At 40.4% G+C, this 71,740-nt stretch overlaps 2 protein-coding genes and 2 long non-coding RNA genes across 13 annotated transcripts; 2 read left to right on the top strand and 2 right to left on the bottom strand.

The window, feature by feature from the left end:
- Positions 1 to 6,518: 6,518 nt before the first annotated feature.
- On the bottom strand, positions 6,519 to 12,862 carry LOC119853894. 2 transcript variants are annotated; one of them, XR_005292262.2, is made up of 3 exons: positions 12,802 to 12,862; positions 10,657 to 10,815; positions 6,519 to 9,967 (listed from the first exon to the last, which is right to left on the bottom strand). It is a non-coding gene; the product is annotated as an uncharacterized LOC119853894 (long non-coding RNA). The 2 variants fall into 2 exon arrangements; XR_005292261.2 differs by having other exon boundaries at positions 11,144 to 12,811.
- Positions 12,863 to 21,846: 8,984 nt separating this feature from the next.
- Positions 21,847 to 30,716, bottom strand: TMEM18 (transmembrane protein 18). Of its 7 annotated transcripts, none has more exons than XM_043510322.1 (6): positions 30,558 to 30,716; positions 29,657 to 29,777; positions 28,811 to 28,865; positions 27,050 to 27,143; positions 26,874 to 26,959; positions 21,847 to 26,279 (listed from the first exon to the last, which is right to left on the bottom strand). In XM_043510322.1, the coding sequence occupies exons 1-6, from the start codon at positions 30,603 to 30,605 to the stop codon at positions 26,276 to 26,278; spliced, it is 408 nt and encodes a 135-aa protein (XP_043366257.1). In that variant the 5' UTR covers positions 30,606 to 30,716; the 3' UTR covers positions 21,847 to 26,275. The 7 variants fall into 7 exon arrangements, with proteins under 7 accessions (XP_043366257.1, XP_038252376.1, XP_043366255.1 ...); XM_038396448.2 differs by having other exon boundaries at positions 21,847 to 24,491; XM_043510320.1 differs by having other exon boundaries at positions 21,847 to 22,932.
- Positions 30,717 to 31,078: 362 nt separating this feature from the next.
- Positions 31,079 to 36,753, top strand: LOC122459237. The gene is made up of 3 exons (XR_006279776.1): positions 31,079 to 31,814; positions 34,662 to 34,841; positions 35,388 to 36,753. It is a non-coding gene; the product is annotated as an uncharacterized LOC122459237 (long non-coding RNA).
- Positions 36,754 to 39,809: 3,056 nt separating this feature from the next.
- On the top strand, positions 39,810 to 44,226 carry LOC119854079. 3 transcript variants are annotated; one of them, XM_043510319.1, is made up of 5 exons: positions 39,810 to 42,767; positions 42,851 to 42,997; positions 43,089 to 43,202; positions 43,298 to 43,358; positions 43,454 to 44,225. In XM_043510319.1, exons 2-5 carry the CDS (start codon positions 42,884 to 42,886, stop codon positions 43,468 to 43,470), a joined length of 306 nt encoding a protein of 101 aa, XP_043366254.1. In that variant the 5' UTR covers positions 39,810 to 42,767; positions 42,851 to 42,883; the 3' UTR covers positions 43,471 to 44,225. The 3 variants fall into 3 exon arrangements, with proteins under 3 accessions (XP_043366254.1, XP_038253916.1, XP_043366252.1); XM_038397988.2 differs by having other exon boundaries at positions 43,298 to 43,369; positions 43,454 to 44,223; XM_043510317.1 differs by lacking the exon at positions 43,089 to 43,202 and having other exon boundaries at positions 43,298 to 43,369; positions 43,454 to 44,226.
- The last annotated feature ends 27,514 nt before the right edge of the window (positions 44,227 to 71,740 follow it).

Here is a 71,740-nt window from a genome sequence, read left to right as displayed (position 1 = left end):
CTTATTGGTGGATTTGCTCACCTTGGAGCTTCACGGCAGCCCTCAGCTTGGCCATTTTTCTGAATTCACAGACTAGGTTGACCCCTCCTGTGTCTGACCAGGAGTTGGGAGGATTTGGGGGGGGGAACTTGGGCCTGCCCTTTACTCCGGGTTCCAGCCCTGGGCCCTGTGGAATGCAGCTGTCTACAGTGCCTCCTGGAACAGCTGTGCGACAGCTACAACTCCCTGGGCTACTTCCCCATGGCCTCCTCCCAACACCTTCTTTATCCTCACCATCTTCCTCCTAGTGTCTGATAATGCTTGTACACCTCAATCCTCCAACAGTCCACATTCTCACTCTCAGCTCCTAAGGTGTTCTAATCAGCCTATCTTAGTTGTCTCCAAAAGGTTCCTGATTGTTCTGGAACCGTCCCTGTTACCTTACCCAGGGAAAAGGGACCTACTTAGCCTGGGGCTAATATATCTGCCTTCTATTACTCTCCTATAGCCATCTGGCCCGACCCTGTTACAATAGGTAAAGTCTAGTTTTGGTTTTACAACATTTATCTTCTAAACGTTTACTCTATTTCTCATCCATATTGGCTGTAGCACGGCTGCTGTCCAATTTACACCTTTGCATGATTCTGTGGAGCTATTCAGCACAGATCAGTGACTAAGTGCAGGAAGAAAAGGAGGCGTATCGACCCCATAAGCTATGAGATGTGTGCTTAGTGGGAGAAGGATCTGCCCACTGCAACTGTTCTTGTTCTAGAAAGGAAATATTAGATTATTTGTTAGTAGGGATACTTATTTTCTCTTCCCTTTGTGACTAGTTTATGCTTTTTGATTCAACTCTTTATTTGAAGGAGTAATTATGGTTAAGGATATGATTTTGTCAACGATATTTTTAGTAAAAGTCACGGACAGGTCACGGGCAATAAATAAAAATTAATGGAAGCCATGACCTGTCCTTGACTTTTACAAAAAACGTCCCTGACAAAATGGGGAGGAAGGAAGGTCCAACACCCTGCCCCGACTGCAGCAGCTGGGCTCTGCAAGGACCCCGTTGCCCAGTGTCTGGGAGCGCAGGCTGGACGGGGGGTGGGGGGAGAGAAGGGTGCTACCTTGTGGGGCTGGGAGGGGGCCCTGCCAGCATCGGCAGCTGGGCAGCTCTTGAGTCCCTCCTCTGGCCTCCAGGAGCTGCGGGGTGAGCGTCAGCTGTTCACTTTGGCTGAGCAGCTGTGGAGGGCAGGGGCATAGCCTGCCAGCGGCATTGGCTGGGCAGCTCAGGGGTTCCTGCTGGTAGTGGGGGCTGGTCAGTTGCAGGGGGTCCCCCACCACCCATGGAGGCTGGGTAGCTGCAGGAGAGACCCCTGCTGCTGACAGCAGCTGGTCAGCTGCGGGGGCCACCAAGGTCACAGAGGTCTCTGGAAGTCACAATTCCATGACTTCCGTGATCTGTGACATAATGGTAGCCTTAATCTCTCCTACACTTTTATTAAGGATCATAGATTTAAATATTACTCTTACTACTAATGCAGAGTTTGCTTTAGAATTCTAAGAGTCAAAATATTCAAAGTTAAGGCTGCAAAATCTCTATCAAATGGATACACATTTGATGCTGAATATGTTTTTAGCTAAATAATCCGAACAGCCTCAAAACTTGCGTGCATTTAACAATACTAATAGGCTCTACTATGGTCATACCAATTTGAAACTTTTGTATTTATTAATTGTTCACAAACATGTAATTTTGTTATTTGACCAGCTCTATTTTTCAATCAGTCTTTCTTACTATTTTTATTTACTCAACTTTTCATTTCCCATTAATTGTATGCCCCACAGGTGTATGCAATTCCAAGTTCCAGAAACCTAGAACATCTCATGTGCCAGAACTTTATCTCCTAGCTACATAAACACAATGAAGTCAAAAATAATTTCCATCACTAAAAGAAACAAAACCATATATTGGTATATTGGTAGAATTATAAGAAGGATCTGATACATTGTAATCAAAACAAAACATTTAAAAAAAATCAAATGATTCCTAAATCTGGTACAGAGTAGTCTGAATAATCTCCAGTAATAAAAAGGTTAAGCATACGGCAATTATAATGTAATTAATGCCATATGACACTTGTTAAGGTTCCTTCCCCACTGTGAACTCCAGGGTACAGATGTGAGGACCTGCACGAAAGATCCTCTAAGCTTATTCTTACCAGCTTAGGTTAAAAACTTCCCCAAGGTACAAACTTTGCCTTGTCCTTGAACCCTATACTGCCACCACCAAGCGTGTTAAACAAAGAACAGGGAAAGAGCCCACTTGGAGACGTCTTCCCCCCAAAAATCCCCCCCAAGCCCTACATCCCCTTTCCTGGGGAAGGCTTGGTAAAAATCCTCACCAATTTGCATAGGTGAACACAGACCCAAACCCTTGGATCTTAAGAACAATGAAAAAGTAATCAGGATCTTAAAAGAAGAATTTTAATTAAAGAAAAAGTAAAAGAATCACCTCTGTAAAATCAGGATGATAAATACCTTACAGGGTAATCAGATTCAAAACATAGAGAATCCCTCTAGGCAAAACCTTAAGTTACAAAAAGGACACAAAAACAGGAATATACATTCCATTTAGCACAACCTATTTTACTAGCAATTTAACACATTTCTAGGAAATTAACACATTTCTAGCTAGATCACTTACTAATTTAACAGAAGTTAAGAAGAGCATTCCTGACCTGGTCCCGGCAAAAACATCACACAGACAGACAGACCCTTTGTTTCCCCCTGCCCCGCCTCCCCCGCAGCTTTAAAAGTAACTTGTCTTATCATTGGTCATTTTGGTCAGGTGCCAGTGAGGTTCTCTTAACTTCTTAACCCTTTACAGGTGAAAGGGTTTTTTTGCCTCTGCCCAGGAGGGATTTTATAGTTCTGTATACAGAAAGGTGGTTACCCTTCCCTTTATATTTATGGCAACACTAATCTCTTGCTACTTTACCTAGATCTGTTTTTAAAAAGGATTGGACATAGTTATCAAGACTGACATGTTTTTCAAAGTTTAACAGTGGTATGAAGCATGGATGACAGCTTTTTAAAGAACACAACAATGGAACAAGACAATACATTTTATGGTGGCTAATAAAGAACTTAGAAAGATGGAGTGCGCTCATAACCTTTATATTCTTAACTATTAGCTGGTTGTTAATTTTTCAGCATACCTAGAAAACCCAGGGACCCTATGTCTAAAAACTTGCATAAAATGGAAACAGTAAGCTGGAAATTATTTAAAGGTGTTAGCTGGGACAACAGAATTTACACTACAAACCACTGTAGTAATTTGTAGTGTTACCCAGTGTAAAGGTTACATGCAGGGAGTCTCCTTCTTTTACAATTAAGGTTGATTTTGGCAGAAAAATGATACTGGAAATTTTGAAGATAAGATTTCTCACAGCATTGTAATCAGGGTGTCTCTATGCAATGAAAATAAGTATGTTAAAGTCATTCTTTAATAATTGCATGAATGAAATTAAATCAAATGAAAAACTGTTACATTATAATGCTAATCAATTTTTACAGAATAAGTAGCTGGAAATTCTAGACTAAACTGCATCTTTTAATTGCTTTGTATTGTTTTATATTCAAAATTATAAATTAAATAAGAAAGTAAGGAATGTGATACGTATTTTAAACATGCACATTTATGGAGAAAATGGCTAAGGAGGAAAAAAAAATATATGGCTAAGGAAAAAAAAAATCCAGAAAAGTTTTTCCTGCAGCCATGGTTGAAATCTTCATACCAATCTGTGTAATGAACTACATTTTGAGTCCTCTTTTGCTCCAAGAAAGGTTAATGCCAGCTAATGCTCTCATTCAGGGCTAACTGCCTCTTTTCTCCCTGACATTGATTAGGCGCAACATAGATAGCAAAATGGGGATGGGAAGCAGCCTCTGTAGAACCACTCCTCCTCCTCTAGTATGGATAGATGGCAAGTGGGGAGGCAGGAAGTGGGCAGAGAATTGGCTCTATCCCAACAACATGGAGGGGCTAGGCATAGTTGCATCAGCATGCCAAAGGAAATAATTTAAGTCAGTTATCCCAGGGAGGGAACTGGGAAGCAGATAGGGACTCTTTGGACAGTGTGAAAATGAGGTTCTGTTTTGACTCTGCCAATGAGTTTCTGTGAAACTGCGCATGTCACTTAAACTCTTTGTACTTCAATCTCCCTGTCTGTAAAATGGGGCTAATGCTTACCCATCTTTGTAAAGCATTTTAAGATCTCTGGATGAAAAGTAGCATATAAAAATGTATTATTACAGGTTAATAACATCAAGAAAGTTGATTGATCTAGCTATATTCTCCATGCAATCCTCTCTGAAGCATTATCAGTTGACTATGTTTGGCAGCCCGTTTTTCTGATCCTTTCTTTATCATCCTCCAAAAGGCAAGAATTATATTAGGAGTCCTTTTAGATGCAGAAGAGAAATTAGAGTTACGGTTGCTAGAATTGATTCTGGAGAAGAAATCAAATACTACTTGGATTTTATTTGTAATGTTTGTAAGAGGAAAAAAAAGTTAACTAATTATTTTTTTCCTATTACAGTACCGTAAGTGAACAGACTAGGGAAGTATTATGCTCCCCTGACATTAAGGCAGACTTCAATACCTAAGGAATGTTCCTTGTGAGAATCAGACCTAAAAGCTATGCCAGAATTTACCTTCATACTGGGAAAGTGGATATGAAAGTTATGAGGTAAAAATGCTGTGTTATTGTGCAGTTAATGGAAATGAGAACTTTTAAAGTGATTCAAGTAAAGATTTTCATGTTCGTTCTGTAAATAAAACAAAATTCCTGTTTCTACCACTGGTGATTTTATATGTCAATAGCTATATGGAAAAAAACAAGGTTTGGAAATGCAGAAAAATCATACAATTAGAAATTAGGGTGGTCAATTAATCGCAGTTAACACACGCAATTAATTAAAAAAATTAATTGTGATTAATCACAGTTTTAGTTGCACTGTTAAATAGAATACTAATTGAAATGTATTAAATATTTTGGATGTTTTTCTACATTTTCAAATATATTGATTTCAATTCCAATACAGAATACAAAATGTACAGTGCTTACTTTATACTATTTTTATTACAAATATTTGCACTGTGAAAATAACAAAAGAATCAGTATTTTTCAATTCACCTCATACATGTCTTTATTGTGAAAATGAAACTTACAAATGCAGATTTTTTTTGTTATATAACTGCACTCAAAAACATGTAAAACTTTAGCACCTACAAGGCCTCTCAGTCCTACTTCTTATTCAGCCAATCATTAAGACAAACAAGTTTGTTTACATTTGTAGAAGATAATGCTGCCTGCTTATTTACAATGTCAACTGAAAATGAGACCAGGTATTTGCACGGCACTTTTGTAGCTGGCATTGCAAGGTATTTATGTCCGACATATGCTAAACTTTCATATACCCCTTCACGCTTTGGCCACCATTCCACAGGACATGCTTCCATGCTGATGATAATTGTTAAAAATAAATAAATATGTTAATTAAATTTATGACTCAACTCCTTGGGGAGAATTCTATGTCTCCGGCTCTGTTTCACCAGCATTCTGCCATATATTTCATGTTACAGCAGTCTTGATGATAACCGAGCATGTTCATTTTAAGAACACTTTCACTGCATATTTGTCAAAACACAAAGACGGTATCAATCTGAGATTTCTAAGGATAGATATAGCACTCGACCCAAGGATTAAGAAGTGCTGAAGTGGATCTGAAGTGCCATCCAAAATCTGAGAGGGACGAGATGTGGAACATGCTTTCAGAAGTCTTAAAAGAGCAACATTCTGATGTGTTTCAGAGTAGCAGCCGTGTTAGTCTGTATTCGCAAAAAGAAAAGGAGTACTTTTGGCACCTTAGAGACTAACAAATTTATTAGAGCATAAGCTTTTGTGAGCTACAGCTCACTTCACTTCACTCTGATGTGGAAACTTCAGAACCCAAACCACCAAAAAAGAAAATCAACCTTCTGTTGGTGGCATCTGACTCAGATAATGAAAAGGAACATCTGTCGGTCCACACTGCTTTGGATCGTTATCGAGCAGAACCTGTCATTAGCATGGACGTGTCCTCTGTAATGGTGATTAAAGCATGAAGGGACATCTGAATCTTTAGTACATCTGGCATGTAAGTATCTTGCGATGTTGGCTACAACAGTGCCATGCGAACATCTGTTTTCACTTTCAGGTGATGTAAACAACAAACAAGCAGCATTATCTACTGCAAATGTAAACAGACTTGTTTGTCTGAGCAATTGGCTGAACAAGAAGTAGGACTGAATTGACTTGTAGGCTCTAAAGTTTTACATTGTTTTGTTTTTAAATTCAGGGGTTTTTGTATATAATTCTACATTTGTAAGTTCAACTTTCATGATAAAGAGATTGCACTACAGTTCTTGTATGAGGTCAATTGAAAATACTATTTCTTTTGTTTTTCAGTGTAAATATAAAGTGAGCACTGTACACTTTATATTCTGTTGTAATTAAAAATCAATATATTTGAAAGTGTAGAAAACCTCCAAAAATATTTAAATAAATGGTATTTTATTAATGTTTAACAGCGCAATTAATAACATGATTAATTATGATTCATTATTTAATTGAGCAATTAATCACGATTAATTTTTTTAATCGCTGGACAACCCTATTAAAAATAAATATATCTATATCTACATATCATAATGTTGCTTTTTTGTGCCTTTGGCAACTAAACCAGTGTATTTTGTTTGAGGAAATATTCTTCTTTCCAGAGAAATAATCCAGCCAGCTTCAGAACATGTGATGAAATATTTTGCCATAGAAAACAGTTCAGAAGGTTAGGACTCAAACTGTTAGGTGCTTATCCAAACCAAACTTCAAAAACTTTTCAAGTTCACCCATTTTTTAACCCAGTAATGTTATAATAATCATTAGAGATTATTAGCAGTTTGTTAAAGTCTAAATAATGGAACAGACATTGAGATGGAAAGAGAGAAAGAATTACCTGTAAACATAAAACACAAAATCTTCATACAACATTGCTGGACATAAATAATAGCTTATCATTTCAGTCATATTCTGTTTTCATAATACAGGTTTGATATATCCAGAATTTCAAAATTTTCCAGCAATTAAACATGTTTTAACAAGCAAAGTAAAGAATGCTGTATATTTTCTGTATATTTCAAGCAGGTCATTTCCCTGGTGTGTGAAACTAATCAATCCCAATTGCAATATAAATGTCAAAAATCATACATGAAGGTGATTGTTTTCCTTATTACAAGTGGAGGACAATTTGTGGGGGAGAGGCTGCAGAAAAGCCATTATATAGCACTGAAATAGTTTCTGTGGTTAAACAGGAAAAAGCTGTCAACAACAGTAAGACTAATAGTCATTTAAACTGTAAGAAACTGATTAGCAACGGCACAGCTGTGACATGTGTATGTGATTAAAAGTTAATGTCATTCTACATGATCCTCCACACACTTATGCATAAGGAACTTTATGTATGGGAATTGCAAAATTACTCAGATACATAAGTGTTTGCATCATTGGGGACCTATTTACTAAGATTTTTTAATCAATCTAATAACATTCTTTACTATGTTCATAAAGTTCTGGAATGCCACCAGTCACTTTATAGTTAATGCGGCTTTAACAATAATTAGTTAGCAGAGATGGCATATTGAATAAACTGAAATTACTACCACTGTGCCTCTTTATTTAATTTTAAAAAGATTTGTTATTAGCCCACCTGTTCTGAATATTTGCAATATTTCCATTTACTTTTTTAAATTTTGTAATATGATTTTTTAGATATTAGAGAACACAGTTTACTGCATTTTCTGGTATAAAGGCAGAAATTTAAGTTAAATTTAAGTTATGATCTATTTACAAGTGCCAAAAAATTCCAAAATATGCTTATTTCTTTTTATTTTTAAACGCATCATAAATATCAGTTAAGCAAACTATTTCAAACCACATCCTCTCTCTTAACTCTTTTCTTTCCTCTTCTTTTATATTTTCATTTTTAATATCTTATTTTAGTTTCCAAAGAAGTTTCAAATTCCAGTATTTTTGCAAAATTTGCATTAAGCAACTATGAAAAGACATAGGTGTGATGGAATTCTCCACAGTGCAGTAGGAAACAGAGCTACTCCTGATGGCTGTCATCAGCTGCCAGGGTTCTGGAGTAGAGATATAACCCCATGTCAACAGTTTTCAAGCAATTACTAAGGAAGCTGCAAGGCTCAGGACTGTGAAAGCAGATATGCTATTTTTTTTCTGATTGACTTATTTTCTTATTGTATACTTTCACGAATCCAGAGTGGCCTCTGCTGACCCTTCTGAACACGTGGGTAGGGTCACCCAATCTAGTTACCAGAATACCATATTAGATACCATTGTGATGAGTATCTGTCATTTGGCCGCCACCATGTGACTAAACACAATTTAAAAACATCTGAAATGTACTGCAAAAAGCTGCTTTAGAATCAGTGCCCCAACTTTGACTACATTTTTGCGGACAAATTTTTACACTAAATTCTTTATTTTCATGGAACCTTCACAAACTTGGAAATAGTCAAATTTTGAGTGTGTAATCTTTTGCACAGTTCTAGGTATGACAGATTCACTGATGTAACACTGTATAATATATTTGATAAGACATTCATTATTCTTATGTCAAATTTTAAAAAAAAGATAGGAAATGTAATTCACATGTTATAAAGGAATTTCAGTAAAACCAGTGGTGTTCTAATACAGTTATATTATCTGCGTCTCATAGGGACTACACACATTGATGTAAATCTCAAAAGGCACACACTATACTGTGCATTACAGCTTTGGAACCAAGTTGTACGGGGTGGGGGGAGATAGTCATAAAGCTGTGACAATAGGAAAGGTAATTTTCCTTAAAGATTCACAGGGGCAGGGCCCAAGATATTAGAGCTGATCCTAAGAGGTGCTGAGCATTGATTACAATAGTGACTTGGTAAATTGGCACAGAGCCACGGATGTAAATGCTGCTATAGACCTGCTCAGAATCTGGCTGTAGGAGCTGCAGGTGTTCAGCATGTAGTTTACAGGAACTGATCACCACCCTTTTGGATAACTTGTGAGTTAGCCTTACCTGGGTGGTGGCATTGGAGCTCAGTGCAAAGGACTTGCATCCCTTATTAGGAAGCCAACAGCTCTTCCTTTTGACTGGAGTAAGTCCCTAGTGGCCACAAGCACTGGTTCTCCTCTGGCCTCCTGGTGCAGGGGAAGCCTACCTGGCTCTGTGGACAGTCAGACATCTCTGATCAAGAGAATCAATAGGGAAAGTGTATCCATGACTACCTGAAAATTTCTGTTCTTTGGCTAATAAGGTCCACAGATCTATTACGACGAGTATTTTGGCCTGCTTGCGTAACCCACACACTTCCTGGGTGAGGTATTCTGTCCCATCTAGTGGCACCAAGGCCACTTTGAGAGAGAGAGAGAGAGAGAGAGAGAGAGAGAGAATGAGTCTGCTCTACAGCCTTAGCCAACAGTCAGTTGTCTTTTAGCTCATGTGGTAGAAGCTCATGCACTAAACTCCAGTTCAATCCTGCCATCCAGCTACTGGGGTCTATCAGCATTACACTTGCAGCTTGTGGGGAGAACCAGACCTGTCACTCACTGGAAGCAAGGAAATGCCTCACCTCCTGAATTTCCCTCCAGTTGAGATAACTTTCATATCCAGGATAATTCAAATCTATTTTCTTAAATTACAGACCTGTATATCAATTTCCATCTCCATTCTGTATTATTTGCTTCTCTCCAGGGTGGGCAGCATCTGTGGAACTTATTACTTGAAGAAGGAAAATGTTCAGGTAAGCACAGTTAAATTTTCCTATTCTTCTTCATGCTAAGATCCGCAGACTTGTTACAATGGGATTTCCATAGCAGAGTGCCTGCAGGGTGGAAAGCAGAATCATCCTTAAAAGGAGACATCCTAAATAAAGTAGATTATATATAAATATCGCCTCCATCTCCCTCTGGACACTAACAGATACAAAACTTCCACTCTCTCTGGAGCTCTTCTTCAGCCAGTTTCTTACCTGGTTATTCAGGGTCTCTCCCAGGTCTCCCCTCCCAGAGTGCTTTCCTGCCTGATCACTCAGGGCCTGGCACAAGACTTCTTGCTCCCTGCAGTCTTCTCCCTCCAACCTTTTTCCAAGTTAGCCCCCTTAGCACTTAACACTGGCTCCTCTTGTATAGGAATCAGGTGATTCCTGTTTCAGGTGGGGTCCATTCTGTAATCAGGGTTGATTTAGTCCCAGGCTCTCGAGCCCCTGGGGCAAGCCTGTTACAATCCTCCTCCCTAGGATTCCTATTTATATCCCAGGCTGAAATCTATCTGGCCCATGTGGATTCTATACAACAGAAAGGGATGGAGCATCTTGAGAATCCATCCTATTCCCCCCGCTCGTACTTTTCTTAAAAGAATGAGACGGAAGAAGGGAGATCATAGTCCACTTGAAATATCTGAAGAGTAATCTCTGAGGTCAATTTTGTTCCTTCCTCTGAAGCAGGAATATAGAGACAAACTTCCAAAGGGGAATAAATGAATAATAAATCAGAGTGGGTTTCCCCTGTTCACCTTCACAAAATGCAGCAGGGCAGATAATCCTAACAGGTTCTCTTGCTCACGTTCACAGAGTCCTGCAGGGCAGATCAGTGCCAAAAAGCTCAGGCCATAGACATGGGATGATTCCTGTACGTCTGCATACACATACCCATACAAAGGGAATTCTTCCTCCTTAGGGTGGAAGGCCAACATTGCAAATCAGAGTTACAGAATCAAATAGTAAAACATATTACAAACCCAACAGAGAATACTCTTTCAGGCAAGAGTGTGCTGAGTATTATGAAACTACACTTAGGCAGTCTACAGTTGCCCTAGGCAGCCTATACCTATATATCCTCCTCATACACCCTGGGAAGGTGCACGAGAGGGATAGGGTTTTCCTACCAGATCTAAAAATTTGGGAAAGTATCAGACTGTCATCCCCAACTGCCACTGGAGGCTACCATTATGACAGTCCTTAGGAGTGCCCACTGTTGTGAGGCATCTCTCCACTACCTACCCTTCCTGTGAAGTCGAGTCTGTGCCTGTTGTGGAGCAGCTCCCTGGACCACCAGTTTCTGACAGCACAAGCACCATCTTCCAGGCCCCCACAGGCCTCATTCTCTCAGTGCAGTAGCGATCGGCAAACCCACCCTGCAAGTCTTCGGAGCATGCCCCGCAGTGTCCAGTCTCTTCTCTACTGAGCACTCACAGAATTATCATACCTTCTGTTCCCAAAGGAACAGTATGCATCAGCTTCCAAGATTCAATTCAGGACCATCACTTTGCTTAACATTGCAACACTTACATTGATTTATAGTGAAAACAAAACTAAGTTTATTATCAAAAGAGCAGAGATTCAGGTAATAGTAGTAAAAATATTGGAAACAAATGGCTGCAGATAAAACGAAAGCATAACACACTTTCTGGAGACCAAACTTTAACAAACAAACTTTATCTTATTTGTTTATCTTGTTTGTCAGTTATCATATTGTAGAACAGTGGTCCTTAACGTTTCTGAGTAATTTACCAATCAGAATAAAACCTTAGCTGTACCAGCCTCCAACTTAGTTGGCTAAAAGGGATCATCCCAGAGAATAGCCATGCAGCGGGCTTGGTTGAAAACGCTGGAGAAAACTTTGAGTGGTGTAGTATTGCCAACAGAATGCAGGTAGCAATGTCTGTTAAAGTATAGGTGTCTTGGCATTTAGCCATCAATGCCATGTGGTGGTGTGCCTCAGTTTCCCCTTCCACACAGCAGTGTAGGCCTGTTATGCTTTTGCAGTTGTGCCAAGCTTCCAACCTGTTTACAGGTATAAGCTGAAAAGCAACATGCTTGTGGGACTGTCTTGTCACCATCCCTAGCATGTACAAAAGTTTTTTCCACAAATCAGATATGTCACACATCTTTAAAGAATTTACCATTAGTATTAACTCCTTTGTCTTGACCCCTAGATGAAGTAGCAAAAGACATAAGATTAACTGCAAATCTATGGTGGACAGGCTCTGCTCACACAATTTAGCTTGTTTAGTGTCTATTGCATTTCCCAATTCCTTTGTGCACCATGGTAGGTGCTATGATACAGATTCTTCTGCCTCTTTGGAGAAGGGTCTCAATTCAGGCATGTGTTTGAGGCTTTGGCAAGGAAAGGGTGCACTGTAACCATGCTTGCCCTCGGCCCCTCCCTCTGGAGTTTCTTTGGGTTGGACCCCACCCCCTTGTGAAGCTTCCCAAATACAAAGTGTTTCCTCCCCTAGCCTTGAAGAGACCATGTTATCTCTCACAAGGATAGCAGGAACCACATTCTTCAATGGAGTGCTTTGGATTGGTATGATCCCCTCAGTCACCCAACTCTTTGTTCTCCACAGGTGAACTGGGTGGAGTCTCCCCTCCAGGAGATCCGGCCCCTGTCTTCTCTCAAAACCTGATTCATGGGTGAGGGGTCTGGCATTTTAGATGCAGATTCTTCATCCTCCTCCTGGGGAAAAGCCTCCCTACAAAAGGTGGGCAGATCCTCCTGTCCCCCCTCACCTTCCGTCTGGACTTCCCTCTCTGGGCTCTTAGTTCCTTCCCCACTCTGAATTCTAGGGTAGAGATGTGGGGACCTGCATGAAAATCCCAAAAGCTTATTTTTACCAGCTTAGGTTAAAACTTCCCCAAGGTACAAACTATTTTACCTTTTGCCCTTGGACTTTATTGCTTTATTTAACATGTCATCGCGAGTATGCTTTTTTCGCCTTCTAATCTGCGATAATCTCAGGGATGGAGATGGTAGGGGGAGCGTAGAAACATTTGCACCTGAGGAGAGATAAAAAGGGAGAGTAAAATTGGGTTGGCTTCTTATGCCTTCATAACATGTGGAAATGTTTTCAAACTGCAGCACCCCCCTTTCCCAGAGCAAGCAATCGGTCGGATTTCACATTTAAAAGGAGGGGCTGCAGTATTCGGGTAGATGTGCAGCACACACCTACCTCCACCCCACCGCGTGGCTATTCTCCAAGATGATCCCTTCACCCCTCCTCCCCTGCTGCGTGGCTATTCTCTGGGATGATCCCTTTTAGCCAAATGCAGACAGCCCACCATGAATGGGGTCCTTTTACTGTTCCCTTACAAAAATTCCCCTATTTCAACTAGGTGACCATGAACACTATTGCTTTTAAACCCTGTACTGTAGTTACAAATGTGCACTCACCAGAGACGCCTTCTCCGGCTTCAGGGTCGGGGATCCCGCCTTGGGAGGGTATTGGCTCCAAGGTGATGAAAAGGTCCAGGCTGCCCGGGAGAACGGATTCACCGCTTGCCTGCTGTGCTTTCTTCTCCTCTTCATCGTCTTCCTCTTCCTCATCCACAAAATCCTCCTCCATGCGACGTGAGACTCCCCCCTTGCAGGTGTCCATAGACAGTGGTGGGATAGTGGTAGGGTCCCCCCCAGAATGGCATGCAGCTGTTCATAGAAGCGGCATGTATGGGGATTTGACCCAGAGAGACCGTTTGCCTCCTTTGTCTTTTGTTAGGCTTGCCCGAGCTCCTTAACTTTCACACGGCATTGCTGTGTGTGTGTCCCTGGTGTAGCCTCTGTCCAACATGCCTTGTGAGATTTTGGCAAATATATTTGTATTTCTTCTTTTGGATTGGAGTTCAGCCTGCACAGATGCTTCTCCCCATACAGCAATCAGATCCAGTGTCTCCCTTTCGGTCCATGCTTGAGCTCATTTGCGATTCTGGGACTGCATGGTCACCTGTGCTGCTGAGCTCACCATGCTGACCAAACAGGAAATCAGTTAGAGCATAAGCTTTCGTGAGCCTAATCACATCAGCCACACTATCAGAGGCTCGTTCACCTGCGCATCTACCAATGTGATATATGCCATCATGTGCCAGCAATGCCCCTCTGCCATGTACATTGGCCAAACTGGACAGTCTCTACGTAAAAGAATGAATGGACACAAATCAGACGTCAAGAATTATAACATTCAAAAACCAGTTGGAGAACACTTCAATCTCTCTGGTCACTCGATCACAGACCTAAGAGTGGCTATACTTCAACAAAAAAGCTTCAAAAACAGACTCCAACGAGAGACTGCTGAATTGGAATTAATTTGCAAACTGGATACAATTAACTTAGGCTTGAATAGAGACTGGGAATGGATGAGTCATTACACAAAGTAAAACTATTCCCCATGGTATTTCTCCCTCCCACCCCACCCCCCCACTGTTCCTCTGATATTCTTGTTAACTGCTGGAATTAGCCTACCTGCTTGTCACCATGGAAGGTTTTCCTCCTTTCCCCCCCCTGCTGCTGGTGATGGCTTATCTTAAGTGATCACTCTCCTTACAGTGTGTATGATAAACCCATGTTTCATGTTCTCTGTGTGTGTGTATATAAATCTCTCCTCTGTTTTTTCCACCAAATGCATCCGATGAAGTGAGCTGTAGCTCACGAAAGCTTATGCTCTAATAAATTGTTAGTCTCTAAGGTGCCACAAGTACTCCTTTTCTTTTGCAAACAGGAAATGAAATTCAAAAGTTCCCGGGGCTTTTCCTGTGTACCTGGCTAGTGCATCGAGTTGAAAGTGCTGTCCAAAGCGGTCATAATGGAGCACTCTGGGATAGCTCCTGGAGGCCAATACCGTCAATTTGCGTCTGCACTACCCCAAATTCTACCCAGCAAGGTCAATTTTAGCGCTACTCCCCTCTTCGGAAAGGAGTACAGAAGTTGATTTTAAGAGCCCTTTAGGTCGACAGAATGGGGTTGGTTGTGTAGATGCAGTCATTTTTAAATCGACCTAACGCGGCTAAATTCGACCTAACCCCATAGTGTAGACCATGCCCTGAGTCTAATGAGTTTCCACGGTTTTCACCAGTTTGAATTCAGCTCAGCTCAGTAGATTAAAAGTTGTTCCCATCACATGGCTAAATTCGACCTAACCCCATAGTGTAGACAGGCCTGAGTCTAATGAGTTCCACAGTTTTCACCAGTTTGAATTCAGCTCAGCTCAGTAGATAAAAGTTGTTCCAATCACATGGCTGTTTAGTGGCTCTATATGAGAGAAGTTTGGTGGGATGCAATTGCAGCTCCTGTGTTAGAAAACTCTATGCTTTGCATAAGATTGTAACTTTTTCAGAGCACACAATTACCATATGTTTTTACAGGGCTTAGCACAAGGAGGCTGCCACAATCTCAGTGGTGTACCCTAGGGAGAGCTACAGCTGGATGGAGTCAAAATATGTTATTTGTGATACATTTGAAACACTGTAATTCTCACACATAATTAGGGGTGGGGAAATTTAAATTCTGAAGATGGACAAAAAAAGATGATGTCACCCTTTTGTAAATCTTATTATTCTTTTGGGTCTGACTCATGATTTTTGAACTTTTGCATTAGCAATACTGTCATAATTATATTAATGCAGCCAAACTATAAGTGCAGATCATTTTTGTGGGTATTGTACTTTATTCAACTACCTTAAATCTGTCTTTTTCAACACTTTTTTCCCCATTTCATTAAGTTTTCAATGTTCTGCACTTTGCTAAAACCATGTAAAATGAGTTAATATCAAATCTAGATTAAATTACAGTAGATGCCAAAATATATTAAGTAGTTCCAATACAACATATCAATGGAGCCCTCTACAGGTAATTAGTTCAAACTGATTGTTTCATAGCAAGATATAATATTGCCAATTACATATTTAATTGTCACAATCATGCATGTCTCCTAGTTTATCCTACTTTTAATGAGTTAACACAGATCCAAGTACATTTAATTGGGTTAAACTTAAATGAGACAGCCACTCTGTAACGACATCTCTCAAGAGACCAGTTTAGTCTAATCATAGTGTATGGTAATGACTGTTGCTTAATTGGATATAATTAACATAAATCTGCTTAAAAGGGATCCATTCAGCGAGCATTAAGGGGTTCAGTGTTGCTTACTTCAGTGTAAAATTCTGATTGCTATTTTTTTAACCCAGAAGTTGACAAATAAAGATTAAAAGATGAAAAAATACAGATCGACTGTAAAAGAAATGCAACTAATATAATGTTTGTTCTACTATTTTTATTCAGCACAGTATTTTATTTTAAGACCTTATTGGAATATTTTTAAAGGTGATGACTTTTAATTGGGATGACAAGCTATCTTTCAGGGTTCCAATTTAAAAGATCCATCTAGCTAAAATATTTTAAACATATTTTTATAATCTAGAGAGAAGCAGATGACTCTGCCAATCCTGCTGTGTACTAATCAGTGAAGTAGGAGACGTGTATTATACAGTCAAGAATTGAGTACAGGCACTGGCATTTCTCAGAGGAAGATTAAATTGTAAAAATTCAATAAAAACATGGATGATGTTTTGTAATTTTAATTTTTCCACACATTTTTCTTATTGGTCAGTCACCATTAGTTAAATTAAATGTCTATGTACGACACTAAATTATCTTTCAATTAATTAATATACTATTCACTTTTTAAAGATATTTTAATTTCATTTAAGCAGTTAAATCCAATCCAACATTCAGCTGAAAGTCTCCTATTTCAGTGGGATTTGGCTTGAACTCTTAATTTGCTGTTTTTTTCTATAGGCTCAAATGCATAGATCACAACCTTAGCCTCTTCTCTGACATGATTTCTCTGCAGCTCTGTTCATGGCTATTTTGCAAATAGTGAATGCCATGGCTTTTTGGTGAGTCTGGGGAGGAATGCAAAACTTGTGTCCTGACACCTATGTCCTTTTTTCTGACATACACATATGCAGACAAGATAGCTTGAATGTCACAATTGTCTGTGTCACATTATATGCTACTTCAGAATTATGCATAAAGTTGTGGTGGTTCTTAATGCCTTTTTCTAGTAGATAGCATCCTTTCCTCTGAAATGCATTTCACTGCATTTATTTATGTCACTGTTACCTGTGGGCCCATTAATGCATTCTATTAGAGCAGCCCTTGATGTCTTTACGCTGCAATGTGGGGTAAGTAGCTTTGAGTGCATGACACTCTGTGTAATTCACCTATCTATAAGAATTTGTAAAACACCTATTATGTTAGTGGTGGGCAGTTAAGATAACCTTCTTCCCTATATATTTCGTCATAACAAATGCAGTCTGTTGGGCCTTTGGCTGTTAGTTCCCAGGTCAGCAGTAGGGCATTCTCAGTTACAGGACCCCACTTTTGGAATATGTTTTCCGTGACTCAATTTGTTTTGTTTAGTCATGCTTTGGATTGAGCATTCTTTGTTTTAGATGGCTGGATGTTTTAGCTCAGATGAGTTTTTATGAATAGTGGGAGCTTTGAGATGTTTTCAGTACTGCATTTCTGCAGTAATTATTGTACAGTGATTAGATTATTTTTCTTTTTTGATGCCAAGCAAGAGAGTAAACAAAATAAGAAGAAGAATCTTTCATTTTAAAAGAGAAATTGAAAAACTGCAAGATTATTTACTAATGGCCTTACTAATGACTAACCTTCAGAACCTTCCAACCAAGAGCCATTAAATCTTCCACTGATCCTATTTTACAACATAGAAATGGGTAGAATGTGGTTAAGAAATCAAAAGGGTTATGATCCCCAGTATTCTACAGCAAAATACTTGCTGTACAGGACTGAAAGTTTTGGCATTAGTTTTATTATTTACTTACTTGGTTGTTCAGCTACCTGTTTTTTATTGTCTTTTTCTCAGGTACAAATCTCACAAATCACCTTCTCTCAGAGCCAGCTGCAGTGTTAGGAACCTGACTACTCTCAGTAATCCCCAAATCACAGTTTAGAACAAGATTTCAGATATATGACCCTATAACAAAGGTTCTAAAATGGATCACTCTGGGGTGTGACGTTTCTACCACACACAATTTTAGGGAAAACTCTTGACTGGTGACAAATAATTATTGAAGATTGAAAGTAGAGAGAAACAAATAATGTAAAGACAAGTTTCATGTCTTGTTCAAAAATATATACAGATATTTATTATTTGCATTATTAGTGTCTAAAAATCCCAGTCATGGACCAAGGCTTTTTGCGCTAAATGCTATACAAATACAGAACCAAAAGATAGTCCCTGCCCCAAAGAGCTTACAATCTAAGTACAAGACAAGAGACAACAGATGGATAAACAGACCAATGGGGGAGTACAAGGAAATAATGAGATATCATTGATCAACATGATAGGCAGCCTAGCTTTTGTCAAGTTCTTTGAAGGTATCATGGCAAAGGAAATGTTTGAGGGAGGCAGGTTTGAAGCAGGAGAATGAGTTAGTTTCATGGATTTTATGGGGAGCTCCTCCCAAGTGCAAGGGGCAGGGTAGAAAAAAGCACAAAAGAACTTTTTTGGAATTGTAACAAGTAGGTGATGAAGTTTGACATCATGGGCTGATTGGAGGAGGGAGTCAACATTGTGATGCTGAATGAGAGATGAAAGATAGGGTGGGGCTAGAGCGTGAAGGGCCTGAAAGTGAAGACAGCAGCTTTATGTTTGGTACAATAGTGAAAGGGAAGCCAGTGGAGGATGGAAAGAAAGGGTAACAAGTTTCAAGCAACACCTCAGGAAAATTATCTTTATAGCAGCATTCTGAATGGATATGAGTGGCAAAAGATTACATTTGTTAAGGCCAGAGAGAAGGATGTTGGAGTAATAGAGACACAAGATGATGACAGCCTTGATGAAAGTTTTAGCTGTGTGGATGGACAGGAAAGGACATATATTAAGGCTTGTCTACACTTAAAAGGCTGCAGCTGTGCTGCTCCAGCACTTCAGCAAAGACTGTTCCTATGCCAACAGGAGGGCTTCTCCTGTTGGCTTACGTACTCCACCTCCTTGAGAGGCAGTAGCTATGCTGATGAGAGAAGCCCTCCCATCAACAAGCACTATCTACACCGGGAGTTGGTATAACTGCATCACTCAGGGTGTGGATTTTCTACATTCCTGAGTGATGTAGTTATACCGACATAAGTTGCTGGGTCAGACCAAGCCTTGGAGATGATATTGAGAAAGAATGAGTACGGCTTAAGTTTTGTCGATGCTGTGCCACAGTGGGGACTATGGGAGCATGAACTACAAAGAGCACCAAAGCATTGCACTCTAACTGCCCCATGTGGACATTGCTGGAGAGACTTAAAGGTAGCTAGTTTGCATTAAAGTAGTCCTCTTTCAAACAGCACACTTTGATGCACTCTCCAATTCATACCCCTGTAGTCTGCACCACCATACAGTATAGACAGTCTTAGATATAGCTTGGGTTTGAGTGTGATATTGTATGGAATCTGGGGAACACTTTAGGATATTATGACTACCAATACTGTAAAATGGCAATGAGTTGTGTCAGATATGCCATGTGAGGTATCTGAGAAAATGTTATAAATTTTGTAATCTTGTTTATGTTATAGATATGTAGGGTATATCTGTATTTCAAACATGTGCTGTGCATCTGGGTGACACTCCCAGACAGATTAGCATATGTCCATTAAGGGACATAAATTGTACAATGAACCCATTGAAAGGGTCAGGGATGCACCTTATGACTCAGAAAGGCATGCAGGGGCATGCCTACGGACAGAACTCTAAGGCTTCCAGGTCATGGGCTGGGCAGCTTGTGTTTGGAACAAAGGACATTCAAGCTGCATTGCAAAAAGACTATAAAAAGCAGTTGCATCTTCTCCATTTTGTTTTCATTCCTGATTCTTACCTCTGGAGTAACCTTTCTATAATAGAAGCTCTGAACAAAGGACTGAATGACCCATCCAAGCTGTGGATGTGTTCCACAGGGATTTTCAAGCCAGCAAACTCATCAATACCTGATATATGGACTTTGAAGTCTTTGTATGTATGTGACTGCTTAACATTTAACCATTTCTTGTTCTTTTTTCTTTATAATAAACCTTTAGTTTTAGACACTAAAGGATTGGCTAGCAGCATGGTATTTTAGGTAAGATCCAAACTTATACTGACCTGGTAATGTGGCTGACCCTTTGGGGTCAGAAGAACATTTTGTATACGTGAGCAGAGTTTTTTAAATAACTTTTAAATAACTTCTCACTGCACTGAACCTCTGGGCTGACTAACCAGTGTGGGGGATCAGTAGGAGAGTTTGTGACTGGTTGAGAAGTTTAAAGTCAGTGTTACCCATCAGCTTTGGGAGTTTCTGCTCTCCCTTTTGTAGCTTGCCCTGACTGTGGCATTTCCAGTGAGGGCTACCCTAGGCACCATAGGTCACAGTGAGGACTTGGAGATAGGTCTGAGTCAAGGATGGCACTCAGTGTACAGGCTTGAGTGACAGGAAGGATAGTGCTGTTATCAACAGTAATTGAGAAAGAGGGTAGTGGAAATGAAGTGTGGGGGGGAAATTAGCTGTTTTACCCACATCGAGCTTGTGCTGATGGCTGGATATCCACAAATATATTCAGATACACTATATGGATTCTTAGACCAGTTGAGGTGCTCCTAAAACATCATTATTTCTACTGTATGATCAAAGATCCGTATCCCTGTCCCAGAATGGTATGCTGTTCTTATTCACATTCCCTTCTAAGGCTTCACCTTGATTCAGAAAGCCCTAGGTCCTAATTTATGAAAGACTACCTTTCTGCACATTTGCTCCCATGACAACTGAGGTCTCTGATGTGCCTACAGTCCAAACTGAACGACTAGTTTGGCAGGATGCGTCCCATGAAGGGCCCTCGACTTTGGAATCTGTCTCTTATTCATCTAACCCAGAGTTTCTCAAATTGGGGTCTGCAGACCCTTGCGAGTCCATGAGGGTACTCCCCAGGATCAACTCTTCCCCCTCCCTCCCTCCCAAAGCCTCCTACACATCGGGGAACAGCTGTTCAGCAGTGTGCAGGAGAAGGAGCAGGGATGGGGGCATAAAGAAGCAGGGAAAAGGAGGGACAGAAAGAGGTGGGGCAGGGGTGGGGTCTTGGGGGAAGGGGTGAGTGGGGGCAGGGCTTGAGGGGGGAGGTTGGGGATCTGCAAAAAAAATTAAACTCAAATGGGGGTCCATATGTTGCTAAAGTTTGAGAATCCCTGATCTAACTGAACTTATGCTATTGGACTTCAAGGTACTGTGCAAAGCCTCTTTTCTTAGACCTTTGAATGAGGAGGTGGAAAGAAAGGGTAGGTTATGCTGTTCATTTGATTCTGGGCTAAATTTGTGTGCATGTCATAACTGGCACTTGGAGTTTGTCCATTTTAAGAAATTTGCTTTGTTTTAACCAATTCCACTACTATTTAATTAAAATCTATTTACAGGAATAAGCCTTGATCCTACAAGCCCTTACCAACATGCTTAACTTTACTACCATGAGTAATTCCGCTGGAATCAACATTAAGTATATACATATCTGCTGGATTTGAACCTTACATTGCACTGTGATGCATAAATTATCTTTTTAAAGTGATTTTCCTGCAGAGGGTTTTATTTAAATTATGAGTGCATGGGACGCTTTACAGTAGTAAAAATATATATAAACACAAAGTATCTGCTCTGAAGTGTTTACACTCTAAGCATTCTTGCTCATTCCTATATATTGCAATTAGTTGCTTAGCTACTATGGTGATGATTAGTATGGAAAATACTGCAAGAGAAGTAAGTCAGTTTTTGAGTATGAACCATTGCCATTCAATGGTTAGTTTAATTAACTGTAGTATTCCCTACTCATATTACACCTGTATTGGATGCAAACCAATATTGCCATACTCAAAACTGACCCATATTTCTTGAACATATACAAGATTTAGGGGGTGTTTTGCATTTAAAAATATTTACATTGGATACAAATATGCACAGATATAGTATTTTGAAGTTTTCTGTGCTGAGATAACCAAAGTCTGTCTAACAACTTGCACAAACTGGTTTTATTCATGCTGTAAAGTTACAGTGTATGCAAGTATTTTTCCCCAGTCATGTAAAAAGCATAAGATTAATATATGTGTATGTAAGAAACTGTTCAAAACGATAAGAGGAATAAAATATTCACTAATTAGAAACTTGGTTCTTTGAACCCCTAACACAACCTCTTTCTTGCCTTTTTTTTTTTTAAACCCAGTTGCTATAGATCAAGAAAAGGTCAAACTAGTCTTCATCCCAAAACTTCAGTGAATTTTGGTGATCAAAATTACAAGTTATTTCTGACTTCAAACTTTTTCCCAACAATTCTGTAATAAAACCTACGTAAAAAAAGGAAACCAAACCCTTCCTCCTACATATGATAATCCTTACCAAAAAAAAAAAAAGAGCTTAGTTTTAAAGTTAATATAGTACCTTGGCAGAAGCTATGTTGAACATTTTCTAAAATGCATACGTGATAAATTTATCAAAATGAGTATGCTACTTGAGGCCCTGATCCAGCAAAGCACTTAAGTCTATGCATAATTTTATGCATGCAAGTAGTCCCATCAACAATTCATGTTTTAAAGTTAGTCAATACCATTGAAATCAATGGGAATTAGGTGCCTAACTTGCTTAAAAAGTTTTGAAAATCCCATTAGGCACCAATCTGCATCTTCAGGCATCTGAATACCTTTCAAAATCTAGCCCTAAGTGTTTCGCTATATTGGGGTCTATGCCAGTACTAGTAGGTGTCCTCATTCCTAATGGATTTAGTTTAGCTTTAAAATAAAAAGGGAGCAAAATAATCTGACTGTCTTATTGAACTTGAAGAAACACATTACTTTCAGTAAACATGTTCCAAGCCAGAGATTGTGCCCTCTTATATAGAATGAAAATTGTTAAAAACTGACTCCTACTTGCTTTTGGAGGGTTGTGTTTTCTTCTCCTCCTTTTGTCAAGTTCCCAGACAGAGCTGAATCAAGTGTCCTTGGGCAAATTCACCTCAAGCTCAGTTCATTAACCAGTTTTGCATTTGGAGTGATGTTTAACTTCAAATTCTATTGCATTTAGGGTTCTTTAGCAAATTTAGAGCACAGTCCTAGCTGTCCCCCTTTGCAAAGGCACGTAATGCCCCAGAATTGCCATGATTCAAATACAGCAAAAGCTGGGCTACAGGAAGGATGGCAGGTGGATGTCATACTCCTCATGCACCTTTTAGCATTATTCCACAGTATTATTCTCCCTGTAGCACTGAAGAGATCAGGGCACGCTGGAGGTGTAGCTTGTCCCTGCAAGCTACATGAATCCAATGACCAAATTCCCCTTTTTAGCCCAAAGTCTGCAATAGTTAGTAGAGCAGCTATCCCTTGGCTGTATCTTAGACTCCTTGTCATTGAACCTGGAGCATTCTCACAAAACCTCCATTGAAATCTTCTAGGCAAAGCGTGTTGATTCAGGCTTTCCACCACAAATAAAAATTTAGTCCCAAGTTACTTACACATATAGAAAGCTGAAACCAGCAAAAACTGTCTGAATTAACGATGTAATTATTTTAGGTTTGTCAGCAAGTAGGCTTTTAGGTTACATTTATTGTTGCATCACTTCATAAATCCATTCCTATTATAACCAATGCAATCGTCACTTTCCATTTAATTCTCTGGGGGATGCCCTTATGGTTAAAAAGCCACTTTAAAAAAAAAAAATCTGAAAACCATTTTTTATTATTCTTGTATGTATTTCCCTCACTCTAAAACTTAAAATTTCCTTCATAATGTTATATGAAAAGGTTATCTAAAGGAAAAGTAATCAACGTAGGTAAGGCTTGATAACCCCATGGGGGAAAAAATGCTGGAATATTTTTGTTATTTACATTTTACTACATTTGGAAAAAAAAATCACATTTGTCTCAGTTTGTAGTCATTAATTTATACTACTAAATTATTTTTCTTAAACATATTGCTGTTTACCTTTAAGAGACCTTTTAATAGAGAAGGCTTAAAACCATGTGCTGCTTCAATTATACTTAGCATTCTAAAGTGTATTTTGACAGTTTCCTGGAACTGAAAAAAAGCTAAGAAGATTCCAATTTTTAAAAATACCTACTTTATTGATTTGGCATCTATTCTCTTCCAATGTGCACATATCCACACTTCAGAAAAAAAAAGCCACTGTGCTTGCATATTAACTGATTTTTAACAAAGAAAATATCCAGCTTCTACCCACTTAAAAATACGCAAACTATTGTATCATTATGGTGATATCCAACTTCCTCAATGCTAAAACTGTCATTTTTATTTATCAAAGTTTTTATATTGGCATGTGTGTTAACATACTGCAATCCTGAATAGAGTATTTATTATGCTCCAACACTGTTGTCTTGCTGTACAAGACAAAGTGAGACATGTCCCTGATGCTGAAAGGCCCAACCCTTATAAGGTGATCCGTGTGGGTGGACTCTTGGGCCTGCACAAGCTTCACTGATTTTGGTTCGGCTCCACAAAGGTGCAGAGAACTGTCCCCACTGATCAGCTTGCAAGATCAGCGCCTAAAAAGACAAATAGAGTACAGGATGCTTGGAAACAGAAAGGGGTCCTTATTTTTTTCTCCGTTACATTTATTTATAACTTAGAGAACTGCTCTATGAATTCTTTTCTATGTCTAAAGTTCAGAAATAGCAATTTTGTTTGTAACGGCCAATCCCATGAAAATTTCATGCAGTTTTAGAAAAACTTTCATTTTCCTAATCTCACATTAAAAGGACAGATTGTGCAAATTTATTAATTTGATTAAGGGTGAATTATAGCCATTTACAACACTGAACACATTTTGTTGCAAATGGTAAATTTCTTACTTATGAAGTCATAGTATGGCAAACAACCAGTACCTCTTTTCACAAAATCCTACTTTTTCCGCTTGGGGGCAAGAGTTTTTACACAGCTATACTTGATCTCTCAATAGTCAGTCTTATTGTATAGAGGATCAAGGAAATTATCTGCAGCCAAATCACTGTACATGTTTCCCACAACCTAAATACACTTGTGATACAAACTTGGGCCCATGTCCCTCAAAAGCTTATGCACATGTTTAACTTTACTCCTATGAGTAGTCTCACTGACATTAAGGGGACTACTCAAGTGATTAAAGTTAAGCTTATGTGTGTGTATAAACTTGGGATCTTAGTATTATTTGGCTTATGCAGATATACAGCCTTTAATGTTAATATGCTATTTGGAAGTCTGTACCAGATCATCTTTTCAGTCATACTGCATTCAGCTCTGGCCCAATAACTAGGCTTTTTAGGTTTTTAGCTACAGTGGAACTGTCATTGGGTGACAGAGAATATGACTGTAGCACTGTGATTAGAGCACCAACCTGGGAAGTGGAAAATCCTGCACCCAGTCACCCTCCTCCATTTAAAACATCATGTATCCACAGTGGAATATTTTATGAGATTGAGAGAGACCCACATCACAATATCCCATAGCTCATTGATTATAGCACCTTCTTGAGGTGTGGGAGACCACCTATTCCAATCTTTTCCTCCTCTGGCAGAGGGGAATTGAACCTGGCTCTCTCCCACCCCAGGTGAGTGCTGTCTCCACTGTGCTAAAAGTTATCAAGTAGGCAGTGGTCCATTTTGTATGGAACAGTAGAGGCCTCCAACTCATTTCTGCAAAAAAAATGCAGTAGGTTTCTAAGCCACCTGATTCCAGATGGGTTCCTAGTCACGGCTTGCTAAGCAAAGACAGGCACTATCTCTGACAGACAGCTGGGTCTTAGGACACACCACTCTTGTCAGCATTTGCCATTGCTAGCTTAGGCGACTCCCTGCCTGGTGTGCTGTCTTTGAACATCACATTCTTAGGTGCCTAGCTCTTCCCATACATCATCTAGGAAGCTTAAATGCTATCTCAGCTTTGTGGGTTCCGCTGCTCCTGTTGCCTACAGTTCGGCATTGTGATGCTGTGTGGCAAATGTCTAAGTCTCTCTTGGGATCCCACCTAAAGAGTTCAGTCATTATAAAGCATGTTTTCTAATCCTTTAAATCATTCTTGTGGCTCTCCTGTGAACCATTTCCAATATATCAATCATCTTCTTGAACTGTAGACACCAGAACTGGACACAGTATGCCAGCAGTGGTCGCACCAGCGCCAGATACAGAAGTAAAACAGCCTCCCTACTCTTATTTGAGATTCTCCAGGATCACAATATTCCTTTTGGCCAGCCGTAGGCAGTAGGCACTGCATGTTTGCAGTAGGCACTCATGTTCGGCTGATTATCTACCAGGACCGCCAAATCTTTTTCAGAACCCATCTTGACCACCATGTCTCAGCTTAAAATTTACAGGAGTGAGAGTTAAGGAAAAAAACAAACCTTTTTATTTGTAAACTGATTCTGTAAGAGTTGCTTATTAACATGCACCTGGTGGGATGCACGAGATCCACAACACTTTTTTTTTTTTAACAGTCGTTTTTCAATGTATAGACACTTTAATTTCATAATAAAGCACTGTAAGCACACAGTGGGTATAATCCTGCACCCACTGAAATCTGTACCAAAGCTCCAATTAACTTTACATGGATATCAAATCAGACCCTTAATGAGCAGCCTATGAAATAAGCCTATGAAATTTATAGACTAGTGATTATTGAGCAGAAGATATGAAAGTCTAATCTAGCAGAGGCTCCAACATTGGCTCAGCACAAAACAAACTACTGTATGGTAAAGAGCATGAAGGTTTTTTAAGATCAGCTTTTTTCTGTTTGCATGGCCATATTCATATCACATATAAACAAGGACCATTTGTAGCTGACAAGCCCAGAGTATAAAGGGGTGGGGGGAGGCCAAGAGAGTACATATATATATAAATAAAATGGAAGGAATGGTTACATAAAGTGTTATTAAAAATAAATCAATTAATATTCACTTTTTCTTTTCTTTTTCTGCTCTTCTTTTTTGCTGTAGGTTCTTCAATTCAGTCATTACATTCAAAGTTTTATAAACCCAGGTAATCTGAAAAGTAAGTACATTTACATATAATGTGGACACATTACATTTATAATCTGATTTATTAAAAATATAAACTTAAATTAAAACACATACCACTATTATTATAGCATTCAACAGCAATGGAGCTGAAAATATTAGGGAAATAAACATCCCTCTTGAATCAAAATATTGGTATTTAGAAAATAACCTGAAATAAATAAAACACGTTACTCAGCATACTTCATACATTACATTTCAATAAAAAAATAATTCCTGTACATGTATGTTCTGCTTGTATGCATACTGTAACCAATTCTACCCTTGCACTCTGCACATTTTTGTTAATGTGGTAGAATTGAGGGTATATGTGCACTGCAATTAAAAACCTGCAGCTAGCCTGTGCCAGCTGACTCAGGGGATGTTTATCTACCGTGTAGATGTTTGAGCTCGGCTGCAGCCTGGGCTCAAGGACCCTCATGCCTTGGATCCTAATGGATAGGCTGCAAACTGAGCCCCAACATCTACATTGCAACTGAGGATACGTCTCTGCAATTAAAAACCTGCAGCTGGCCTGTGACAGCTGACTTGGGCTACCACATTAACTCCCTAGCCTAAGCCTCGCAAGCCCAAGTCAGCTTGCACGGGCCAGCCGAGGGTACGCAACTGCAATGTAGACATACCCAAACTGACTAATAGATACAACTTCCTCTTTGAAATTGTCTGTGCACATTCACATTAGGAAGCTATGCTTATCCATCAGAAAGAAAACACACATTTACATTTATGAAATAGCTCTTCTTTTGTAGACACTAATTTCAATTATTCCTGATATTTGAATACATGAAGTATTTAAGCATTAGGGCCAGAATTTTCAAGCATTCATGTCTTAAGTTTAGCACACATATCAATAGTTAGATGTCTACATAAAAACACCTAATTTTCAGGGTGATGCACAGCTATAGCTCTCATAAGTCACGGGAAGATATAGATGTTCAATATCTCTGAAAAAAAATCAGGCTGATTTTTTTTTTAGGTGTCTAAATACAGATTAAGAGCCAGATTTTTAAAGGCATTTAGGCACCTAGAGAGGCAGATAAGCATCTAATGGGATTCTAAAAAGCAATTAGGTATCCAACTCCATTGATTTCAGCAGCAATTAGGTATTTGTGCACTTTCGAAAATTCTACTAGCTGCCTATGTGCAACTTTGTGCCTAAATACCCTTAAAAATCTGGCCCTCAGTGCTTAGTTTTAGGTACCCAAATTTGACCTCAGTAAGTCATACCTCCCACTTCATACAATTAGCAGCCCATGCTTGACCAGACATATAAATAGACAAGTATTATCACACCTTGCTGTTCCAGCATTATGTCTCTTGAGTAGAGACCAATCATGCAAAAATTTCTATGTTCTTGCACAAATAAAAATATGGATGAATTTCATGACCAAAAGCAAAAATACCTTCCACCTCCTCTCAAAAAAAACACCTAACCTTGTTTTCACTTGTGACTTAAAAGGGTTTTCACATGTTTTCTGGGGTTAATTTGAACTAAAACAAAAACCAAATAAATCTGAATCTGTAGTGTTATTTTTAAAGATGGTCAAACAAGAAAAGCATAAAAACAATCCATTTTCTCCCTTAAGGATAAGGGTTAGGTATACAGTACTAAACAAAATATAATACTTAGCACATATTGTATTATAATTTTAATGTTCAATTTTTTTTGTTAACTAATGAAACCATTCATTATCCTACTTTCCACTGTTGAGGGATGTGATACTTCATTTAGAAATTGCTTTTGAGGACTGTACAGAAAAAACAGCATTCCCAATAAAAGCAAAATTTAAATATGAAAATAAAAGTTAATGTAATTACCTCCAATTCATAGCAGCCAGTTCATTGATATATTCAGCACAATACACCAAGGCAACTGGATCACAGAAGGAAACTAATATTAGGTTGAACATTTCTTGACAAATGCACAGCCGGTGATCAGATCTGAGTCTATGTGAGCTGTAGCTCACGAAACCTTATGCTCTAATAAATTTGTTAGTCTCTAAGGTGCCACAAGTACTCCTTTTCTTTTTATATATATAGTAACTCCTCACTTAAAGTCGTACCGATTAACATTGTTATGTTGCTGATCAATTAGGGAACATGCTCATTTAAACTTCTGTGTTCAGACAAGGCTACCATACAGTAAACAGATTAAAAAAACCACAGAGTCCCCATTCTTCCCAAGACTAGCTCCTTGCTATTCAGCTTGGTCATCTTCGTATCTATATTGGCCTCACTGAAGTACATGGAAACCACTTAACTGCTAAATAATTCTCAACCACAAAACCACCCTAAATTAAACAAAGCACAAGTCTTCAACAAGACCAAAGGATTTAAACTATTTTTGAGTTGCTAGTTCAAGCTGTTTGGGAAACAAGGCACAAATAAATCAGGCTTATTTTAGTAAAAAGGAGGATTTATTAATTTTTTTTTAATATATATACACATTAAATATATACACATAGACACACACACACTGTTGAGTGGTATATTACATTACTAAGTGGTGTGTGTTTGTATATAATAACAAATGAACACAAACAAAATTATAATCACTAGTGTACAATACAGAAGGTGTATAATAATATATATAAACTTTAAAGATATGGGTGTCTATTTCAAATGGAAACACAAACTCTGGTAAGCTATTAATTCTCTACTCACCCATGCAGAGAAAATGCCCTATCTGCAGGTGGTAGCGCTGGAATGAAAAGCAAGTGATCAGAAAGCAGAGGATGTGGAAAACTGCAAGTCCCAACAGCCATGGTTCAGACCAGTCTGTCTGCTGCAGACAAAACAAAGTCAACTAAGAAACTTTTACAAAATAGAACAAAAACTTTCGTCTTACCTGTACCCACGCTAACCTTGTTACTCTAGGCTTACGTATTAACAGTTTATCAATCTTAGACTGTTTACGTGTGTCCCTGGCAAGCCTGGAATTTTACTTTACTCTTCTACATTACTGACATCAGACAAGCTCAGCCTTGGAATGCAGATTAAGGAAACGATTTAGCATTAAAGCAGACAGCCCCAACTTAAAGCTTCCTTTAAACAAGGAAACAAACAAAGTGAAGCAAACCAGACTGGTCTGGAAATTACGGACCCTTACACGTGTGAGTAACTTCGCTTCCACGCAGCGGGATGCCTCACATCGCCGGTGTTTGCCAAGTAGGGCCTCGGATACAGTCGGAGGCCAGGGACACCCATAACTGGGCCCGTATGAGGAGGGGTTTGACAGCTTCACTCTCTCACGCCCAGAGAGCCCTTTCTGCCGCCAGAATAGGGGAGAGCCCAATAACGCCCGGTACCTGACGTACCAGAGGCACCTGATTACTGCCCCAGAGGCAGCCGAATTCTCCACTATTCCACCGACTGAGGTACCAGAGCCCAACAGCCAGCCTCCCCCCGCACCCAGCGGGGCCCCGGAAATACTCCCCTCACCGGCCCGCACCCACCGGCGCCCCACAGACCAACTTCCTCCCCCGTCCACCGCCCCGCCCCTCCCGTGCGAGATGGAGAGCCCCCGCGCGCGCGCTCCTCGCGAGGATGGGCGGGGGAAAGTTACCGCCAGTATCGCGGGGAGGCCCATAGGCACGCGCTGCGGCGGCTCCATCTACTGCCGAGGCCCCCCCCCCCTTCATTCTCGCGAGAAGTTAGTGCGGAAATCCCGCGAGATAGGACGGGGACTCGCTGTTACGGCTCGCGGCCTTTCATCGCATATGTAGGGCAAGACAGCGAGCGCGCGCGATGCGGGGAGAGCGGGTGTTGGTGTTTTCTGCGCAGCCTCGTTCCCGGGGCGGCAGGTGTCTGGTGGGGCGGGGGCGGGGGCGGGGTTTACCCTTCTCCTTACACTTACACAGCGCAGCCAAGCTACCCTGGTGCCTCGTTCTCGCAGGGCTGCCGGGGGGGGGGGGTGCAGGGCAGGGCCGCTCTGGGCGGGGTTCCCGCGATCATTGCTGCCTGCCTGGCGCTGGAGCAGGCGGGGGAGGTGTGCGCCCTTGCGTTTGGCTCCTAGCCTGCTGGGGTGATCAAGTCCCTTCCGCAGCCCAGGGTAGCCCGCCTATGGGTGGGAAGGGGTGTCTGTGGTGGGAAATAGGTGACTGTGATAAACGGAGCCTGGGAAGAGGGTGAAGTAGAAGAAGCAATATCTTTCCGTCAACGCTGCCGTTATTCAGTGCCTCTGGCTATGTCTACGTTGCAGTGTAAAACACTAGGGTTATTCGGAGTCCAGGCAGCAGACCCATGTGAGGGAACCCTGGACTTGAGCATCTACTTTGCATTTTAATCCTAAATTACAAATTTTCTGTTCTGTGGTGGAATCTAGGGCTCTAGGCATCCACGCTGTAGTGCACCCGGACCTGAGTCGAAGTAAACCTGGCCAAGAGTTGATAGTATTCCCATGTCAGCTCTGGAGCCCTAGAAGTGTGGTCCTGTTGGGATCCAGGAAGTGGGCGGGCAGAAGCAAAAGGACCTCCCCACAGCCTCAGGGGAGGATCTATAGGTCCGGGATTCCAAATGGTTCTGGGGGACAACTAAAGGTATAACAGGAACGGGAGTGAGGTCGCAGGGCTAAACGAGGGGAACCTATGGGGACGCCAAGCAAAAAACCCACTGCTCCTCTAAGGTGTCAAGGGAGCCAGCAGATGCTGCGCAGAGGAACTCTGCCCGGATGTGTGGATGGATTGAGCAGCGGAAAATCATATATTTAGGAGGAGCCAGAATAGAGGCTGCAACCTGACGCATGCCAGATATTCATGCATCCAGAGTCTCCCAGGGAGCCGGTGTCTGGGATGGGAGTGAACTGCGCCAAGTACATGCCCATGTAAGGAATAGGAAGCGCTTACCTGGGGCAGTTTCCATTTAGTGCAAGGGGTGCAGGTGGATATGTGGGCGGGAGGGTGCAGGAGCTCCCCGTTTGGTGCTCAGGGTGAGGGTGGGGATGTGGGGGGGTGCAGAATCGGGGCATAGGGTTTGGGGGGGGTATGTCTGGAGGTGCAGGAGTCAGGGCTGGGGTCGTGGGGCATGCAGGAGTCAGGGCAGAGGGCTGGAGTGTGTGAGGGGATGCAGGAGTCAGGGCTGGGGTTGGGGGGTGCAGGAGTCAGGGCAGAGGGCTGAGTGTGTGTGAGGGGGGTGCCGGGGTCAGGGCTGGGGAAGAGGGCTGGAGTTGTGGGGGTTCTCCCAGCCCCCTGCTCTGAGCCGTTCACAGCAGGGAGCTGGAGAAGGGATTCCACCCCCTTTCCCAAGGCCCTGCCCCTGCCTCTTCTCCACTTCCTCCTCTCTCTCCCCAGCACACAGCTGAACGGGGGCAGGGAGAGAGAGTGAGAAGAGGAGGGGCGAGTGTGCTGCAGGTTGAGGGAAGAGGCAGGAGCTTGGCTGCTGGCTGCCGTGGAGCAGCAGGACAGAGGCTGGGGTGCACAGCACCACCAAGCTTCTGCCCCCGCAGGGGAGAGCAGGGGCGGAGAAAAGAGGCTGGGCTGTGGCCCCCCCTACCTTGGACTCCCATCTCCAGCAATCCGGCCGCCCCCCATTTTTTTTGTGCTTGGGGCAGCCCTGATGAGGGTGTGCCTGGGCACACCCGGCACACCTCATGTGCACACCTATGGTCCCATCTTTACATTTGGACTAGACTGCAGACTGAAGCATTGTGCTATACCTGGAACTAACAAACAAAGGCCACACAAACATTAGCAAGTCCAGGATGTAGATTCTCATTTTATGAGTGGAACACTCTGGTGAATTTGGCCCAGTTTAGATTTAGTGGGTTGCCAAAGACAAAGGTACCTATGTTTCTGACAAGCTTCAAGTGCAATGAAAGTCATTGCCTCCCATAGCTGGGCCCAGGCTATTTAGAATTTTGTATGTAATGCTTAGTGGTAGCCAGTGCAGAGTTCGTGTGTAAAATTTGTAGGAAAATAGGCATTGCCATACTGTATCAGACCAAGGGTCCATCTAGGCAGATGTTACATATTTGTCAAAGGCAAAATTCATGGAACAGTTGTTACCAGAAGATTTTAATTAAATTTAAACCAAGTACACTGCCTAAAATAATATTTCTAATTTACAACCTTAATTTCCAATTTACCTAAACCGGTAACCAACCCGCCCTAAAGGAATTGCCAGGGAAGCAAGTTAACCTTGCTGACATTTGAAAGAACACGGATACAGCCCCTCCAATCAAGAACAGACAAGCAAGCAGTAAATCTTCAAAAACAAAGTCTTATTTATTGAGAGAAAATTAAGTGGTTATAGTATGTTCAATTAAAGCAGAAAGGAAGAGGGAAAAATACAATGTATAAGAGGCAATAAAGCACAATTGGATTATTCTTTAAGATCATACTTTTAACTGGTACAAGAGACTACAGACTAAGACAAATACAAAGTTGTGATATTTGCACACACTGAACTTTTTATACATATGCATAAGGCCTCTAATAAAAATTTAAAAGAATTTATCAACTAATAATAATTGAACATATTAAAGTTATTACTACTCACCAATACTTTTAATGTGACTTCTGATGTTGGACATCTTTAGAGAGTTGCTCAGTGTTCGATGAATATTCTGTAATTTTCATTTTCAAGCAGAACTCAAGACTAACATCTTGCAGTTGGCTCCTCAGTTTATTTTTGATGAAATTCATGTTGGAAAACACTTGTTCACAGAAGTACATTGAACCGAAGATTGAGAGAAACCCAAATGTATTTCTTCAGATGACTGTATGTATCCGGTAGACAATTCCAAATATTGAATATAATCTGGTCTTGCCGTTTAAGGTCATCCATTTCAGACCACTTGTGTTGTAGCCACAGGGTGGATTTCTGCCTTTCCAGATTTTCAGGTTCAGTGACAAGATCTTTCAATTTTGAATTCCATAAATCCTTGTCTTGCATGTCTGCTACTTGAGTTGATCAATTCCTACAAATTTAATGCAGAAGTGTCAGCCTCAAGTGGTTTCAACAGAAACAACAAAGTGGCCTTTTCCCTTCTGAACTCATGAAATCGGTCAGAAAATGCAGCTTGCACTTTGATGACTGTTTCTGCAAGGAACCTAATGTCAAAGTCACAGTCATTTGTTTGTATTGCTTCAGTGTTGGGAAATGCACTAACATGCCCGTCTCAATGTTCCTTGCGAACAAAGGTAGGTTTCTTTCAAATGAAAGAACTTCTTTCAGAAGCGAAATTGCAGTATTTCCTTTTCCCTGTAGCTTCCGATTCAACACGTTTAAAAGACAAGTTAAATACACCATGAAACTGAATTTCTGAAGCCAGTGAGGATCTGTTAGCGCTGTATATTTAAGGCCCTTTTCTCAGAGGAACACCCTAATTTCCTCAAGACATGACACAAACCTCACCAGGACTGTGCCTCTGGAAAGCCATCTTACCTTGATATACATGAGAAGATCAGAATATTGGCTGTTAACTTCTCAAAGAAACTCGCAAAACTGCCGATGATTATTTTGTTAATGATTTGCATGACCATTTCCATTACTTTTGAGATTTCCTCTGGAAAAGTTTGTGCACACAGCGCCTCCTGGTGGGTTATGCAGTGAAATGAAATTACATCGTGCTCCATACTTTTTTTAAGTAAAGAAATGAAATCTTCATGCTCCGTGCTCCATCTGTAGCAATAAAAATTATTCTGTTTATGTCAATATATTTTTGTTTCAGATGTTCGGTGACAGCAGATGCAATATCTTTGCTCCGAGTTTGTCCTTTGAGTCTTCTTGAGGACCTTGATCATTAACATATCTGCCAAGTAAGGCAACCTGAGTGATGTCATCCACATCGCATGTCTCATTGCAGGGAATAGAAAAACCTGGTGCTGATCGAATGTCACTAACCTGCTGGGTACGTCTGTTGTCTTCTTAATAGTTCTGTCCTTTACAGTCTTCGCAGATAATGGTATTTCTCTAATTTTCTTAACTATTTCATCTTTGTTTTTAAAATCACCAAAGAGGTGCTTAGATGTTTTAACGAAACATTCTTTCACATATTCTCCATCTGTGAATGGCTTCCCTCTTCTGACGATTTCTTGAGATGCCATGAAGTTAGCAGTAGTAGTTACGCCTTCATCCATTTAGCAAACGTACATCTTGTTTACTCTGCTTTGCATCGGAGCTTCTCTACTGCTTTTTTCCTGACATCTCCAGCTGGATAGGTTTCAGCAAACGTCCAATCTTTCTTTTCAAAATGTCTTTCTAGATTTGATTTCTTATTGTTGGATAATTTCTCATTGCAAATGAGGCACAATGGGAGTCCAGCTGAACTCGCTATACAAGCATAAGACTCAGTCCAATCATTTTGAAATTCTCGATCTTCGTCTTCTAGCTTTCTCTTTTTGTCATTTTTTTGATTAAAGGTATTTTATCTGATCTATTTTATTTCTGACCTTAGATTTTTTCAAACTGTTGGACGTTGGAACATATTAGTAAAGACAGAGCACATCTGCTTCCTTTCCCTGTGGCCTGACGCTTTCCACAGCTCCCATTGGCCAGGAATGTCAGCAACGGAGCCAACGTACAGTCAACGTCAGCAAAATGTCTCGTGGCCTGCAATCAGATTACCCTGATGGGCCACGTGCACCCTGCGGGCCGCAGGTTGCCCACCACTGCACTATGCCTTGTAACAATATAACAATTAAATGTGAAAATATATCTGTTAAACATTTAATACTAAGCATCCAACAAGCGCTGATCAGGCAATTATTAGATAGGTAGGGGGAAGATCTCACTCAGACCACAAACATCCAACTTCATTTACACTTGGCACCCTTACACTCTGGGATGTTAAGATAAAAAACTTACAGAAGCCTTCTTAAAAGTCCCTCTGAGTTGTCTTACAAAGGTCCTTCTGCTATGTCAGTAGCTAGAGATCGCTGTTCGTAGGGGGTGAATCACAGATGATAGTGGCTGCGTTGGGTGGCCGCTTGCTCCTGCTTAGGTGAAGTTTCTCCTCATATGGCAGATATGGAAGCCCGATTGGTAGCTGCTGTGGTGGCTTCCTGCTGGTGGAGTGGCAAAAATGTCCGTTGCCAGGGCAACCTCAGAACCTTGTGTGGACTGCTGCTGCTTCTGTAAGAGCTGCTTGAGAACAATGCTCGTGAGCATGTGCTGTGAAGCTGCTATAGAAACTAGGGTAGAAGGGCCACTAACTACTTATAAAAGCTGTTGCTTGTGGCTTGTAATGTTGCTGCCTTGAGAGTGATGGCGGCTAGTGAGCATTGTCAACGCTAGTGAGCGCTGTCGATGCTCGTGATAGTAGGTAACTAGCTACTCTGCTTCTGCAAGGCAATAGTTAGCTTTCTTACCCAGCAGGGTTCCGCTGGTGTGGTTGCCACAACTCTGTGAGCGTCTTCTTCCTTCCATGTGTCCTGCAGCGTTCCTTTCTCCTTCAGGTCCCTGTCCCCTACAAGATTTTAGCCTGCTGGTTGTCACCTTCGTATATAATTTCAGCTCAGTAGCTATTAATTTATTATACTAATTCAGCCAATGAGCTTCCAGCGATTTGCATATGCTAATTTATGCCCATGTACTGACATGTGATACTCAAGTTCAGCCAATCAGCTTCCAGATATTAGCATATGTTATTAGTAATTAGCATATGCTAATTAGTCACATGCACAGAAAACTCCTCCTCTCTCCCATAGACTTCTATGGGCTGAATGTATTGCTATGGGGTTTTTCAGCTGACCTTTAGATGACCCCTAGCTACTTCCTGTCTGGAAGTCTCATTTGTTTCTATGGGCTACAATGTATTTCTATGGGATGCAATACCTTGCCTTGATTGCATCATCCCTATTCATTTCTATGAGCTCCCATACATTCCCGTGGGATTTCCCATTACATAACCCTATAGCTCCCATCATTGCATTTTCTAATTTAAACTGTTCTTAATTTTTATTTAATTAAAGATTTATTTCTAAAACTAATTATTATCCTTAGCATGCCAAAGGATCCTAATATTATCACCACCCATTTTATGTTGAGTTAAGCAGTTTATAATTTTTCCAATTTTAAACCCCTTTCCGAGGTTTTTCTGAAAATTCCCAATTTGAATTGTAAGGCATTTCAGGCAACTGAGGCAAAACCTCTGGTCACAGAACAGAAACTCCAGAACGTAAACTTTCCAGGAACTCCTCTAAATCTCATTCTATCCAGGTAGAGGGAATGGAAAGTAGATACCAATCTTCCTCATCCCACATCTCGTTCCATACTCTTTCGCTCTGCATTTTTCCTATCTTATCTTTTGCCTGTCCCTATAACAAAAGAGATATTATTGTAACTATTTTTGGTCTCCCTTCCAGCTTTTTAAATTGTGATGAATGGAACAGTTCAGAAACTTCCTTTTCCCCTTGTCGAATATCTAACTGATACACTGTGGGACTTGCTTTATTTACTATTCTTACTGGTCCTTCCCATATAGGGCTAAGCACATGATCTTTTTCTTTAAATTGCCTGTACATGACCATGTCCCGTATCTGCTATTCCTGAGGGTGCAAGATTGGTCCCATCTTCTTATCCATTTGTTGAGCATTTGCTTTAAGTGCTATTCCCATTTGTGTATGCATTTCAGCAATGGATTTTAATAATTGCATCCATTGGTCTGTTAACACCAAAGTACACTGCCATTATCCAGATTTAACCACTTTTCCCTATATCATGCCTTTTCCTTCTTTGGCTATCCAATTACACCCTGTTGGTCCTGGTAAGGGGAAGTTATGGGGACTCAGAATACCCCAACTGTTACCCTAAAGATTTTAGATGCCAATTAAATTACCCACAAATTTGTCTGACAAAGGGTAAACAAGGTTGTTGTCCGCTCTAAAGGAATTACTAGGGTTTTCCCAAGGGGCTTGTCTCTGACCTGCAGAGTGCTCCCCAGAGAAACCTAGTCTTGCTGACCCCTGAAAGGACACAGATACCACCTTCTGCTCAAGGATTGACACACACAAACAGAAATTCTTTAAAAACAGAAATAATAATTTATTAAGGGGATTAGGTAGTTACATAAAAACAATAGGAAATGAGTAAAGCAAGAATTACAGTTTAAAAATAAAACAGTGCATCAAATAACTGACACAGACTATATAATCTATCACAAGATAATCATTCACTTAACACTTACAGTAACATTTAACATGTAACACTAACAATAAACATTTACCATTTGACACTTAAACGTTCAGTAGGCTTTGGCCAAGTGGCTACCAGATCAGTAGGGAAGATCTCACTCAGACCACTGGCATCCAACTTTATTTAAAAGCAAAACCCACATTCCTTAACAATTGATGAAAAATTACACTTCTATTATTCTTCAGTATCTCTTGAACCTTCAAGGTCCTTCTGCTCTGTCTCAGTCCTCTCAGGTGAGACACGATACTAAAGCTTGCTCTGGCAGGCAGCTCAGGGAGTGACTAGTCCTCCAGCATCAGTTATGGAGCTGATGCTGGTGGAGGCTGTTGGCTTTGTTGTTACAGCAACCGTCGCCAGGACAACCTCAGGGTTCTCTTGCTGCTGCTGCTTCCTGAGGCTTCTTGCAGGCAGTGTCTTTCTGGAACCCCAAAACAACCCCCTCCCAAAGCCTCATTAGACTGCACCCAAAGCTGACTAGGAACCCTTTTCTTCCAAAGAAGGAGTCTTGCACTTTCTGTTCTTCTTGAAGGTCTCGAACCACTACAAGTTCAGCCTACTTGCCTGTCATCCTTATATACAATTTCCAGCCTACCCAGCTTGTCTCTGATTGGTCATCTCTCAGTGATATAAAGTTTTCTCAGCCTCTGATTGGTTGCTCTTTCAATGGGGTGACATTCTCTCAGCCAACCAACATAGGTGGTGTTCTCTTCTATACTTCTGGTCAAGGGTAGGGACCCAGGAAGAGACAGATGCATCTTGGAGGTGAATGCCTGGCTGTTAGGTTACTTGGTGGGATCATACGCATGACAGGAATATTGGTATAGAAAGGTACAGCTTGCTCAGGAAGGACAGGCAGGGAAAAAAGGGAAGAGGTGTTTCCCTATATATTAAAAATGTATACACTTGGACTGAGGTGAGATGGAAATAGGAGACAGACTAGTTGAAAGTCTCTGGGTAAGGCTGAAAGGGGTAAAAACCAAGGGTGATATCATGGTTGGGGTCTAATACAGACCACCTAATCAGGAAGAAGAGGTGGATGAGGATTTTTTTAAACTATTAACATGATCATCCAAATCACAAGACTTGGTGGTGAGGGGGGACTTCAACTACTCAGACAGGGCACAGCTGAGCACAGATTGTCCAACAAGTTCTTGGGATGTATTGGAGACAATTTTTATTTCAGAACATGGAGAAAGCCACTAGGGGAAATTTGATTTGATGTTGACGAATAGGGAGGAACTGGTTGAGAATCTGAAAGTGGAAGGCAGCTTGGGTGAAAGTGATCATGAAATGGAAGAGTTAATGATTCTAAGAAATGTTAGGAGAGAGAACAGCAAAATAAAGACAATGGATTTCAAGAAGGGAGACTTTAGCAAACACAGGGAGTTGGTAGGTAAGATCCCATGGGAAGCAAGTCTGGAGAAAAACAGTTGATGAGAGTGGCAGTTTTTCAAAGAGACATTATTAAGGGCATAAGAGCAAACTATCCCACTATGTAGGAAAGATAGGAAGTATGGCAAAAGACACCCTGGCTTAACCAGGAGATTTTCAATGATCTAAAAATCAAAAAAGAGTCCTACAAAAAGTAGAAACTAGATCAAATTACAAAGGATGAGCGCTGGAATAAATTGCTAGGGAGCTTGTGGAATCTCCATCGTTGGAGATTTTTAAGAGCAGGTTAGACAAACACTTGTCAGGGATGGTCTAGATAATACTTAGTCCTCTATGATTGCAGGGGACTGGACTAGATGACCTTCCAATCCTATGATTCCACGATCTATGGAGTATTAGGGAGCCGTAGATGTGATTTTTTCATGACTTGCCAATCTTTGTAGCAGTTCTTCAGTGGGCAACCCGTTAATCTGATCCCTAGGCTCGTATTGTGACAGTTTTTTCCAAAGCCAATTTCTACCTAAATCAAAAGTTTTCTTTTTCTCAGGAGCAACAGACTTTTTACTTTTCTTTTACTCTACTCTTTGTTCTCCTCTGCTTAAGTTATGCTGTCCCATTCTTTTATCTCCTTTTCCCTGTGGACCATTATTGGAGAATGTTACTGCAGATACTCTGTTTTTTTCTTTGTGGATGGGAAAGTTTCCCTTTGTATTTTGTATAACCTTTTTGCCTTTTCAATTTCATGTAATGGGGTAAGTTCAGGGTGGTCAGAGACCATAGCCAGTCTCCAAATCTGACTGAGTCCAAACAGTAAGGCTCTTTTGAATTGTATGGCATTATAATTGGGTTAGCCCAGAATGTTTGTTCTGGCCCTTCCCCTGGTTTTTGTCTTTCCTTATGAAACCACACAACTGGGTCTATGTTAGGGAGAAGAATTTCAGTATTTCTTCCTCTATCTCATTTCTATCTCTTTGTCCTCTACCCTGGATTTTGCAAGGAAGTCCAGCAGTCTTCTGAGCTAATACATTCTTTTATCAAAGCTCAAAAGTTTCTTCCTGTTAACCCAGGCATCCCTAATGCTTTTGCTAACTACTCGACTGTGGTATTCTTATTTAGAAAACCCATGGATTTCCCTCAGGCCTTAATTTGTTCCGGGGTATAGGATCTTTCCTCCGTTTGCTCTTCTCATCCTCCCTTATAGCCATGTGCAGTAGTTTTAATAACAATAGTTGTACCTATCGGGGCCGTAGAAGGTCCTTTTGTAATTCTTCCAGTTCTTTGCTTAGTGGACCATAAGGTCCTGGGGGAAACTCTTCTGAATTGTTGTAAGAAGGAGAATCAAAACCCTCTTCATCTGATTCTGTTTCTTCGCTGATCCACTGGTTACTACCAGACTTTATTGCTGCTATTACTCCTTTATTTACTCTTAATTCCTCTTTTAATGTTTGTTTTTTACGTGCCTCATGATTCACTTCCCCTTTTTCTCCTGCATCTAAGAGAACAACTCTCACTGTGACCTGCCTATCTGTTGCCTTTTGTTTCCATTCCCTAATTTCTTGAATAATTTTTTCCTGTTCCTTCTTTCCTTTGTTTAATTTGTTTTGGAAACTAATGATCTGGACAGTTTGTGTCAACATAGTTGCTCTTAAGATTTCAGCTTCTGCTCTTAGACTAATTAATTCTTCATCTTTTGTTTCTTCTCTTTTCCTTGCTGTGACAGCTTGCACCCCTCCATCTGGGGTGCCACCTGATATACTGGAGTCCCACTGAGCCTGTCCGTTCCACCAGCCTGGGCTTCCTCAACCTATCCTTCAGTTCCAGAGCAGCTTTATGCCTGACCTGTTCTGTCTCCATTTCTTTGTCAGCCTCTAGCTGTCCCAGTTCCATGGCTCTCTGGGGGGCTGCTTGTTTCTTATCAATTTCCATCTGTTTTAATTCCATCTGTCTCTTATGCATCTTTTTGTTTTCTTCTTCTTGCAACCTGTGGAGCTCCAACTTTTTGGTAGCTTCACTTATTTTCTTACTTTTTTTGTCCCTACTTCCCTTGCCCGAAATAAGCAAACAGAAAATAAACCAGTAACCACTTTCTTCTCTAGCCAACACCCTTAAAACTCACTTAAAATCACCACCAGGGTCTCAGAGCATCAAGCTGTGCACATTACCCTGCTTGCTTCGCCACTGTGACAGGTTGGACCCCCCATCCAGGATGCTACTGTTATACTGAGGTCCCATTGAGCCCACCCGTTCCGTCAGCCTGGGCTTCCTCACTCTCTCCTTGCTGTGCCAGGTCCTTGAGCCTTCTCTAGCACACACACAGGAGTAGTATACGGCGTGATAGCATTCATCACCATGCATTTTTGACAGGTTTTCACGCCTTCTTTGGGACTTATTTTCCGCCCTCCAACCCTGTTTCCGTTGGTGCCAAAGTTTGGTGCCGTTGGCCATTTTGAAAAAAATGTTCTTATATTTGAATGGAGGAGTGTTGTGTGTGTTTGTGCTTGGATACATTTAGAGAAAAAGGTTGAAAGACTAGAGTGAGAGAGTTTAAGATGAAAAAAGAAAGATTGGGTAAGGTTTAGAGGAAAAAAAGGAAAGAAAGGTTATTTGGGTAGGTAGAGAAAGGAGAGAGGATTGTAAAGAGAGAAAAAAATAAAGCAGTAAGAGAGTCTGTGTTACTGAGCACATGCAGAGTGAAACATCCTACCCCAGCGACTGCTGGTAGTGAAATGATAGCTGTTCTGGGTGGTGCTCCTGGGGAGCTAGTCCCTCCTTTCGATGGCCCAATCTGTAGCTATTTTACAGCTAGGTCACAGGATGCTTTTGTTGAACCAATCCTGTAGTCCCAAGATTTTAAACCAGAGCCTTTTAGAAACGTACTAGTGAGGGGCGGGTTATTTGAAAAACTCTAACCAGTGAGCATTTGGCCATGTGTATAAAGCCACGTATTTTGGGAGCAGGGCTTTAAAACTGGGAGCCTAGACACAAAGACATGTCCAAGTACAAGACACCTACAGAAGCCAAGAAGCTGGAACTGCCCCTGGGTACACCAGTTCGTGTTCAGAAGAGAAGACCCTTTTACGCTTATTTTGCTAATGAGGTGGGACTGTTACCGAACCCTGTATTTCATCCTGAAATTGAACCTAAAAAACAGGAAGACTTTATGGAGTCACAGCCATTTGTAAAAGAAAAAAAGTATAAAGTGCAAAAAAATTTGTTGCCGGCTTTGGAGGAAGCCGACTCAAAGGCAGAGGTAAGACCCTTTTTATAACAAATTAATGAAAAATTACAAATATTTTATAAATATTGATGGTTAAATATTTTTGTTTTTTATAGGTAGGAATGAAATAAGAACCTGTATACGAGGACATGGCAACTGAGGGACCGTCGGAGGATAGTGATGTCGAAAACCAACCGATAGACCCCAAGTCATGGAAAGACGGCAACGTTGTTACTGGCAAAGCAACAGAAGCGCATGATGAGGTAAAAACAGCTTAAATTATTTGAAAGAAAAGAAAATCCATCTATGTAAGCCACCAGTTAAGCGCCACTATATGGTAGTGCTTAATAATAGGTTGCTGAAACGATGACCGACGGAGCCTCTGCCTGTGGTGATTCAGAAACAAACGACACAGCCTGGAGGTGCAGTGAGCGGTTGTCAAATGTAGACCCAAAAGAACATGATGAGGTAAAAGCTACTTAGAGAATCTAGAAATAAATATAAATATAAGCATATATGTAAGGGGGCGTTAAGTACAGCTATATGTTTGTGTTTAATAACAGGAAGGTGCCATGGGGTCCGATGGTGCATCCACCGGGGATGATGATTCAGAATCAGACGAGGGTACGATTGAGGTAGCACGAGTAAACTGTAGGCCTTTTTTATTTTTAAATGATTGAAATAAAGAATTTAATACATGTTTTCTCTGTTTTTGACAGACATCTTCAGAGGATGAAGAGGATAAAGAGAGGTGGCCCTTTAGAAGAATAACCATGATATGCACCTGTTGTTTTTGCATGAAGCAAGATTGTAAAAAAAAGTCTGTAATAAGTGAGGAGGGTGACCAGCAGAGCTGCGAAGATGACGTTATGGCCGAGATTTTTAGGGCTGTTGTAGTAAAAACCATTTACCACTGCTTGAAAAAACAACTTTTGGAAAACTGTGCAGCCTGTGCGGTAGGCGAGCCCAACCCATTTAGTCACCCTTCTATCTTTTGCGGTCTCTCAGAAGTATTTCACCAGATTAGACATATTTCTTCTAAACTGAATGTAACCCAGCTTCTAAATATAATTATAGCTGAAGACTAAAAACTGAAAAAGCTTAATATGATCGCTGAAACTGTAACTGAAGTTGTTAAAATGATCAGGAAGGTTGCAGAGACATCTGACCCGGTGGCCTTGCTGGTAGACCTGTCAAACGAGGTGGCAGCCAAAATTGGGCAATCAGTGTGTAGCAGGATTCATAAAATGGATTATAAAACTTTTTACATGCCAGCTCCTTACTCTAAAGGGTAAAAAAAAGTAGTGATTAAGATGTATTGTAAAATTTAAAAAAAGTTTGTATAACCATTTTCTATATTACTTTGCTTATGCATTAAATAAATGTGTATAGTGCGTATATTACTTTGCTGCTGCATTAAAAGCTTGTCTTATTTTTTTTTTTAAGTAAAATGTGTATAGCCTCTTCTGTATTAAATAAAATCAAAAGCAAAAACTGAATCTTGTGTATACATGGATTTTAAAGTAAGATGGGTTAGACATGGCAAGGTTGCTAAAGAAAATGTATTACTCTACTGGAAAAGTTGGAAGCTTGGAGGGTGTAACACCCTTATTTCAGGCCGCTAAAAGACACCGCTAAAAGACAAAGCAGGTTGCCGCTTGGCTTGTGGATAAAGAGGCTTACATTTTACATAAACTGGCAACGCTTACATTTAAAAGAAATAAAACGTTTGTGTCTGATGTGAACGCGCAATGGGAGGCGTATTTGGTTGACATGGTCTCCTGTTCTAATCACGATGGTCATAAATATATTTTAATGGTGATAGATATTTTGTCTAAGTATGCCTGGGCGGTAACCCTAAAGAATAAGACAGGGGAAGAAGTGGCAAAGGCGTTTAAAGCTATTTTTACATAAGGCCGCAAGCCTCAAAAATTACAAACAGACTGAGGAAAAGAGTTTTTAAAGAATACTTTAAAAACTTTGTTTAAGCAACATGGGATACACCTTTTTGTTACCAATAACAAAGTCAAGGCAGGGATCATGGAAAGATTTAACAGAACTTTAAAATCAAAGATGTGGAGGTATTTTACCGCCCCCAGCACCTTTCGCTACATCGATGTGCTGCAGGCCTTCATAGATGGTTACAACAGAAGTTATCACAGAACTATTAGAGGACCCCCGATCAATGTGACACACTCTAACGCACTGAGCGTGTGGAAAACCATCTACGGGTTTTAAATAAAGGCGCCACGTGTGATTTTTTAGAAAGGGGATCACATAAGGGTATCTAAAACGAAGGGTACTTTTGAAAAAGGATATCAGGAAACATTTACTGATGAAATATTTATTGTGTCAGGGATTTTATTACGAGTACAGAGGCTTGTGTACGCATTATAAGGTTACGGAGAGGAGAAGTCGCGGGTTCTTTTTACCCCGAAGAATTACAAAAAGTAAACCCTAACCAGGACTGCATTTACAGGGTAGAAAAGTTTTTAGCGAAGAAAGGTTGGGGAAGGAACGAGAATTTTTTTGTGAACTGGAAAGCATGGCCTAAAATATTTAACATTTATGTTAAGCGTCTCAAGTGCAAGACCTCTAATAAAGGAGGGGGGAAATGACTGAACAGAGTTTTTACATTACCTTACCAAGCAACGCCTCTGCGGGAGCTTTTTCTCAAATACTAGTTCCAATTTTACAATACAACTAGCCAAGCCTTTAAATTTGATAGGTTATTGGGATGTCGTTTTATCAGAAATTCATTATTGTCACTCGTGAAACACACTCTTTTACGATGCACTGTTTATGTTAGCATTGAAAAAAGAAATTCAATCCTACAACATAGATGCTGGCTATTATTCAAGCATTCATCATTTAATAGAGAACATTAAGCATATCGACAAAGATACTCAAAAACCAAAGATTAACGTCATTTACAACTCGGTGACTATAAGGGTTCGGTTAAAATCAAATGATGACAATTAATTTTTTTCCACACTGGGAAAATTGGCAGCAATATTGGGAACGATTCCGGATTATCCATGTAGGATAGCACCATACCCCTTAGACATTACGGGAGGGTTTAACTCTTTATACGTGTACACGGACACAGTGGAACATCAGTTAGTGGGGGACTACTACGTGCCGCTGTTGCGCTGCATTCCCATCCACAGTAGAAACAAAGAATTTATTACCATCACGTATGACAAACCGCATTACGTCCCCGTGAGTAAGCAGCATATCGGTACCATTACTGTTGAAATAAAGACGGATCAAAATAAACATGTTTCATTTAGTTTTGGGAAGGTGATTGTTTAACTACATTTGCGTCCCAGGAAAGTGGAAGAATGGTGACTATGAAAAACTACGGGGATCCCATTTTGTGTGGGAACTACTACAAGGCCCAGGCTGGTTATGCCCTACCAGGACTTCAAGGATTACCCGTCATGTACAGGGCTGGTTTAGGAAAGATATTTCACAGTCTTTTTAGAAAAGCCATGCCGCTTTTGAGAAGGGGTTTTGAAATTATTAAACCCCACATGAAAACAGCCACAAAAAATATAACCAGAGAGGTAGTGAACCACGTGTCTAGCACCATTATAAACAAAATAGGAGCACATAAGCCACAGGAAGGTTCTGGTTTAGTCATGATGAGGAGAAAGAGAGCAGCATCATGCCAGCCATTTAAAGGGCCTCCTAGGCCCCTTAAAAAAAAAGCTGTCAGAAGACTCCTCAGTCATAAACCTAAAAGATGCCCTAAGAAGAGGAAACGATGCATCGCCCGTGGTAAAAAGGGATATATTTTAAAATGGCTTTTATTCATTGTGGCTCTGACGAATGCACCAAATCGTAACTGGATTTATTTCAAATACCCCCCACACAAACCAGTATTGAGAATAGCTTTTAGCTTTAACCTTGGTGATGCCAAAGTACCCTCTGATATCCCCAAACCCCTCATATACGATAATGGGGTGTCCCACAGGGTATTGTTTAGTCTTCTTAACAAAAGGGTAGAGGCTGGTAAAATCGTAGTAATGGATCTGCTCCCCGGGCTGCGGTTTGTAATAAAGGCAGACGGCGTTCATTCTACCACCATAAAGGGAATATCTAGGAACCAAAGGCTCTGGCAGTTTTTTTTTTCATAAAAAATCCCCCACCCGGTTATCGTTAGGTACCATAGCCTGCCATTAGTGTTCCCACACAGTCCTTACCTCAAACCCCTGTCTTTTTAGAAATTCAGCCTTAATCATGGTTTGGTTGTACAGTTGTCTGTAGGTCACATTAAGCAACGGATTGTAATCATTTTCACAATAGCAGACAGGACAGCCATGAAAAAAAAACCCGTTAAATTCAAAGGCTGTGGGGTTTACCTGCTATGACAGCATAATTGTCCAAAAAATAGGACCCCACTTTAAACTCCCCACCTTGCAAAGCGTGTTGGATGTAAATGTTCTCAGTGTCGGCTACGTACAGCAACCGTTGAATGGCCTGGGTGGAATATCTCTCCTGCTGTTTGTGCTAATTGTCTAATGGCAGAAGGGCTATGGTTTGCGGTTTTAAAAAATTAAACTGGTACATGGCCGTACAAATCGAGGCTAATGTAAGGTACTGAAAGGGGTCTATACACTTAGTGACCACCTCCTCATCATCCTGTCCTGGGTTTTTAAACAATCTGCTTCTCTGTCATGTTTATGACTTAATTTCTGAACCAGTCGCAAGCCTCTTGCAAAATTTCAACATCTTTTTGACAGTAATAGGACAGTTCTTTCTGGAGATGGAAATCGTTTTGGCGATTGTGTTGATATCAGTTCAGAAATTCCTTTTTTTCTTCAGGCAGCATGTATTATACTACAAAGTACTCTATCCCAAGCATAGGCCCCACACAGTTCTGATTTTCAACGGTGTTAAAAAAGTGCAGAAAGTACCCCTTGACTTCCTCAAACCCCATAGCTTTGGGTAACTTGCTGAGTTTCATGGGAAGAAAATGTAAAAAACCTATAAATCTGATGTCTAAGTCCACCACCGTTACGCACATTAGTTTTCCACCTTGCATTACGGGGCTGACAGCCATTTTTTATTTAATCAGCTGTCTAAGAAAAAAATAACAATCCTAACCTTTAGCGTTATGAGCGATAAAAGCATATCCCTAAAAGTGCTTGTCTACAAAGGTTTGAACAAATTCACTAACACATTCTTCCCCCTTAAATTCCCAGCTGGTTTCTTTATCTAAATACAAGGCATAAACATAATTTGGCATGTGTACCCCCATTTCTTGCATGCATTCAAAATCATAAAACACATAATCCTTCCCCTCTTGTGGAGACCAGATATTACGCATATAACACTCGATCATCTATGTTGTCAGTCTTCTGATAACACTGGGGACACTTTTTGCTTTTACACCAATGATTTTTAACTTCATAGAAGCTGCACTTATTGCAAAGACTTCTGTTTTTACAATCAACTTTACTGTCTTTTGCCAGAGCATTGTACCTTTCTAAACAGGCCTCGAACCTGCAAAATAGCTTACAGCTGGGGCATCTCTGTTTTTCACTGGCCACTTCAAGGCAGTCGGCACTATTACACATACAGCAGTAGTTTTTACAGACGTGCTGGTGTTTGTGACTCTACGTGGCATAACAGTAGTTGCACAAATATGGTGCGCCTATGAAGGCTTTAATATTTAGGATGCCGTAATAATGTTTGTCATGTAACAGAATAAAACAGTTTTGGGGTAATGTACATCAAGCATTGTAAAAAAGCACAAGTTCCCATTTTCATGATACATGACGGTAATAGCCACGCCTAAGTGCTCTTTAAAAGAGCTCATGTCTGTAAAGCTAATCAGTTTTTGGTCCGAAAGCCCCAACTCCTGATGGAGATGTCTGGCCCTACCTAATAGTTGGGCATCTGTAAGTTTTTCATCTGATAAAAGACTCAGCATGCTACCGCAAAATACAGGTTGTTACCCTGGTTATTTTAATCAATTAATTGTTTTATTTTTTTTCCCCGATGATTTTACTGTACGTGATAGTCTTTGAGGGTCTTACAGACCCACCTCCACCAGCCCTGTTTCTAATAATAGTAACAACCAGTTTTAGAGTTCCAGACCCCACAATCTCTGCGTTACTTTGCAACACCGTAATGATGTTATTTAAAAAAATCTACGGTGTTTAAATCTTCCCAAGGCCTCCGTAGAGAAAAAAGCGGGTGATTTAGTCCCAGGGCATCTAAGTGTAGCTATACAAAATCTTCAATGGCTGCCATGGCCTCTGTGAACCCCATTACTCTGTCTAAATTAGTGAAATGAAATTCTTGAAAATATTCATAAGTGTTAAACTCTCTTCGGGGTCTTATCCAGTGTCTCACACATTCCAAATACACCAAAGGAGTTGTATTAGGAGCAGGAGAATCTGGACCTTCAGAAGAGAGGGGGTCGGCGGGTCTATGTCTATTTCCCTTTCTCGGTTGGGGGGTTGTTTTCTTTAAAAAGCTCAGGCTTTTTAATGTTTTTTGGCCAGAAGCCTCCTCAATTTTTTAGATTTCTTCCATTTCCCCCCCTCCAACCCCTTTTTATGTTTTTAGGTTTCATGTTTAGTTACACCCTCCCTTCCGCCTTCAACGCGCTTTCCACCTTTTCAGTCAGTGCCTGGGTATCTGTTATCTTTTGGTCTAAAGCCACCTTTTCTTTTGGAGCATTTTGTTTTTGAAACACCTTAAGAATTCGCTTCAAAAACTTTTTATCTATTAAACGCTTAAGAGATGTACAAACACTAAACAGCTCATTACAAACAACAACTGATGCAACAAGACCTACGGGGAGGTTGTTATTTGTAGCAGAGGTTCTGCGTTGCCCAGAAGCAGGGGGTCTGGCTCCTAGTCCCTGCTCAAACCCACTCCGGACATGGTTGCTACTACAGGGTTGTTTGCCTTTACCCTTTTTAAAGCTGATTCCTTCTGGGCTGTGAAGGCATAGGGTTGTTGAGAACTAAGGGCTTTGACCCCTTTGGATTGCTTACCAATGTCCCTAGAAGCTGCAGAGGTAGATTTCTTGGTTCTGGAGCTGCAGGGTGGTTCAAAATTGGGGAGTCTATCCCCTATTTCCCACCTCTGGAAACTGTTGCTGTTTCAGAGGTAGATTTCTTGGCCCTTTTTAAGGAGGGCTGGCTCTGTGTAATGAAGGATTTGGATGTGCAGGGCTGTTCAAAATCGGAGGGCCTAATACCCTTGCTTCCACTGCAGCTGCCTCAGAGGGAAATTTTTTGCCCCTCTTTAAAGGCAGTTGGCTCTGTGTAATGAGGGATTTAGATGTGCAGGGATGTTCAAAATCGGGGGGGGGGCATAATACCCTTGCTTCAAACGCTGGAAACTGTCACTGATTCAGAGGAAAATTTCGTGGCCCCCTTCAATGTTTCTTCTTGAGGGATAACACTTGATAAGTCTGCCAATACACATAAACAAAATGTTTTTAGCACATAAGCCTGTATGTTCTTTTTACTAACAGCAACAAAACATATCCCCTATATCTATCTCTCTATATCTATATCCATCACATAACCCTCCCCGCAATGCTGAAACATTTTTTTATGGGGGGGGGGGCTAAAAACTATGTTCAAATACAATGTACAAAAATTAAGCGCTATTCCCGCTTACGCCACACAGAGGCAGTACAGCTTCCACATTCTCAGCAAAGTCCCGCAAAACTTTTTTACAGTAAAGCCTTTGGGGCAAAGGCAGCTTTTTTTTTTTTTTTTAAAAACACTAACAATAACAACCATAGTCCCCAATACACCTGTTAATGCACACCCCCTAGAAAAGTGTACACTATTTCCAATGACCGTTATTTCAAACATCTATTTAAAAACAAATCAGACCATCTTCTGTAATCTCAGGAAAACCTATTGGTTGGTTTTGACTTCCATCTTGTTCTAAATTAAAAAAAATAAAATAAACTCCTTAGAACCATTTCTTTTAAAAATAAAACATAAATGTGTACCATATTAATCCGCTTACCAAAATTTAAAACTTCTAGTGAAGAATCTGGTATGTCAAGAAAAAAGGCCTTGTCCTATTTAAAATATATCTTAACTTTTAACTAAGCACAACACAGGTATAAAACCATGGTGGCGCACACACACACACACACACACACACACACAGTAATTTTTCTTACCATGTTGTTGCTCCCCATGATGGCAGAAGTCTTGTATCAGCAGTATTTCTTTAACAGTGTTGTCCAGTTTTCTGTCCCTATTTATAGGTTTCAACCTGTTGAAAAAAAAAAAAAAAAAAGGTCTCGGGACCTCTAAAAATTAATATTTAAAAAGGCATTTCTTCGAAAAACCGAGGTGTGTAAAGGTTATTTTTTCTAGGAAAAAAAGTGGATAGGTGTGTCGGGGGGGGGGGGGATGTGGCATATACTTTAGCTTTTTTAAACTTTAATGGTTAAAAAGTTCTTATTTTCTATAGTAAATGTGTTTAAACAGCTAATAAAAACACATTGTAAATGGTAATATTCCCATTAACATCTCTGTAACCAGAAGTCTTTAAAAGCTGCAACCTGTATTCTTTAATTCATTTCATGGCCCTGGCTTTTTAAAACAAGCTTGCTCATTTAAAAATAATCCCTATTAAACTTATTACTAAAAACCCCTACAAGTCTTATTTTACATTGTTAAAAAGGTTGCTGTATTTTACTGTGGGTTTTAAAATTTTTTTCATATTATGTTCTCTTTTTTTTTTTTAAAAGTCACAGTTGTAACTGAACCCTGGCTTTTAAAGTTTCTGCACAATTTACAGACCATGAGGCTTGTTTTTGGTTATCTTTTTATTATTTTACATTGTTAATAAATTGAAAAGAGGGTTTTTTAGGCATCACGTTAAAAACACATTTTAAAATTGTTTATATTATGTGTTAGTCAGCTTTTGTTACAGGTTGGAAAAAAACAAAGAAGGTCCTGGTTGTTTAGATAAGAGCAGATTAGGGGCCCTTTTTCTCAAAAAAAAAAAAAAACGCGGGAGGGCCTCTGGCTACATACTTTAGTTTTTTTAAACTTTCATTGTAAAAAGTTTTTATTTTATATAGTAAAAAGCACAAGTTCCCATTTTCATGATACATGACGGTAATAGCCACGCCTAAGTGCTCTTCAAAAGAGCTCACGTCTGTAAAGCTAATAATTTTTTGGTCCGAAAGCCCCAACTCCTGATGGAGATGTCTGGCCCCCTCTAATGGTTGGGCATCTGGAAGTTTACAATTAAAGTTACTATTCTTTCTAATACAAGTCTTTGGTATCATTTTGTTTTAAAAGCAGGCTTAGAGCTTTCTTGTTATGTTCTGGCCTTCTTATCTCCGATCAAGAGGCTGTTTTTGCTAACAATGGCTTTGCTGCTGTTTCAAATTGTGCTTACTAAAAAATAACCCACGTTAGTCTAAAACCTAGGGGACAACTTTTATAAACAGGTTTTCAGTGTTTTTAACCTTGGGTTGTTTCTGCAGACTCACATTTTATTGAAACACCTATGCCAAGGGGGTTAAATAAAGGAATGTGTCTTCAGATGGCCTTGTTTTTGAAAGGGGTCTTCTTTTCTAATCCACTACCTTCAAAGAGCTGTTTCAAGTTGTTCTTACTAAAAACCTTGGGGAAAAGCTTTTAAAAATTTTTTGTTAGTCAGGGTTTAGGCCATGGGTGCTTCAGCATGCTCTTTTTTTACTGAAACACCCCTATAAATAAAGGAATGTGTCTTCAGATAGGTTTGTCTTTTCAAATCATTATAAAGCTTTATTTCTTTACAAAACTTAATGTAACTTTTACTGGTGTTTGTTAAGAAGTTTGGGAAAGAAGGAGACTGCTTCTGTCTGATCTACTGACTCACAAAGGCTGTTTTTGCTAACAGGGGCTTTGCTGCAGCTTCACATTCTTCTTACTAAAAATAATCTATGTTAGTCTAAAACCTAGGGGACAACTTTTAAAAATTGTTTGTTACTAAAAGCTTATGGTTTTAACTTTTATGAAAGCCCCTATGTAAAAGGACTACATGGTGGGAAAAATGCTGGGGGTCTGTTTTTTTAGATAAGAATAAGGCAGTTAAAAGGGAGGGGGGAGAGAAGGGAGTTGGCTATTGTTTAAATCTTGGAACTATAGGATTGGTTCAGGAAAATTAATTCTATGATGCTTCTGTAGAACAACCTCTGATTGGGCTGATCCAAAGGTGGTGATAACAAGTCTGAGAGTGTCTGAACCAGGGAAGTTGCCTCATTCTACAGAAAAACTTGAAAGGTAAGAATTCTCTCTCTCTCTGATTCAACCATGTGCTGTCTATCTTTGCCCTTTGCAAAGGGGCTCTCTTTTCCCTTTTCTTGCCCTGTTCTTTTTTCTTAACTTACCCTTGTATTTAAATGCTTTTCTATTCACTTTTTTACCAGGTGCTTACTAAACAGGGTCTACCTTAATACATTTCCTTTTTAAACCTAGTTTTCAATGTTTTTAAATGCTCTTTTCTTAACCTACCCTGATATTGAATAGTTTAAATGTGTTTTTCTTAGCCCCCTTTATAGTTTTTACCATGTGCTTACTAAACAGGCTCTGCCTTAGTAAATTCTCTTTTTAAACCTAGTTTTAATATTATTTAACTTTTTTCTTAACCGACCCTGCTAGTTAATAACCTTTTACATTTACTTCAAAGTTTTCTATTCTTTAATAACATGCCAAACTAGACCTTTAAAATCTCTCCTTACTCAAACTCACCAAAAATCTCTTTTCCTTAATAACTTGCCTCTCCTTTAAAACTAACCCTTTAAAAACAAAAATCTCTTTTTCTTTAAGTTCTCTTTCTATTCTTGAATAACATGCCAAACTAGACCTTTACAATCCTCTCTCCTTTCTCTACCTCCCCAAATAACCTCTTTCCTTTAAACCTTACCCAAACTTTATTTTTTCCTCTTTAAACTCTCTCACTCTTTCAACCTTTTTTCTAAATGTATCCAAACACAAACACTCCTCCTCTTCAAACATAAGATTTTTTTCAAAATGGCCGACGGCGCCAAACTTCCATGCCAACAGAAACAGGGTTGGAGGGTTGGACATAAGCCCCAAAGGGGGCATAGAAAACTGTCAAAAAATGCATGGTGATGAATGCTATCAAGCCATATACTACTCACAAGTAAGGCCACACCCAGCTGCAGACACAGACTGAAATCATCTCTGTGGGGGAGGATTCAGCTCGGGGATTTACCCAGCACTCTTGTGAACACCTCCTTTGCTGTGTAAACCCAAAATAATATTGTCTTGCACTGTACAGAGAGATCTGTACAGCATAAGCTCATAAAATTCACCTCCTCCCTCAATGTGGAGGGAGATATGCAGCACTTTTTACTGCTTCCCTTCCCCCCGCTATGAATTGTACAAACTGGTTTATAGAATACAAAGACAAGTTTATTAACTACAAAAGACAGATTAAGTGATTATAAGGGATAGCAAACAGATCGAAGCAGATTCCTGAGCAAATAAAACACACAAACTAGGCTTAATGCATTAAAGAAATTGGCTACAAATAGTAATTTCTCCCCCTAAATGTTGTTTTTATGCAGGTTGCAGAGTCTCTTGAAGGTAAACTGCACTGCTTGCAGCTTAAATCTCCAGGTGTACCCTTCACAGGCTAACGTTTCTAAGCCTGGGTCCCAGTCCTTCTCCCCAGATCAGTCTTAGGTGTTTCCAGCAGTCATCCTGAGTGGGGATTCAGTAAAGAACTGGCAACCTGGATTAACTCACTCTCCAGCCTTAAATAAAATTTACATATGAGGGGAATCTTGTTTCCCAGTCTGATTCCCCTTAATGGAAAAACGCTGAAAGCCCAAGATTGTGTCTAGTACCCGGTGACATGATCACCTGACCCTGTAGTGTCAAAGCAGGAACCCAGGAAGCTTCTCAGGAAGGTGGGAGGTTATTATCTTCAAAGTCTTATTGTTCTTCCTAATGGCCCATTCAGGCTGATGGCATCTGGGAAATGCCCACGAGACAGTAGACAAACACTTTTGCAATTGATACAGAGCTTATATCCCTAACTTCAGATTCCACAACAATACAAATGATACAAATAGGACAGTCATAGTCAGTAAATCATAACCTTTCCAGTGATATTTCACAAGATCCATCTTGCATCAAATACAACTTAGTTATGCCATAGTCATATCATAAGCATTTTTCTATGAAGAATATGGGCATGGTGTGACACTTGCTTCTTATATTTCTTCCATAAGGTTATCTACTTCTAAATCTAAAATATTTGTTATTGTTCATAAACCTTGTAAAGCTGCTTGTTTCTTTTCCTTTTTGCTGGGTTTTCTTCAGAGAATCCCTTTCTTCTTGGCTGAATCTATTGCTTACAGAATTGGTAAGCACCAGGCCTAATGCATGCTTCTAATTTCCAAGTGCCGCATCCCATCTTTTTAACAAAGTCCTATAATTCAATCTCCCAACAGCATTTCTAAGTGATATCATGATTTCGTATCCCTTTCATTGTTGTATTATATTTTATTTCAACCACTTAGCCCAGCAGAAATTTAGTTGTGATCCTCAATTTCCACCCTTTAACCTGTGCTATTATCCTCAGAATAATACTTCTGTTCAGAGGTTCCTATACTTTAATAATTCTCAGGATAAAGTCTGCCTCTCGGGGCTTCTCTACCCTCAGTACCCGATTCCAGAATCTGCCTTCTTGGGTCTTCTTACCTTGGTGGCTAATTCTGTTTCCTGTGGGCCTTCTTGTCTTGAGCACATAGCATCAGTTTTTTAAAACAAACTATTAAAAAAAAAAATACTTCCTGCTGTCAATTGTCCTCCTATCTATTAGGGAGTACTATTCCTTCCTTGAGGCTTCAAATAGCATTGTGGGCTCACCCAAGGATGCCAGATTTGTTACCCCCCAAATCAGAATCCAGCAAGCCCTACTATGACCGGCCTTTATCCATAATTTAATTTGCAATTTGTCTATTTTTGGTAAGTGAAAAGGGGTGACCCACCATATGGGAGTTGTCAGAGAGTTGTCTGTGGAGAACTACCCAGAACAGACTAATTCTGTTAACCCCTGGGAGGACACAGTTACAGCCTTTCACTCAAAGGATTGACACTCAGGCAGTAATTCTTCAAAAACAAAAATAACCTTTATTTAACACAACCCTAATACAATAAATATAAAATGTATATTTAGAGAAACAAAACATTAGTTCTTACAGTTTATCTTGTAATAGGTCTTATCAACTGTATTAGCACAGATGCATATTAAGGTATAATCAGGGCCGGATTAAGACCTTTAGAGGCCCTAAACACTGAAAAGATTATGGTGCCCCCCCACATGTAATTCAAAATAAAAATAATACTATACCTAAAAATAAAATTTTATTTTTCGAAATGACACAAAACTTACATGTATGCTGAAATTAAAATAGCTTCTTTCAGGATTTTCTGATTGCAAAATTCTGGATAAATTCATTGAAGCTGACTCAACGAAGCATGTCTATTTCCATACACAATAGGGAAAGTGAATCAAGTCTGTCCTGACACACTGTTGTTCTGAGAGTTTTTTTATTCTTTTCAGCTGAGAAAAAGGGCATTCTTTGGAGCAGTTAGTAATCATCAATGTTAGAAAAATATGTATGTAGTGCAATCTCTATATTTGGAAATACACATTGTATTTCGTCTTTCAATATAGTGTCATGAAGATCAATGTGACTGAATTTCATTTTTCCTGTTTCATTAAACTTTGCTTGCATATAACAGTGGAACTGCCGTACTTCTCCACAGAGACTCATGCTCAAGTCAACAGGGTATGAGTCAATTTACTTTTAGGAACCTTGTGAATATTGTTCATCAGATAAGTCCATATCATTTAAAAAAGAAAATCTACTTGATACTTCTTTGTACACTTCACCTCTCCTCTTCATATGAGCTTCAAGTGTATCAATTATAGCGTAGTAAATAGATACGCAAAGTTTGTCTCTAGGATTCAATGCTGTTTCTGTTGCACTGCTATCATTTGCTTGTTTGTTCCTGATTTGCTTGCGGGACTGGGCTTCTTTGTAGTTAGTATTAGGCAGGATATCTTTTGATATGTCTTCAAATCTTTCGAAATCATTCCTCAAAGTGTGTAAGTGGTCTGCTAATGATTGACAAACGTCTGCACATGTTTTCAAATTCAATTATTTTTCTTGGAGAGCTTGACTTGAGTGGTAAAAGTGTCGTAAAATTTCATTCCACATGGTCAACATGAATACAAACTCTAGTTCTTGCATCTTGTTTGCAATATTTTCTGCCTCTCATATAGTTTCTCCCTTTTGTGATTGGTCTTCAGCTATACTTTCTAATGCATCTACAATCTTTGAGTAGGATTCCAGAATTGCAGTTGTTGCCAATGCATATGCCTCCCAGCGAATATTAGAAAAATTTCAACACACAATCATTGCCCAAATATGTTTTAAGAACTGCCCATCGGTGTGTTGAGGCAGAGAAAAATGTATAAAGTAACTGGGTTGTTGAGAAAAAACTTACTGCCTCCGGACAACAATCAACAGCACTGCGGCCAACAAGATTGAGAGTGTGCAGTACATGGTATGAATATGGCATATTTGTTCTGTTCTAAAAGCTTCTTCTGCATTCCTTGATAATGCCCTGACATGTTGGCAGCGTTGTCATAAGATTGATCTCTGCACTTTGAGAAATCTACTTTGCAAACTTGGCACAAATAATGCGGTACTTGATTTGTCATTTCTTCACCAGTGTGGCTTTTCAGATTGAGGAATGTTATAAATGACAGGATCTGATTTCCTCACATTATTTCGATCTATGTTAGTAGGACACCACCTAGTTTAGGTGGGGATAAGTAACAAAAAAAGAACAGAAAAATGGGGGAAGAGTGTGTAGTGGAATGTAAGGAAGTCTAACAAAGTTCTGATTTTTCCCATGATGACTACTTCAATGCTTTTTTTGAAATATCAAATCTCATTTTTTTGGGTTTCCCCCTGCTTTGCTGGTGCCCTAAGCACGTGCTTAGTCTGCCTATTGGGTAACCCAGCCCTGGATATAATACAGTTAGAAAGGGCTTTTCAATGGTTACATTCTATATGCAATGGCAGATCACATATAGGATGCTGGCAACAAACTACTTATTTAAACATTAAAACTACAAAATAATAACAAACATAAGAAATATACATACACAGACATCCAGCTTTATTATTTCAGACACACCCACTCATACAGTTTATTTCTTATTGTAATCACCAAACTTACTTTTCCTGTAGTCTTCCTTCCCTCTGAGTGGTCCTTCTGCTCTGTCTATATTTTGCTGCTTTGCTGCTCATTGTTCTGCTTTCCTTTTTTCCCTGATGTCACTCTTTTAGATATGTTCTTCTTTCCTGCTTCTGCTTGCTTTCCCTCAGGCTTTCCACACATGCACTCGCTGACTCAGACCCATCAGCTCTCTGTCTTATATACAGATGTTGGTCTATTCTGATTGGTTCTTTTTACAATCCTAAGCATTCCCACCATTCAGGTTTAAGCCTTTAGTCAATCAAAGCTGGACCTGATTGAAGACCTGTGTTATGCTTAACTGGCCCCTCCCTTTGTTTCACCTCAGCCTGCTTGCTTAATATTGGCAGATTTTCTCCCAGACCTCCATTTTGGATTTCTCTGACTGTGTCTCTTGCAACTGCCATCTTGTTATTTCAAGCTGTAACCACCTAAAACTATCTTTATTAATTATTAAACCTCTATATTAAATTATTATTAAATTATTAAACCTCTATCCATATCTAAGTATACTGTAACCCTGATTCACTGTCACCACTCCATTTTTATTATTTTAAAGAAGTTTAATTTTGATTTCTCCCTGCTTCAGCTAGTAGTGGCAGCACAGTGCTCTTAGTGCTGTATTCTTTCCACAGAACAGAGCAGCTGGAAAATCTCTTGTATTAGTTTCCAGTTCTTCCATCTACTTCTGTTCAAATCTCTCTCTCTCCCTCTGACTCAGACTCTGATTCCAAAACTGAATGCTGACAGCTGGCCTTTTATGCTGCATTGTGGCTCTCTTCTAATATACCTTTGTATTCTTAGAAATAATTACCTCACTCGCATGTGCCCAGCATCAACCATTATTTCAGAGTTCCGATTGACAGCTCTGACCTTTAGAACAAGTTTTGACTAGTATGAGTGGGTTGTGACCAGCTAGCTGTTCAGCTAACTGACCTCTCTGTCAGCCCTTACTGTGCAGACTCAATAGCTACCAATCTTGATTATGCTCACTGGTATTTCCCTGAGAGCTGTGATTCTGCTGATCAATACACATACATACCTGGCTCTTTGCCACGGCACCATTTTAGAAATGCTGGGCTTTCAACTCAGCATACTCTGGGTCTGCAGCATTCATCTCAGTGTGGAGAGATCAGGCAAAGAAAGTGTGACTGGAGAATTTCTCTGGAAACAGGTAGAGAAGGTTTTGAACACATTTATAAATTAAAGAGTAAGAAATCACCAGACCTAGATGGCATTCATACAAGAGTTCTGAAAGAACTCAAATATGAAATTGCAGAGCTACTACTGTGGTATGTAACCTATCACTTAAATCAGCTTCTGCACCAGATGACTGAAGGATAGCTAATGTAACACTGATTTTTTTCAAAAAGGCCCCAGAGGTGTAATCCTCAGAGTTACGGGCCAGTAAGACTAATTTCAGTGCCAGGTGAATTGGTTGAAAGTATAATAAAGAATTTTCAGACACATAGATTAACACAGTTTGCTGGGGAATAGTCAACATGCCTTTTGTAAAGGGAAATCATGTCTCGCTAATCCATTACAATTCTTTGAGGGTGTTGACAAACACATGCAGAAGGTTGATCCAGTTGATATAATGTACTTGGACTTTCAGAAAGCCTTTGACAAAGTCTCACATCAAGGGCTCTTAAACAAAGTAACCAATCATGGGATAAGATGGAAGGTCCTCTCACGGATCACTAATTGTTTAAATGATAGGAAACAACAGGTATGAATAAATGGTCAGTTTTCATATTGGAGAGAGGTGGATAGCAGGCTTCCCCAAGGATCTGTACTGGGACCTGTTCCGTTCTATCATATTAATGATAAGGAGGTGAACATTGAGTTGGCAAAATTTGCAGATGATATACAATTACTCAGAGTAGTAAAGTTCATAACTGACTGCAAAGAGTTACAAAACCCACAAAACTGGGCCACTAGGCAACAAAATGGCAGATGATGAAATTCAATGTCGGCAAGGGCAAAATAATGCACATTGGAAAACATAATCCCAGTTATACATACAAAATGATGGGGTCTAATTTAGCTGTTAGGACTCAAGAAAGAGATCTTGGAGTTATGTGAATAGTTCTTTGAAAGATATGCTTAGTGTGCAGTGGTACTGAAAAACTAACAGAATGTTAGGAACCATTAGGAAAGGGATAGCTAATAAGAGAAAATATCATAAAGCTAGTATATAAATCTGTAGTGCACCCCCACCTTGAATAATGTATGGAATTCTGGTTGCCCCATCTGAAAAAAAAATATTAGAATTGGTAAAGATCCAGAGAAGGGCAACAATAATGATATGGGGTGTGGAGCATCTTCATATAAGGAGAGATTAAAAAGACCAGGTCTGTTCAGTTTCGAAAAGAGATGACTAATGGAGAATATAATAGAGATCTATAAAATGATGAATGGTATGGAGAAAGTGAATACAGAAGAATTATTTACCCCTTCACATAACACAAGAACCAGGGGTCACCTAAATAAATTAAAAGGCAGCAGGTTTAAAAGAAACATAAAGAAGGACTTGTTCACAGAATGCATGGTGAACCTGTGGAACCCCTTGCCAGGGAATGTTGTGAAGGTCAAAAGTATAACTTGGTTCAAAAAAGAATTAGATAAATTCATGGAGGATAGGTCCATCTTTGGCTATTAATCAGGGCGGTCAGAGAAGCAAGCCCATGCTCTGGGTTTCCCTAAACCTCTGACTGCTGGAAGTTGGGACTGGATGAGAGCGGATGGATCATTCGATAATTGCCCTGTTTTGTTCATTCCCTCAGAAGCATCTGGCACTGGCCAGTTGGAAGACAGGATACTGGGATAATGGACCATTTGTCTGACCCAGTATGGCAATTCTTATGTTTCTCTTTGAAACTGATTAAATGTCTGCTGCTGTATTGCACAAGATCTCTATCATGCATTCCTACAACTACAATACCCACCTGCTGAAGTGAAGAAACAGATTGACAGAGCCAGAAGAGTACCCAGAAGTCACCTACTACAGGACAGGCCCAACAAAGAAAACAACAGAACGCCACTAGCCATCACCTTCAGCCCCCAACTAAAACCTCTCCAACGCATCATCAAGGATCTACAACCTATCCTGAAGGACGAGCCATCGCTCTCTCAGATCTTGGGAGACAGACCAGTCCTTGCTTACAGACAGCCCCCCAATCTGAAGCAAATACTCACCAGCAACCACACACCACACAACAGAACCACTAACCCAGGAACCTATCCTTGCAACAAAGCCCGTTGCCAACTCTGTCCACATATCTATTCAGGGGATACCATCATAGGGCCTAATCACATCAGCCACACTATCAGAGGCTCGTTCACCTGCGCATCTACCAATGTGATATATGCCATCATGTGCCAGCAATGCCCCTCTGCCATGTACATTGGCCAAACTGGACAGTCTCTACGTAAAAGAATGAATGGACACAAATCAGATGTCAAGAATTATAACATTCAAAAACCAGTTGGAGAACACTTCAATCTCTCTGGTCACTCGATCACAGACCTAAGAGTGGCTATACTTCAACAAAAAAGCTTCAAAAACAGACTCCAACGAGAGACTGCTGAATTGGAATTAATTTGCAAACTGGATACAATTAACTTAGGCTTGAATAGAGACTGGGAATGGATGAGTCATTACACAAAGTAAAACTATTTCCCCATGGTATTTCTCCCTCCCACCCCACCCCCCACTGTTCCTCTGATATTCTTGTTAACTGCTGGAATTAGCCTACCTGCTTGTCACCATGAAAGGTTTTCCTCCTTCCCCCCCCCCGGCTGTTGGTGATGGCTTATCTTAAGTGATCACTCTCCTTACAGTGTGTATGATAAACCCATTGTTTCATGTTCTCTGTGTGTGTGTATATAAATCTCTCCTCTGTTTTTTCCACCAAATGCATCCGAATAAGTGAGCTGTAGCTCACGAAAGCTTATGCTCTAATAAATTTGTTAGTCTCTAAGGTGCCACAAGTACTCCTTTTCTTTTTGCGAATACAGACTAACACGGCTGCTACTCTGAAACCTGTATTGCACTGTGTCAAGTGTCCAATATTGTTTCATCCACATCAAACATGCATTTTTCTGCAACTCCAGAAGATATATACAAGGGTGTTACCCCAACATTTGGACCCAAGGCACTCTAATACTAGCTTGCCTATAATAATAAATTTATTGTCAATTTATTCTGCCCAAATGGGTTATAAAGTGGTGGCTCGCCCTAGAGGAATTGTCAGGGTTTTACCAGGTTTACCCTGTGGGAGGATATGGATACAACCCTCCGCTCAAAGGATTGGCATTCAAGCAGTAATTCTTCAAAAACAAAGTATCATTTATTTAAAGGCAATAAGCAGTTACAATACATTCAATAAAGCAAGAGGGAATACATTATAATACATAAAATATAATAGAATGTTATTAACTTTTGTTTAGAAATTATACATTACAGCAGTGCAATAGAAGAAAGACACAAACTACACAAAACACATAGCATACACAAATCATATAACAGTTACAATGTGATACTTAAGGCACACAGGGATCCTCCATACATATGTATACAAGCCCTACAATGCTGATACGTTATACTGCGCCTATTATAATGTAGCAGATGGAGTCTCTCTCTCTGAAAACTGATACTACTTCAGTCTGGGGGCTATGTCTAGGGCAGTGGTTCTCAAACTAGGGGTGCCACTTGTTCAGGAAAAGCCCCTGGTGGGCCGGGCCGGTTTGTTTACCTGCCACGTCCACAGGTTCAGCAGATTGCAGCTCCCACGGGCCGTGTTTCGCTGCTCCAGGCAAATGTGGGCTGCGTGAAGGACGGCCAGCACATCCCTCAGCCCGCGCTGCTTCCCGCAGCCCCCATTGGCCTGGAGCAGCGAACCGCAGCCAGTGGGAACCACGATCGGCTGAACCTGTGGACGCGGCAAGTAAACAAACTGGCCCAGCCCGCTGGGGCTTTCCCTGAACAAGCGGCATCCCTAGTTTGAGAACCAATGGTCTAGGGTATATGATTTGCGGGGTTTATTTTGTTCAGATTTGGTTGAAAGAAATACGGTAATGGTTTCTGATGCTGTATTGAGGCTTAATCAGATATTTCACTTGCATGTCCATTAAAGTTGGCTGCAGTAGTCCAAAAGTTGAAGGTTGCTTATTAATAATTGTACACATAACTTGATGTTGCTCTTTTATCCAATAGTTTCTTTGTAAGATTTTTTCACAGCACAATATCTACAACAACTACCTTTTCCACAATCTCCAAGCCACTTAGAAACACTCTGAAATACAAATATTCTCTAGAGAGACAAGGTGGGTAAGGTAATATCTTTTATTGGAACAACGTCTATTGGTGCAATGAAAGATATTTATTACCTAACTTACCTTGTCTCTAACATTCTGGGACCAGCATGGCTACAACACTACAAACAGAAAAGGAGTACTTGTGGCACCTTAGAGACTAACAAATTTATTAGAGCATAAGCTTTCGTGAGCTACAGCTCACTTCATCGGATGCATTTGGTGGAAAATACAGAGGGAGATTGATATATACACACACAGAGAACATGAAACAATGGGTTTATCATACACACTGTAAGGAGAGTGATCACTTAAGATAAGCCATCACCAGCAGCGGGGGGAGGGGGGGAAGGAGGAAAATCTTTCATGGTGACAAGCAAGGTAGGCTATTTCCAGCAGTTAACCAGAATATCTGAGGAACAGTGGGGGGTGGAGTGGGGGGGAGAAATAACATGGGGAAATAGTTTTACTTTGTGTAATGACTCATCCATTCCCAGTCTCTATTCAAGCCTAAGTTAATTGTATCCAGTTTGCAAATTAATTCCAATCCAGCAGTCTCTCGTTGAAGTCTGTTTTTGAAGGTTTTTTGTTGAAGGATAGCCACTCTTAGGTCTGTAATCGAGTGACTGGAGAGATTGAAGTGTTCTCCGACTGGTTTTTGAATGTTATAATTCTTGACATCTGATTTGTGTCCATTAATTCTTTTACGTAGAGACTGTCCAGTTTGACCAATGTACATGGCACGGGGCATTGCTGGCACATGTTGGCATATATCACATTGGTAGATGCGCAGGTGAATGAGCCTCTGATAGTGTGGCTGGTGTGATTAGGCCCTATGATGGTGTCCCCTGAATAGATATGTGGACAGAGTTGGCAACGGGCTTTGTTGCAAGGATAGGTTCCTGGGTTAGTGGTTCTGTTGTGGGGTGTGTGGTTGCTGGTGAGTATTTGCTTCAGATTGGGGGGCTGTCTGTAAGCAAGGACTGGCCTGTCTCCCAAGATCTGTGAGAGTGATGGGTTGTCCTTCAGGATAGGTTGTAGATCCTTGATGATGCGTTGGAGAGGTTTTAGTTGGGGGCTGAAGGTGATGGCTAGTGGCGTTCTGTTATTTTCTTTGTTGGGCATGTCCTGTAGTAGGTGACTTCTGGGTACTCTTCTGGCTCTGTCACTCTGTCACCCACTTCACTTCAGCAGTGGGTATTGTAGTTGTAGGAATGCATGATAGAGATCTTGTAGGTGTTTGTCTCTGTCTGAGGGTTGGAGCAAATGCGGTTATATCGTACAGCTTGGCTGTAGACAATGGATCGTGTGGTATGATCTGGATGAAAGCTAGAGGCATGTAGGTAGGAATAGCGGTCAGTAGGTTTCCGATATAGGGTGGTGTTTATGTGACCATCGCTTATTAGCACCGTAGTGTCCAGGAAGTGGATCTCTTGTGTGGACTGGTCCAGGCTGAGGTTGATGGTGGGATGGAAATTGTTGAAATCCTGGTGGAATTCCTCAAGGGCTTCTTTTCCATGGGTCCAGATGATGAAGATGTCATCAATGTAGAGCAAGTAGAGTAGGGGCATTAGGAGAGCTGAGGAAGTGTTGTTCTAAGTCAGCCTTAAAAATGTTGGCATACTGTGGGGCCATGCGGGTACCCATCGCAGTATCGCTGATTTGAAGGTATACATTGTCCCCAAATGTGAAATAGTTATGGGTGAGGACAAAGTCACAAAGTTCAGCCACCAGGTTAGCCGTGACATTATCAGGGATACTGTTCCTGATGACTTGTAGTCCATCTTTGTGTGGAATGTTGGTGTAGAGGGCTTCTATATCCATAGTGGCCAGGATGGTGTTTTTAGGAAGATCACCAATGGACTGTAGTTTCCTCAGGAAGTCAGTGGTGTCTCGAAGATAGCTGGGAGTGCTGCTAACGTAGGGCCTGAGGAGGGAGTCTACATAGCCAGACAATCCTGCTGTCAGGGTGCCAATGCCTGAGATGATGGGGCGTCCAGGATTTCCAGGTTTATGGATCTTGGGTAGCAGATAGAATACCCCAGGTCGGGGTTCTAGGGGTGTGTCTGTGCGGATTTGTTCTTGTGCTTTTTCAGGGAGTTTCTTGAGCAAATGCTGTAGTTTCTTTTGGTAATTCTCAGTGGGATCAGAGGGTAATGGCTTGTAGAAAGTGGTGTTGGAGAGCTGCCTAGTAGCCTCTTGTTCATACTCTGACCTATTCATGATGACGACAGCACCTCCTTTGTCAGCCTTTTTGATTATGATGTCAGAGTTGTTTCTGAGGCTGTGGATGGCATTGTGTTCTGCATGGCTGAGATTATGGGGCAAGCGATGCTGCTTTTCCACAATTTCAGCTCGTGCACGTCGGCGGAAGCACTCTATGTAGAACTCCAGGCTGCTGTTTCGACCTTCAGGAGGAGTCCACCCAGAATCCTTCTTTTTGTAGTGTTGGTAGGAAGGTCTCTGTGGGTTAATATGTTGGTCAGAGGTGTGTTGGAAATATTCCTTGAGTCGGAGACATCGAAAATAGGATTCTAGGTCACCACAGAACTGTATCATGTTCGTGGGGATGGAGGGGCAAAAGGAGAGGCCCCGAGATAGGACAGATTCTTCTGCTGGGCTAAGAGTATAGTTGGATAGATTAACAATATTGCTGGGTGGGTTACGGGAACCACTGTTGTGGCCCCTTGTGGCATGTAGTAGTTTAGGGAGCTTAGTGTCCTTTTTCTTTTGTAGAGAAGCAAAGTGTGTGTTGTAAATGGCTTGTCTAGTTTTTGTAAAGTCCAGCCACGAGGAAGTTTGTGTGGAAGGTTGTTTTTTTATGAGAATATCCAGTTTTGAGAGCTCATTCTTAATCTTTCCCTGTTTGCTGTAGAGGATGTTGATCAGGTGGTTCCGCAGTTTGTTTGAGAGTGTGTGGCACAAGCTGTCAGCATAGTCTGTGTGGTATGTAGATTGTAATGGATTTTTTACCTTCAGTCCTTTCGGTATGATGTCCATCTGCATGGAAAAGAAACCCTTGAGGAATTCCACGTTGATTTCAACAATTTCTATCCCACCATCAATCTCAGCCTGGACCAGTCCACACAAGGGATCCACTTCCTGGACACTACGGTGCTAATAAGCGATGGTCACATAAACACCACCCTATATCGGAAACCTACTGACCGCTATTCCTACCTACATGCCTCTAGCTTTCATCCAGATCATACCACACGATCCATTGTCTACAGCCAAGCTGTACGATATAACCGCATTTGCTCCAACCCTCAGACAGAGACAAACACCTACAAGATCTCTATCATGCATTCCTACAACTACAATACCCACCTGCTGAAGTGAAGAAACAGATTGACAGAGCCAGAAGAGTACCCAGAAGTCACCTACTACAGGACATGCCCAACAAAGAAAATAACAGAACGCCACTAGCCATCACCTTCAGTCCCCAACTAAAACCTTTCCAACGCATCATCAAGGATCTACAACCTATCCTGAAGGACGACCCATCACTCTCACAGATCTTGGGAGACAGGCTAGTCCTTGCTTACACACAGCCCCCCAATCTGAAGCAAATACTCACCAGCAACCACACACCACACAACAGAACCACTAACCCAGGAACCTATCCTTGCAACAAAGCCCGTCGCCAACTCTGTCCACATATCTATTCGGGGACACCATCATAGGGCCTAATCACATCAGCCACACTATCAGAGGCTCGTTCACCTGCGCATCTACCAATGTGATATATGCCATCATGTGCCAGCAATGCCCCTGTGCCATGTACATTGGTCAAACTGGACAGTCTCTACATAAAAGATTTAATGGACACAAATCAGACGTCAAGAATTATAACATTCAAAAACCAGTTGGAGAACACTTCAATCTCTCCGGTCACTCGATTACAGACCTTAGAGTGGCTATCCTTCAACAAAAAACCTTCAAAAACAGACTCCAACGAGAGACTGCTGAATTAGAATTAATTTGCAAACTGGATACAATTAACTTAGGCTTGAATAGAGACTGGGAATGGATGAGTCATTACACAAAGTAAAACTATTTCCCCATGTTATTTCTCCCCCCACCCCACCCCCCACTGTTCCTCAGATATTCTTGTTAACTGCTGGAAATAGCCTACCTTGCTTGTCACCATGAAAGGTTTTCCTCCTCCTTCCCCTCCTCCCCCGCTGCTGGTGATGGCTTATCTTAAGTGATCACTCTCCTTACAGTGTGTATCATAAACCCATTGTTTCATGTTCTCTGTGTGTGTATATATCAATCTCCCTCTGTATTTTCCACCAAATGCATCCGATGAAGTGAGCTGTAGCTCACGAAAGCTTATGCTCTAATAAATTTGTTAGTCTCTAAGGTGCCACAAGTACTCCTTTTCTTTTTGCGAATACAGACTAACACGGCTGCTACTCTGAAACCTGTCAACACTACAAACAAATATTCTTTAGTTCAGTCACCAGGACATTTTTACCTATGTTTTCAACTAAATCTAATTAAATCAGTAGGAAAATTGAATGGCTTCCAGAAAACTTATGGCTGTAACTTTCAACATCAGTACACGAAGCTGTAAAATGAGACCCTTTGCTTTGGCAGCTTGTGTTGGTGAATTCTGCACCTCCAGTTAACAGAAACCATTCACAAACTCCACCAGTCTCAACAAAAGAACGTTTTAGCCCTTCCTCACTGACCTGATGTGTTACAGTAAGGCAACTATTTTATGCCTCTCCTGGGCTTCTTTTCAAAGGTGGAAGAGGCCAGGCCAAACTGTAAATGGAAAAGCAGCTTTGGGTCCCTCACAATCCTAGGTACTGCCCCATAATTATTCATTTGAAATAGCTGGCTAACCTGTAACCAACCAGTTTTATTTCCTGAGAATTGCTACAATGATTGTCAGCTCTGCAGTGCCATCAGGTGTCATTTTGCAGAATGGCAGAGAAATTGAATACATTTTTTAAAACATTGCCTTATTTTCAGCCCACAGTTCACTGTCTTTTTTTTTTTAGTTTGACTCACTAGCCACAGTAATAAAAAGGCAAAAGGGGTTTTAGTGTTCTGATTAACTTTTGTAGTGTCCCCTCTCCACCTGGTTACCTCCTTTAATGTCAATCTGCTTACAGGTATCAATAGACAGGCCTGGGTTGTTCTGGATCCTGCCACCCACTCAGCAGGGTGTAACTACTTTATTTTCTTCCTAGATAAATTTATTTGGCAATGCCTCTACTCCACTCACTCTTTCCTGGCAGGGTCACTGGGGCAGCTTGCTAAATAATTGAGGACTCCCAAGAAATAACAGAAACACATACAATATATTCAACTCAGTAATTATATGAAACAGGAGATAAATATAACAGGGTAAAATATTATTCTCAGGGTCCCTGGTGCCCATGTTGATAATACCTGTGAAGTTCCCCAGTCACGTGACCTGATCTAGCAAATATAAATATTCCATTGCTACATGTACTTTTCTGTGGCCCTTGATGACCTGTGACCACGATATCTTCTGTGCAGCAGTTAGCAATGCGACTGACTGGGTTCAGTACAGTCCAAAGGACTCACAAGTAGGATAAGATGGTAACTCCTTCCTCAGGTTTAATATGCAGCAGGTAATAAAATCCCCAAATCCTTACCCCCTGGCTTGAGGACATAGTTCAGGGAGTAAGGGGTCTCCCAAAAAATTCCCCTGACTAGCTAACTAAAAGATGGTCCACTCACAAACTCTGTGAATGATCCTCAGGTTCAGAGATGACTCTGGACTCCTCAGTCTCTGTAGAGGGGCTGATGATCACTGCTGGCAGGCGTCCTCTTCATACAGAAGTCAGGCTATTTCTAGTCCTAGGATTTCCCCTCACCACAAAGGGGTGCAGGGCTAAAGGTGCACATTACAAAACTATCCTAAAATCCAAATTTTAGTCTCCCACCCCAGCACTCAGACACACTCACAGCAGACAGCAGCCCTGGACTAGCAGCCAGATTAGTGGTGCCATGTGGTGACTGATCTCACCTAAAGAGCTGAAGTGCTAACTCAGCCTGCCTGGTAGAAGTTTTGCCAGCAAACTCTACAAACTGGAAGAACGAGGAGTACTTGTGACACCTTAGAGACTAACAAATTTATTTGAGCATAAGCTTTCATGGGCTAAAGCCCTCTTCATCAGATGCATGAATCTGCATGCATCTGCATCTGATGAAGTGGGCTTTAGCCCATGAAAGCTTATGCTCAAATAAATTTGTTAGTCTCGAAGGTGCCTCAAGTACTCCTCGTTCTTTCTGCTGATACAGACTAACAGGGTTATCACTCTGAAACCTGTCTACAAAGTGGGAGTCACCTTGGAGAGGGAAAGGATCAAGATGAGGGATCTTGCTTTTAGGTTCCCAGGAGCCAGCTCTCACAGGGAATCCTGCATGCAGACCTGGGACTCACCAGCTCCCCACATAGCCAGTCCTGCCATTTCCCTGGCTGGCTCCAAACTGCTCCAAAATGGCTTCTTCCCCCTCCTCATCTCCCTGAGAGGGACATCTCTCTCCCTATTGGTTGCCAAGCAGAGCAGACTCTGACTCTGCCCTTGGCTCTCCCTCCCTACCAGAGTCAGTGGGCCTCTTCCTGAGCTACCAGCACACAGAGCCCCAGGAACCTAGGTGAGCTCCTTGGGGGTTACACTTTGATTCACAAACCACGAGTTTGCCTGAATAAGGAGTGAATAAAACTAAGGACTTCAGAATTTTGTCCTTAGGTCTGTCAGGCTATGGTCTTTGCTATCTTCCAAAATCTGATGATGATGAATGAAGGTCTAGTTTAGAATAGCTGGTATCTATATAAATATTGGCAAGATTTTTCTTCCTATTAAACAGCCTTAGCTCTATTTTTGTTGGCTCTGTAAGCCTCTTGAATGCCAGGCCTTATGCATCAAGAACTTGTACATTTGGGTACCTGTTTATCTCAAAAGCAGCTGAATTCCTCTAAATTCTACAAGAACAAATCTTTAGTCTTCTTTGAGCATCTAATTTATGCCACTCATTTTGTTGGTTGTCTTTAGTAATGGACAAAATAATGGAAATACTGTGTCTGAGATCTGTCAAATGGTGATTGATATATCCTTAGGGATAATATTTACTGTAATTCTGAGAACTTATCTTGTCTTTTGTTTACCTCTCTCTCGTGATGGTGAGAGAAGAAGACTTAAGGGAAAGAATGTTGCTTTTGCAAATAACTATGTTGCTTTGGGATGATTTGCTTCTCTACCGTCCCTAAGACTCTCTCAACCATGACTCAGGAACGTAACAGAGATAGAGTACTGAATGTGTTAAGCTGATAAAGTCAAATTTCTATACAGAACATTGCTCTGTGTATGTGTTTATATGTGTGTATATAAGTAGCCATTTTTTTCTGTTTCCAAAATGTGAAATATATAATGTCTTTCACTGAAAAATGTTCATTTGTTTTTGTTTTAGCTAGAACTGTAAAAAATTATTACAAGCAAGATTTTGAGAGGTTTTTTGAAAGAGTTTTTTCATAGTTATGTTGCATAGGAAAAATTGTGCCCTATCTGCTAGATCATCCTTATGTCCAAAGTCTACCTGATGTTTATTTTAATGTTTCATTTTGAGTTGACATTAATTGTGTTACAGTACTTTATTAATGGCATACCATGCCATTCTAGTCTTTGTTAATGCTAATGTCAATACGTGTACATAACTAGAAAGAAAATAACTGCAAGGATTAACACTTTTTTTTACAACAGAAAGCAAAGTATAATGAAGTAACATCCTGACATTTTTTTATTACACAAAATAAGAACAGTAGATGGCACTGTTACTTTGTATTTCTTGAGTACATTATTTTTTCAGGAACATAATCTTTTAGTGAACACTGTTGACCACATAATATGTTTTCAGGGATATAGTGAGTTCAGAGAAGCTTTGTGATCATAGAACCTAGCATTAATAAAAAATCTTTGGGGTTTATGGAATGGTATCTACACTTCTTCTTTACCTTACTCACTTGTAGCCACTTAGTTCTCAGTGCTGATTGGTTTGGGCATAGCCCTACTAACTTCAGTGTGACTGTACATCGTTATATAAAGATTCAAGGTCTTACTAATAAAACCAATAGCTAGGAGAATTCCATCATGCCTGCTCACTCTAACAGTGGATAGAGAGGGGGGTTTTAGTTTTAGATTTTTTTCTTTAGTCTATGTTCTATTTGGTATATTTATCTGAAGTCTGACACCAAGTAACGAACTGTTTATATCAGCAAACAAAACTGTAAACTTACCAACAATTCATCTGACCCAAACATTAAAAAGATAGAAAATAGACAGTTAAGGTAAATATTGCAAAATATAATAGTGATTTCTTTTAAAATACAGTTGCAAAATTGGTATT

The sequence above is a fragment of the Dermochelys coriacea genome, chromosome 3, assembly GCF_009764565.3.
Source record: "Dermochelys coriacea isolate rDerCor1 chromosome 3, rDerCor1.pri.v4, whole genome shotgun sequence".
Taxonomy (NCBI): Eukaryota; Metazoa; Chordata; order Testudines; family Dermochelyidae; genus Dermochelys; species Dermochelys coriacea.
Note: the sequence above shows the minus strand (reverse complement) of the source record. Positions and strands in the feature narration are given on the sequence as shown.

Bases quoted from the DNA above. Each gene is read 5' to 3' on its own strand.
- TMEM18 (XM_043510320.1), bottom strand. From the start codon at position 30,605: ATGGAGCCGCCGCAGCGCGTGCCTATGGGCCTCCCCGCGATACTGGCG. The intron at 29,778-30,557 runs GTAACTTTCCCC...TTTTGTCTGCAG, and splicing joins GCCTCCCCGCGATACTGGCG to CAGACAGACTGGTCTGAACC. The intron at 22,933-26,873 runs GTGAATATTAAT...ATTTGCCCAAGG, and splicing joins GCAGAAAAAGAAAAGAAAAA to ACACTTGATTCAGCTCTGTC.
- LOC119854079 (XM_038397988.2), top strand. From the start codon at position 42,884: ATGGCAACTGAGGGACCGTCGGAGGATAGTGATGTCGAAAACCAACCG. The intron at 42,998-43,088 runs GTAAAAACAGCT...GCTTAATAATAG, and splicing joins CAACAGAAGCGCATGATGAG to GTTGCTGAAACGATGACCGA. The intron at 43,203-43,297 runs GTAAAAGCTACT...GTTTAATAACAG, and splicing joins ACCCAAAAGAACATGATGAG to GAAGGTGCCATGGGGTCCGA.